Source organism: Chiloscyllium punctatum, chromosome 6, assembly GCF_047496795.1.
Source record: "Chiloscyllium punctatum isolate Juve2018m chromosome 6, sChiPun1.3, whole genome shotgun sequence".
In the NCBI taxonomy this organism is placed as follows: Eukaryota; Metazoa; Chordata; class Chondrichthyes; order Orectolobiformes; family Hemiscylliidae; genus Chiloscyllium; species Chiloscyllium punctatum.
The window spans coordinates 73,603,544-73,668,263 of NC_092744.1; the positions used below are offsets into that span (position 1 = coordinate 73,603,544).

Consider the following 64,720-nt stretch of genomic DNA (forward strand, 5'->3'; position numbering starts at 1 on the left):
ATTGACCACGGGACCCCAGCTTCTGTCGCGACACTACAGATTTCTTACAGAAACTCAGCACCCATGGACCAGTCGAACCGGGAACATTCCTCGTCACAATGGATGTTTCAGCACACTACACCAGCATCCCCCACAATGATGGCATTGTGGCAACAGCCTCAGTACTCAACACCAACAACTGCCAATCTCTGAGTACTGTCCTACAACTCATCCGCTTTATCCTCGATCACAACATCTTCACCTTTGACCACCGGTTCTTCATCCAGACACATGGAACAGCCATGGGGACCAAATTTGCACCCCAATACGCCAACAGTTTCATGCAGAGGTTCAAACAAGACTTCTCTACAAAGACCTCCAACCAACACTATACACCAGGTACATTGACAACATTTTCTTCCTCTGGACCCATGGCGAGGAGTCACTGTTAAAACTACACAGTGATATCAACAAGTTCCATCCCACCATCAAACTCACCATGGACTACCCTCTATTCATCTCATTCTTGGACACACGCATCTCCATCAAGGATGGGCATCTCAGCACCACACTACCACAAACCCACAGATAACCTCACAATGCTACATTTCTCCAGCTTCCACCTGAAACATATGAAAATGGCCATCCCCTATGGATAAGCCCTACTCATACACACTATCTGTTCAGTAAAAGGAGGAACGTGATGGGCACTTGGAAGTACTCAGGGATTCCCTCATTAGAATGGGGAACGATGCTCAACTTATCGACTGTCAGTTCTGGTGTGCCACAGCGAGGAACCGTAATGACCTCCTCAGGAGACAGACAGAAGCTGCAACCATTAGGGTACTCTCCATTGTCCAGTGCTTCCCAGGAGCTGAAAAACAACAGCATATCCTTTGCAGCCTGCAATACGTTATCAATGAGGATGAGCACCTCTCCAAGACCTTCCCCACACCTCCACTGCTTGCCTTGAAACAACCGCCAAACCTCAAACAGATCATTGTTCGTAGCAAACTGCCTGGCTTTCGGGACAATACAATACAACCTTGTCACAGTAGACACTGCATGACGTGACAGAGTGTGGACATGGATACACTATTACGCATGGGGGACACCTCCCACCATGTACCTGGCAGGTACTCATGTGACTCAGCCAACGTGAGCTATCTCATACGCTGCAGGCAAGGATGCCCTGAGGCATGGTATATTGACAAGACCAAACGGAGTCTACGGCAATGGATGAATGGACACCGCAGAACAAATCAACAGACAGGAGTGTTCCCTCCCAGTTGGGGAACATTTCAGCGGTCCAGGATATTCGGCCTCTGACCGTCGGGTGACCGTACTCCAAGGCGGACTTCGGGACAGGCAGCAGCGAAAAGTGTCCGAGCAGAGGCTGATAGCCAAGTTCAATACCCATGGGGATGGCCTCAACTGGGACCTCGGGTTCATGTCACACTACAGGTGACCATCATGGCAGTAAACAAACACACACACACACACTCATACATTTACACGTACACTCCCACACACCCCTCTTACACTCTCACACATACACCCCCCCCCATAGACACTCATAATCCCCCACCCCCAACATGCACACATACACTTATACTTTTGTGTGATGAATTTGTACTTGCAGAATTACATTTTATTTTGCTCAAAAACTGGATGAATCCATGTTAGATTCTGCAAATCCATTTTTTAGGTTAGAATCAATCAATCAATTGTGGCACAGACAGCCTCACAGTGAGTTAACACCTTCAATACCTTATCTGGGCTGACATGGCACTAATTGTTGAAGTGCACTTGAGAATATAACTTTTAAAAAGATTTTGCAATTTACATATGAAAGAACTGAAGCCAACTTGATCGTTCTAAAAGAGGAGAGACTTAACAAACAATCTGGGTCTTTTTCAATATATAATTTCAGTTAGAGTCATAGAGTCATAGAGATGTACAGCGTGGAAACAGACCCCTCAGTCCAACCCGTCCATGCCGACCAGATATCCCAACCCAATCTAATCCCACCTGCCAGCACCCGGCCCATATCCTTCCAAACCCTTCCTATTTATATACCCTTTCAAATGCCTCTTAAATGTTGCAATAGTACCAGCCTCCACCACCTCCTCTGGCAGCTCATTCCATACATGTACCATCCTCTGTGTGGAAAAAGATGCCCTGTAGGTCTCTTTTATATCTTTCCCCTCTCACCCTAAACCTATGCCCTCTAGTTCTGGACTCCCCGACCCCAGGGAAAAGACTTCGCCTATTTACCCTATCCATGCCCCTCATATTTACATCACACTGCAAAACATTTGCTATAAATTCTGCGTCTTACAATCTTATTCTTCACAATCACCTGATGAAGGAGCAGCGCTCTGAAAGCTAATGTCTCCAAATAAACCTGGTGGTCTATAATCTGGTGCTGTGTGATTTTTAAATTAGACGTTTTGGTGGCAGTGTATCTACCCATAGGTCATCCTATTAAACTGGATCAAAGAGTGTGGTGCTGGAAAAGCATAGCCAGTCAAGCAGCAGGGGAGCAGGAGAATCCCCATTTCAGGCATAAGCCCTTATGCCCGAAACATCAATTCTCTCGCTCCTCGGATGCTACCTGACTGTGCTTTTCCAGCACCACACTCTTCGACTCTAATCTCCTGCATCTGCAGTCCTCACTTTTTCCTCCTAAACTGGGTGCCAAAGTGTCTCTTACACAATGATGCCAGCCGTGCACGCTGCATTCTGAAATGAAGAAAACATCAGCTGTACAAAGAATCGATAGCAGTCTGAAGAGAAGAGAGAACTTTAAAATTATGCACAAAGAGTGAGTTACATCTTTAAGAATACAGTCATCTGAAATAAGGAGCAGCAAATCAGCTGGGTGCAGAGACAGACAGCAACCAACCCAGTCAGTTCAGGTTGGAAAAACTCAAGCTCCGAATCAGCCACAACCAGGGTAGGTGGGGGCATTGTAAAGGAGAATGTATGAAAACTAAAAGGAATCTCAATACAGCTGTGAGAAGTTGACCTAATGATCTCATGATCCAGCAAAGAATCAGTTGTCATCAAAAAGAGGATAAAAAAGATTGACCTATACAGTGCTGCCTTGTAGGGAAGCTGAGAAAAGGTATGATTCAAAAGAAATTATTGCAAAGTTGCATTAATTTTGTTGTACTCATCTTTACTATGCATTAGAAAACATGTCCCTGTAATGGTCCATAGTTTAGCATTGCTGGTTTGAAGAAATGTTGTTATTGAGATTAAAATCTATGAATTGAAAACAGATTATTAAAATTAAGTCAGTGAGTTTGATGCAAATGAAAATGTTGATTGTATAGCAGAAAGTGTTGAAACAGCAATAAAAAGAAAGCACAAGGTGCTACTTTGAGAAATAAAAAGGCACAAAATAGTTGGGGAAACAAGAGAAATACCATAAATTCTCCATCTTGCTGAATAAGGTAAAAGCCACATGAAGAAGCAAGGCAGACGAATGCAAAACCATCATCTCAAATTTTAAATGAAAAGATAAAGTTTCATTTACCAAAAGATTGAAAAGATTTACAACACCTGAAATACTTCAAAATTAATTTAAAGCATATTGAACAAAGATCTGAGAAATTTAAAAAGCTTTTACAGTTGAAAGCATCTCAAAGAAAGATGCTTTATAACAGTACAAAACAACCAATTACAATTTAAAACTTAATTAGATGTAAGAAAATTTATTTACCATTTCAAAGAATTTCTTATGTTCCTTGAAGCAGAATATTTTCCAACAAGCTTTATAATAATTAAATTGAAACTACAATTCAAGCTTGAAGAAAAGGAGCGGAAGAGACAGTCAAAATAAATAATTTTAAAATTTCATAATTTTAAAATCAAGCAATTCAACCTCTAAGTTGATTCAAGGTTATATTTTCAAACAGAATTAAATTGGTCAGCACGGAAGAGACAACTCTGGAGTGTTTGACATGAATGGAAACTACAAAGTCTGTATGAACATCTTTTAAATTTCAATTTCAAACTGCGGTGCTTTTAAAAGTTAAACGTTTTAAAAAGTTACCCCATGCTTCAAAGCTAAGCACTAATTTATGGAGAGACACAGAGCTTAATGGACAGTCTCAAAACTATCAGCCCTTGCTGGTTCTCAACTGTCTGATTCAGTTAAGCTGCAGTATTGCCACTCAGTCATACTTATTCACCTATAAAAAATGTTGTCAACTGCATCAAAAAATGAAGAAATGTGAAAAAAAAGTACCACTTTGTTAAGAGAATCACATTGTTGCCAGTTTAGCCCTGGACAGTGCAATGAGGCACACACTTGTCTCTAAATGTGTCTTCAATCAAGTTAGGAAGGTTATGAGCAAGCTGTTAAAAGCAATGGTTACTGACAGTTTGATGTGAACATAGAGCATTGGAGGAATATAAGGAACAATCAATCATTGCTAACTTTACAGCATTGTCCAAACAAAATGGAAACATCTAAATCTTGGGTTATTTATTCTGTTCCAGAAAGTCAACTAGTGTTCTTAAAAGATTATTGTTTGAATTTTAATATCTGTATTTTACGCTTAACACAATTTTCTCCCCTAAAAGAAATGCCTGGATATTAAAATTAGTCAGATTACAAACCATAATTCCTTTTGGGAAGTTTAATGGTTCCAGGTTGTTCTGGTGAGGGGGGATGGTGGTCACATATTGTACCACAGCTCCAATCACTGATTTGGCGGCAAAGACTGCATTGACAGCAAAGGTAGGAAGCAAGCAGTGGTCGTTGGGTAACTCATGCGCCATCCAGAAACAGGAAATTGATTCAGGCTTGAACTTGATTGACCTAGATTTACATCCTCATGAGGCATATTAAATGAATGCAAGACTTCAGATTGTTTAAACAGCTATAACTCATCTCTCCCTTTCTCTGCATTGCTCTTCCAACAGAATCGCACTAAGGGAAAATATTGAGCTGCACCTGCCTTCCCTCATTAGGCAAAGCCCTGTATTACCAGTGAAATGCAATGTAATAACTATTGGTCACTGCATATCAGCAGAATGTGGATTCCACTCAGGACAATATGATCTGAAGGTGCGAGTGTTGTCAGAGACAACAATTACTAATTTGATCTCAAGACCTTCCAGATTATTTTAAATATCGCCACTCCTTCCTCTGAAATGTTGATGTACTCACCTATTATCTTTTAAGTGACCCACCAGAAATTGGGCAAGATCTGCTCAATGGCTCAGATCGTTAATAAGGGAGAACTAGAGAGGCTCACTACCCCTGCCTTAAATGTAACAGAATAATTAAATCAAAACTCAGGGTCAATGTTTGTCACCATTAAGACCAATCAAGTTTGTTTGTAAGTGGGAGTTGGCCTGCTTGACTGAACAGGCTTTTTTTTTTAAATTATGCACTCATGGGATGTGCAGGTCACTGGGCCAGCATTTGTGCCCATCTCAAGTTAACCTCATGAAGGTCTTGGCAAGCTGCCACCTTAAACTGCTGCAGTTCTTTCGATGCCAGTAAACTAACAATGCCACGAGGGAGGGAGTTCCAGGATTTTGGCCCAATGACACAGAAGAATCAGCAATACATTTCCAAGTCAGGAATGGGGAGTAGCTCGGAGGGGAACTTGCTAGCTGGTAGTGTAATTTTAAATGGCCATGAGTTTTCTGTGGTGCATCTCATATGCAGTGCTACTGGGCTTTCAGGGAGAGTGAAGGGAGTTAATGTTTCAAGGTGTTCCACTCAAATGGTTGCTTTTTCCTCAATAGTATCATCAATCTTCTTGAGTGTATTTGGAAGTGCACCCATCCAGGCAAGTGCCTTGTAAATGGTGGACAGCTTTGGGGAGTCAGCATGTGAGTTAATGCAAGAATCATAGCCTCTGATCTGCTTTTGTAGCCAGAGTATTTATTTAACTAGTCCACTTCAGTTTCTGGTCAATAGTAACACCCAGGAAGTTGACAGTGGGAGAATTCAGCAATAATCGTGTAATTAGAGACTAAAATAAACCTGCAGATGCTAGAATCCAAAAAGGAGATGATCAGGAGGCCACAAGAACATAGGGAGAAGGGTTATACCCGAACCATTGAATTCTCCACCTCCTGATGCTGCCTGGCTTGCTGTGTTCTTCCATGATAATACTATTGAATATCAAGGGGTGGATGGTAGGTGGGGTAAGTAGTTAGATTCTCTTTTGTTGAGATAGTCATTATCTTGCACCTATATGGCACATTTCTGGTTGCATTTGAATGTGGTCTGCTTTAGTATCCGAGGAGTCACTAATGGTGGTGAACATGGTGAGATCAATAGCGAACATCCCCACTTCTGACCCATGATGGAGGGAAAAATCATTGATTAAGCAGCTGAAAGTGGTTGGACCTAGTATACTCCCTGACAATCTCCTGCACAGATGCCCTGCAGCCAAGATGACTGACTTCCAACAACCACAACCTTCTTCCTACGCACCAGGAATGACTTCAACCAGCAGTGTGCGAAGTCCGCTTCTCTCCTCCTACCATTTGCCATTCTGCTGACTAATTTTGCTGTGGCTCCTTCTTGCCACACTCAAATCAAATGCCATCTTGTTGTCAAGGGCAGTCATCCATGAACATTGACAGATTTTGTCTGGCCTGAAAACCTCCAGCATTTTATGCTTGCATTTCAAATTTCCAACATTTGCAGTTTGTGTGTTTATATTAATTCCACCTTTGCATTGGGAATAGTTCATGTATACCTTATGTTCAGTGATCTTGGTTTACTACTTAATCTTGGTCTGACAATGTATTTTCGATTCACTTGCTGGAAATAAGGAAAACAAGATCATCTGACAAACATCCTGACAGACATTCTGACAAACTACTAAATCCAAGTATTATAGCAAGAGATCTCTACTCCCCGCTTTGATTGCGCAGTCACCTACCTAGATTAAGATAAATGGGAGCATGGATCATGCAAAAGGTTTCTGGTAATAGTTAGTGACATTGCTGTACAAGTCCTTAATGCATCATAGTTCAGCAATTGGCTCCCCAATAATCTAACTCCACCAACTTGCAGAAAGGCTCAGGGTGAATAAGTGTGATTCAGTGATTATTACTGCTGCCTCACAGTGCCAAGGACCGAGGTTCAATTTCACCCTTCCTCCCACAAGCCAAAGATGTGCAGGTTAGGTGGATTGGTCATTCTAAATTGCCCATTGTGTCCAGGGATGCACAGGCTAGGTGGGTAAATCATAAGAAATACAGGGTTATAGGGATTGTTGGGGATGTCTGGGTTGGAGGCTCTTTGGAGGGTCAATGTGGACACAATGGGCTAACTGGCCTCCTTCCGTACTGAAGGGATCCTATGATCATTTGAATAAAGTGCTAGGTTTATTAAGCACGCAATTGCAGTGCACTCCAGCAAAATAAAACATCCTTTCGGGAGAGGGAATGGGGAAAAGAAAGCAAAACATGGCTTGGTTAGAGGGCTGCAGGCACTTAGGTTCACATACATTTGTTGATGCTCGTTCAACACTACACCATAGGAAGTGCCACAATCTCCAATTGTGACCAATCTGGTGAAACTATACACTCTGGTTTTGACTAAGTGAGACAGGACAGCTGTACAATTAAATCTGTTTATTTAAGTACACAATCTCATTCCACAGAAACAAAGTTTTATGATATAAATCAGCAATATTGATCACAGAACTACAACCGACTCAACTACTTTTGACAGAACATTTCTAGAAGCGTTATTGCACTGATCATCAATCATAGTAATCAACAAGAATTATAAAGGTAACATCTACACACACAAAAATTGCACAATTTCACAGTAGAGGACACATCTCCAACAATTAGTGCAAAAACACCGAGAGAGAAAATGGATCCAAAGAGAGGAGCATAGAGAGAATAGAGATCACAGGGGAAAAAAAAAGTGTAGAAGACTGCAGTGTGCATTCAACAGGGCTACAAAATAGTCATGGGCGCCAAACCCCCACATAATTCTTTTCAACCGCTGAATTGTACACACAGTGTCACTTTCATTGTATCACTTCCATTTTCAAAACCAGAATTCTCATCAACTTTCAGCACTTGCCTCACCTTTCCACTGCATTCTCCTCTGTTTACATTCTCTTGTCCACCCTATTTTTTGAGGTCAACAATTTATTGCTTACAACTCACTGCTCCCCCCCTTCAGCCATTTTTTTCTTCCCCAAGGTCTGTCGTTTCTGGACAGAGACTGAATTGTTAATGGGTTAAAAAGCCAATCTGATTGGTCAATGTCATTAGTCTGCTGAATAAGACAAAGCACATTGGATAATGTAGTTGTTCTAATAGTTAAGATGTGGGGGTCACTTATCTAACAGAACTTATAATTAGTCAGGAAATCATTAAGAGAAAAAACCTTAAGCAGCCTCTTAACTAAGAAAACTAACTGGAGGAGGAACTTCAGACTGAGCAATATGTGTACTCTTTGTAACCTCCCCAAAAATAAAAACACTGCTTCTCTACTCAACTGCTCATTTATTGCAGACAATAAAACACCATCAACCCACCTTCCACACTTCCTAATTATTATGCATCCAAAAGGTAGGTTTTCCTGTTGGTTTCAAGAGGGGCAAATACAAAATGAGGTCCAAGGAAAGAATGGCAAGCAGAATTTAGTGGAAGAGTCATGTGAAAGGGACAGGCATTGTCTTGGTTCCTTCCTTATTGATGACATCATCATAACAGTACAAGGTAAGCTCAAGGTCCAGCAGTTGATAAACCCAATAGGCAGGGACAGGTGATATTGCCCACTAATAGCTAAAACTCAAAACTTTGGCTGTCTTTATGCTGGTCTATCAACAAGTTGGAATTTCCAGGCTAGCACGGATAAACAATTCACTGCAACAACAAAAAAAGCAGTCTTCAGAGTTTAAGAAAAAGGCACACCGGATTAGCCAGGAGCAGTTTGAAGTTCAGATAAAACTTAGAGACACAAGTTGAATTCCAAGCAATATTTTTGTCTATTCTTTTACTGAAGTGCTTTGCCCACAGTCGGTTTCCTTCAATTTTTAAAAACACTTGGCTCGAGCATCTGATTACCCCAAAGAAGAGGGAGAGTGCACAGCGGAATACTGGTTACCAAATTTTTCATTGGTACAGGTGTGGGAAGGGGAAGACTAGCTTTGCAAAGCTCATGTGAAGACTATGATGCAGGAGTCTATAAAACCATCTCAAACTGCATGGAGTTGAAGCTTAAGACTTAGAAATTGTAAGTTACAGCAACTAAAAGTGCAAAAGGTTTTCCATCAACAACGGACTGTTCTGACTATATCCAATAGTTGCAACAGGTAAAGCAATTCAACATTTTCTTTTCTGAATCCTGCACCCAGCCATAGTTATGAAATAAATGTCTACCTATTCAGATTTCGTCTTCAGTAAATTCACAGGTCGGTTCTGTCTGGATAACACTTATCTTTCAATTGTGATGTCAACCCCATTGATTTCCACTAAGTTGCTTCTAAATTTACTGCATCTTTACCTTCAAGGCGGAGTTAAATACAAATCGTCATGTCAGGTTCAAGTCAGAGACAAAAGCTACATAACATTTGATAGTAGTGGTGTGGCCAGAATATTAGCAGAGGATTGGATAGACAAAGAGAGACATTAGTATATTTAAGAAGAATTCATATGCACAGCATCAAATTGAACACTGGAAGCACAAAATTGAAAGTTGAAAAAAAGACAATATGATTTCAGACTTCAAAAGGTTACATCACCTTTGCAGTCTGAAACAATTAAAGTGATAGGCATTGGACATCTACAAAACTTCAATTTGACACAGGATATCAAGGATGCAAACTGGAAAGCAAGGAAAGAGAGATTCATTTATCTAATGGTTCATGAAATGGCTCTTTTTTAAAGAAGTGAAATATAATGCAATTAAATTGGCAAATGATAGCTGAAATTTAAGTTGAGTAGATAAAAATTATATTGATTTAAAATGTTGTGCATTTTAAGCATCCAAAACTGGATAAAAACAGATAGATGTAGAGACAGGTTTTTTGAAGTCACTTTCTATGTTGAGGCAATGTGCTGAACAGTGAAAAGTCAATTAAAACACTGGGATGGAGAGTGTGAACAATCAGATATAAGTGATACAGAGGCTTTATGATGCTCTTGTCAGACACCATGCAAAGCACTGGCTTCAGATTTAGTGACAATGGCACAAGGGAAAACCAGCATGCACCAGAAAAATGTACTATGAAAATCAGTGAGAATGATCCAGAGTACAAAATTTTGAGGAAGGATTTAGGAAGTATGAACTCCATACTTTGCCAGAAGTTGGCTCAAGTGGGCATCTCAATTCCAAAACGGAACAAGTTAACATTTATAACCAAGTCAGGAAAATGATGCCAGAGGACATAGGTAAGGGCTAAAAATGTTAGACACAGGATCCTTGAAGAGAAAAGACTAGTCAATAGTTCAGGAACAATAGGATATTTGTACAGAGAGAATTCTCCATTCTGTTTTTGCATCCTCTATTGTGGTTGAGTCAGAGTACAAATTATTAATCTGTCCTGGTGAATAGGAAGTGTATGCAGATGAGATCTTTATTATTTAGTGAGAAATGCATGGCCTCAACAGAGGCACAAACATTAAGGACATTCAATTACGTACCAAATGGGAGAGAGTTCAGTAATGGTGATGGCTTTCATCAGACTAGCTGTTTTTTCCTCAACTTCTCTTGGGTAAATCAGCATGTTACCTTTGGGATGGGAAGCAGCATTAAAGAAGAATGTGGACAATTTGCACATTTTGCCTCTCACATTCCTTGTATTTTGGCCTATCCACGGTATACACAGTTGGAGTGCAATTTACTGGGACTTCTGTCCCCCCATTGTTAGCAACTAATGAAGAATATCTAAATTTAGTGTCTAGAGTAATTTTGCAAATATAGAGATTAACCCTAACCTAAAAAAGGTCTTTTTTTTGAGACAAAAACCCGATGACACTTGTAAATCTATGTTGCAACCAAGGCAGTAACTTCTCAATACACTAGCAGAGCACCCTCTGGTTTGCTGAGCAGACTGATAACAGCTTGAAATTACATTTTCCTAGTCACACCTGAAAGTGAGTTGAGCAGGAACTAACTCGCCCACTTGATATGAAAGACCCAGATTCAGCCGAATGTGCACTACAATTCAATCCGCATGTCAAAAGAGCAGAGATGATAAGCATGGAAAAATTTCATCTCAATATCCTGGACTGAACTCAAAAACCAACCCATGACAGTGTACCAACTCCACTCCAACTCTCTCTTATCTCACATTCATGTTCAAAATAACTCTTGAAGTTATAAAATTAGAATTTGAGAAACACATTGACATTTCAAGAAAGCCATGACTAAAAGTAAGTTAATTTTAAATTATGCTATTTTTTGACATAAACAGACACACTACTTAATTTTGCTCAGACAGGTCACTCAAGATTGCAGAATTTGCTTTAATAAGATTAAAAGTATCATGTAGTAACAAAGCAATTGTATGAGTGAAGTGATATGGACTTGAGGTAAGGTGTAAACTGCATGGAGGAAGTCTACCAGGAAAGTGAAGGCAATGTAAGCAGCAGATGAACTCAGCTGTCCAGAGTTCTAGAATGCCCAGAACAGTGAGCCCAGTGCCATGCCAGTGGCAGCACCTGCCACCATGCCCAGAGCAAGGTCACCATCATCACGCCGCCGGTCTTCAATAATCACGTGATTGGTCGGTGGTGGGTAAGGACCTGAGGAGGAGAGGAAAATGAGATCAATTAACCAATTAACATGCAGGTAATACAATAACAGAACGTGATCAGAAAATATTTGACAGAACCACACAAGACATTCCGACAACTTATGCCTCAGCAGATTTGCAAGCTCTGCTATGCCCAGAGTCACTACAAATAAAGGTAGAAGATTTTACCACAGTAAGCAAAATTTCGTAATTTACCTTGCTTTTTAACTCAGGTTGACAGAAAGCATGACGTTTTCCATACTTAACAAGAATTTTTAATTATTACAAGTAAATAGATTCAAGCTAAAGCGAAAAATTATGAACATCCGACATATAATTCTACTCGTTAAAGCTCACAGTACAATCAACCAAAAAGCAGAGGCATCGGGGTGGAGTGAAAGAATGGAACAGAAGTGCAATGGTCTGGTCAACACAGTTGGCTAAGATGATCCTTTTGGCTCTTCAGGGAGCTAATCACAACGTTATTGGCAGTCAGAAAGCCTTTGTCATTGATAACGAGTCACCATTCCCCAAATCAACCAGGTATTTGCTGCTAATTAAATCTCCTTTTGTACACACCCCAGCTCCACCTCGTCGGTAGTAGCCTCTATGACTACTAGAGCAAATGCAGTGTAAACCACACTTGTGGTTTTACACCAGACCATCAATCTGAAACATTAACAGTCTTTCTCATTATTTCACAAGGCATTAGGCAATGGGATAGAGATGGGGGAGGAGGAAAAAGAAAAACAAAAAAGAGGAGAGATACAGAAGAGAGAGAAGGGTAAACAGGGAGGAGGGGAGAGGAAAACGTGAAAGTGGTTTAGGGAGAAAATTCCAGAATGAATACAAGATTTGTACCTGGCCCAACTACCACTTTTGAAAAATAAATTAATTCCCATCTATGATTTTCAACTTTCACTTGCTGAAAACAGTAAGGAGCAAGGATGAGATGGGCAAAAATAAGAAGAAAGGAGGAGGACAAAACAGGAAATTTAGAAAAAGAGAGACAGAGAGCCACCAGGCTAATAGTTTAATAATAAATACAAAGAAGTTGGGAATCTCAAGTCTGATTTTATAGGAATTCTAATTGCTATGATACTGCACCACACATCACTTGTTAAAATACAAGTACCATCAATTGTCCAGTTCTTGTCTGACTTATATTGCAGTTGCTATAATGGTGTCATTCGTTTAATCGTTGGCACCACTCTTCCCTGCCAGCACAGTAAAGGGTTCATCCCACTGCTGCTGTAAATAATTGGCAATGGCTTATTGTGCATAGTCTGCGTTGTTATATAGCATTTAATCTATGCTGCTGGAGGTAGTGATTTTTATTCAGAGAAGTTGCTGCAGTTTCAGACATAAATACCACTACTGTCTGCTGGAGATCCTAAAGACTCTTTTGAAACAAACTGTGTACTAACTTTGCTCCAAGCTATGACTCCCAATCACCTTCAAAACAAACACATCCAAGAAAATGACCTTAACATCACTGTAATATACTAGATCAAACCCTTCAAAATATATGAGAGTCCAGACCCTAACTTTTTCTTGCATTAAATATAATCATAAATATAAGGTGTTGTGTTCCAGACAATTCAATTGGTCAAACTATTGGATTTTAAGCATATCAGAGTCTATTCATCCACTATAGTTAAAATACAGCAAAAGGAACAAATTGGAATAACAAATCTATTGAAAAAAAACTTAAAAGAACAATAAATGCAGCAACTATTAATTAACTGTTCCAATATAGTAACATCCCGTAACACACCTTTAGCAAAAGGCAAATTCAGAAAACAGGTGGTGTCACATGCAACTCCATTAGCAGGAAGAGAATCCCCAACTTCTGGCTGTAATCAAAAGGACAGAACAATAGCTTCTACTGCAAGACCCCAACAGCAACTGTTGAAAGCTAAAAATCTCTGGTTCTGAGAGAGAGTGGGGACCACACCCATTCAGGCTGCTTCTATTGATCCAACTTTAGAAAAAATCCAAGAGCTCTCAAGATGTTTACTCTAGTAGACTGCTTTACACCTCTGCCTTAAAACCTCTCTTCAAAAAAGAAACCAGGACAAAATACACCTCTTAAAGCCATAGTAACGTCACAGTCAGTCTTGAAGCACATTGCAACATCATCCAAAATGTGATAACCAGCATGAGATAAGGCTCATTGTGGCTGCTATAATTCTACAGGAAGGTTAAAGATGAACAAAAGGAGAAAATAAACTGAGTTTTCTACATATAAATAGTTGACACTCTAAAAGGTTTGCCTATATAGATTTCCAACTAGCTACTAGTCAAAAGTTCATGCAATAGTGCAGTGAAAATATTCAACTCTCCAGCTTTTTTCCCCCATCTCTCCATGGTCTTCTCTCTCCTATCACAACTTCACAAATGATTTTTTTTTATCACTTCAATTCATGGACTCAATGTTGTAAAAATTAAGATATCCACATTTCTTTTCAATCCTGTTCCATAGCAGAAGCTACTATGTTATACTGTTGCTTAGACACCACACCACGTTACACACAGACGGAGGGTACATGCTTGCAAGAGGGGGGGGGGGGGGGGGGGGGGGGGGGAGTGTACAGTTTACAGTCACTCAATATCAAACACCAACTTCTTGCACCGACCCAAACATTCATCTACCAGAATATTAGATACCAGTGAGGCTGTGATGGGAGTGACTGGAAAGACTCAGCAGTGAGAACAAATAAACATTCACTCAAACTGTCAGTGGATCAGAGATTTAAGATCATTAACAGAAGAAAAGTAAGAAATCAGGAAACAAAGACTTTACACACGAGAAAGTGAGGACTGCAGATGCTGGAGATCAGAGCTGAAAATGCGTTGCTGGAAAAGCACAGCAGCTCTGGCAGCATCCTTCCTGAAGAAAGGCTCATGCCCGAAACGTCGAAAGACTTTACACATCCAGTTATCACTGAGAACATTGGTCAGGGAATTGGATCAATACTTATAGAAAGATAATTTGCAAGGTTACAGGAAAAAGAGCAGAGAATTTGGGCTAATTGGGTTTCTCTATCATACAGTCAGTACGGGCTCAGTGGGCCGAAAGGTCTCCTTCTGTGCTGCAAACCTCTGACTCAAACAGGTAATAAAAACACCTCTTTCACAGTCACACTGACCGACACGGCTGAAAGCCATCCTAATTGGAACTAATGACATTGGTAAACACAGGTAATCCCATGAAGAGGCATAAGTGAGAGATATACATGGGAGATTAATGCAGGAATGGACTAGAGCCGTGTAATATTAAAGACCAAGTGCCATGCTCCTAATAATGGATAATCTCCATGGCCATCCCATATTGGCAGCTTACACAGCTCATTTGTCAATGTAAAGCCAACGGAACCCGAGTGAAGGTCACAGCCAAGTACATGGCCCGCATGCGAATGTTAACAAAATTAAGAATGCTTCGTAAACACAACACAATATGGATTTACTTGGTAACTTATAAATTCTGATCAAATCCAAAGGCTGGACAGCCTCAAAATCCTGCAAGAAATATCAGCTGCATAGCAATCAGAAAAGCTTCAATTACCGAGGTGTATTTGAAGAAAATGTGCGATCTACAGAAACATGAATGGTCCACAATCTCATTATTCAGCTTGGACAAGGAATTAGGCTAGAATACCACCGCATACTTGTTTTCTAGTTAAGAACTGACCCCAGAAACCATGTCAGCTTCTTTTTAATATATAAAATTGGAAGGTAGGTAATGGGATTTCTGGCAGTCAGTGAGCGTGTTGTGAATTGTACAGTTCTTATTACAACATTTCAATTTAAGTCAGCTCTGACACTGTACATTTGTATTTTCTGTGCATTTCAAAAAGGCCTTTGGAGATTTGTCCAATAGCACCACCCCATGTCCAGAGCCTGAAACTACATAATACTTGACAGCAAAAATCAAAGCAGAAAAGCACAATTGTGCCAATACTGGAAATTGGAAGCTATTAAAAAAGCAAAATGCTGGCGATACTCTGATCTGGCAGCTTATATGGAGAAAAAAAAAGGAAAATTTCAGATCAAGGAGCTTTCTTCAAAGAACCAAAATCAACACCAAATTACAATTATACAATACTTGATAAAGAATTTCTCCCAAAAATTGTGACAACAGGAAGGAGGAATTGTAGACCCTTCTTCTGGAGGCGGAGGGTCACTGAACCCAACATGTTAACTTCAATTTCTCTCCACAGATGCTGCCAGACCTGCTGAGATTTTCCAGCATTTTATTTTTGTTTACAGACCCACTAAGTGTCCATTCAGTGAAAGGATTTTCAAGTAACACACATTTGCATTTAATCAAAGTTGAAGCATTACATTGGATTTTCTTCACTAACAAGGGAGTCAAAAAAGGTTATAGGCAGGAATGTGGAGTTGATATCACAGTAAGATCGGCCATTATTTTACTGAATGGCACAGCAGGTCCAGAAGGGCCGAAGGGCCTATTCCTGCTAATGATTCATATTAGCATGAACCACCGTCAAGTTGGTCTCAGCACTGTCAACTGTTCTCCTGCATCATCCCTACAGTGATCTCCCATTCCGGTCAAACTGAATTTTCACCTTGAGCTCATTGCTTACATACTGAAAATGTGTGCACCTGAGGATTGGGAAAGTTAGAGAGACCATCTCCTTTTGCGGACATGTTCCAGTCCAAAAGAGATCAGAGCTGTACTCAGTGTGATATCAATGTCCAACCATTAAATCTAGATACCTTCAAGGCTAATGCCATCAACAATAACGTAATGACTGCAAATGCTTGAGATCAAGTGATTGAACTCCATCAAATGAGGCAATATGTTTAATGTGGCATGCTCTGCCAATTCCATGCTACACACTTCAACATTAAGACCTGGCTATTACCTCAAATTAATTAATCAGACAGCTGAAGCTTGGATGTCACTTATACCTATGTGTCTCTGGACTTAATCCCATCAACTGCCCTGGCAGATGCAGCTGAATTTAGCCTGAGGTATGACAGACAGATGAACCCCTTGTTCAGAATCCCTCTCCACTTCCAATCTTGTGCCAACTGTTTCCACCCACTTCAAAATGCTGTACACATCAGCCTCATTGTGCCAGTCATCCCATGCACCATTTCTTCACATCAACATTCCCAGTGCTTTCCTCGCCGGTCATCCACACAGTACAACTTCATCTGAAAGTTACAGCGAGCACTTGAGCTCACACCAAGTCCCACTGTCTCCACTTTAGGAACTGAACTGAAATGTCTCCATGATCTCACTCTCCACCAGCCCACAGAGGTTCTGATCAAGGGATATCATGATCTGAAATGTCAGTGTTTCTTTCTCCATGTTTCATTTCTGCCTTCAGCTGTTCAGCATCTCTGGGGCTTTCTTATTTTCTGAGGGTTTTTGTAGCTTTGTGCTTCACTAACTGATCTGACTATCCTCATGAAGGAAAAAGGCATGAGCTTCTGCATATACACATTTCAATTCTCATCACAGGCTGCTTATCAAAGATTGACTTTGAAACATTATATTAGAACCTGGAAGTTGTGCTTGCAATCTCAGATTTTCATTCACAAATCAAACAGCTTGCTTTCCTATTAGTAAGAGCATGAACGCTGTCTGTAGAGTCGTGGCTTCTGAAAACACAAAACAGATGGAAATCATGGTTACAAATATAGACTCACCATTATAGGGATACTGATAGGTCACTGCGTAAGGCTGTCCATTGGATGTGTAGACTACTTGCTGTGAAGCAGTTGGTGGCTGAGCAGTATAAGTACCACTATATGAATCATAACTGTAAACCTGAAAAATACCATGTCCATTGTTCAGCATGCCCAATGTTCAGATCTTGAAGCATCACTTATATTCAAGAGCATCAAACTGTGCATAAATCTCATCCCACCGGAAGAAAAATTATTTTCAGATTTCCTAAATGTTTTAATGTGCTCAATTCTCACCCCTCTTTGTTCAATCCAAACCGAAACCTCCTGCCAAATGGACAAATCACTTGTTGAGCAAAAAAAATCATGGACTGACAACTATAATTGCTTCTCAGCTACTCATTCCTCAGCACTGAAATCAGGCATGCAGTGTAGAGCAAGTACAACCTAACAGGAAAGCATCAAATTAAGGGGAAAACAAAACTGAGCAAAGATGCATGGCAGGTCAGATAATTGCCATTGTTTACATTCTCATGAAAGAATAACTGAAAAACTTAAATCAGAAGAAGAAATTTACACCAGAACAGAAAACTAGCTACAAAAGTCAAAATGGATACCATGTTTTTCTGCAGGCAAATAAAAATAGAACTACAGTGAGTTCTCTAGAGACTGAGAATGGAAAGTTAATATTAGATCACAAGTAAATCTCAGATCAAACTAACATTTTTCTTCTATTTTCACCACAGGAGATGCAAAAACAAAATATTCCAATATTGGCTGTAAATGAGGTGGTGGAAGGGAGAGGGAACTTACGAAAATTCACTCCGAAAAGGAAAGCATTACTAATCAAATCAATGGAGCTGTGGCTGACAAGTCTCCTATGAGAGTACAAGAGATGACTAATAGATGCATTTGCATTAATCTTCCAAAACAACCTCAATTTAGGAAAAGTCTAAATCAGATTGGAAAGTAGCAAATATAATCCCTCTACTCGAGGCAAGAGAAAGATAGGAAACAGAAAACTTTCAGTTAGTTTAACGTCTGAGATGAAGGTGGTGGTGTGAGCAATAATATCTCTATTGACAAATTTGTGTAGTCAGAACTTCTATAACCTGATGGTTGTGTTCATGTGCAATCCTGCGTTATAGAAAAATTGTGCTTCAGAAACAGCAATTAAAGTGTTTGCAGTTAGAGCCAACACACATTTTAAAAGTTTGCACACTGTAGAAACAGCTTCCCAATCGTCAATTGTATTACAGTGAATTCCTATTGGTGAAACGTGCATTATAGCAGAACAACCTGTACTTAGAAAACTTCAAGGTAATCAGGAAGAACCAGCGTGGTTTTATCAAAGGGAAATCACATTTAAATCAATTTGCTGGAGTTTTCTAAAGGATTAACATGCACCAGGATAAAGGGGATCTCACTGATGTACTTCCATAAGGCACCTTTGGTTTGCTTCGATCTATTATTGTCACATGTACTAAGATATAGTGAAAGTATCAACTTGCGTGCTATCCAGACAAATCATACCATGCATAAGGACATCAGGATAACAGAACAGAGTATAGTGTTACAGCTACAGAGAAGGTGCAGAGAAAGAGCAACTCTAATCTATGCAAAGTCCAGTCACAAGTCTGATAACAACAGGGAAGAAGCTGTTCTTAAACGGTTAGCATGTGTTTTCAAACTTTTATAATCTTCTGCCCAATGGAAAAAGGGTGAAAGAGAGTATAACCAGGATGGGAGGGGTCTTGGATTATATTAGCTGCTTTCCCAAGGCAGCAAGTATAGGCAGAGTCAATAGAAGGAAGGCTGGTTTTCGTCATCCACTGGGCCACATTCACAACTCTCTAATTTCTTGCAGTCTTGGGCACAGCAGTTGCCATACCAAGCTGTGATGCATCCAGATAGGATGCTTTCTATGATGCATCCATAAAAATTATTAAGTGTCATTGTGGAGATGCCAAATGTCCTTAGCTTTCTGGAGGGGTTGGTGCGCTTTCTTGACTGTAGCGTTAATGTGGATGGACCACGACAGATTTTTGGCGATAGTCCTAGAAACTTTAAGCTCTGGACCATCTCCACCTCAGCACTACTGTTTCCTCCACTCCACGTCCTGAAGTCAAATGATCAGCTCCTTCATTCTGCTGACATTGAAGGAGAGATTATTGTCTTTACACCATGCCACTAAGCTGTTGATCTCTTTCCTGTACTGTCTCATTGCTGTTTGACACACTACGGTGGTATCAGCAGCAAATTTGTAAATGGAGAGAGGTGAATTTTGACAAATAGTTAAGAGCATATAAGGAGTGCATTAAGGGGTGGAGTAGCAGCCTTGTTGGGGCACCAGGGAGGAGAATCATCGTGGGGATGGTGTTGTCGCCTAACCTTACCAATTGCAGTCTGCAGGCCAGGAAGTTGAGGATATAGTTGCTCCACGTTCTCAGAGTTAAGAGACAAGTTTGTTTGGAATTGTGTCATTGAAGGCAGAACTGAAGTCAATAAATAGGACTCTGACGTAGATGTCCTTGTTATACAGATGTTCCAGGGATGACTGCAGGGCTAGGGAGATGGCATCTGTCGTGGACCTATTGTGACAACAGGCGAATTGTAGCAGATCAAAGCAATCTGGGAGACTGGACTTGATATGTGCCATCAATAACTCTTGAAGCACTTCATAATGATGGATGTCAGAGCCACTGGGCAGCAGTCAGTAAAGCACATTCCTTGCTTTTTCTTTGGCACTGGGATGATAGTGGTCTTTTTTGAACAGGTAAGGTAGTTAAAGACATCTGCATTGTTTGAGAGCATGCTGGAGGCAGGTTCAATTGAGTTAGTCAACAGGGAGCTAGAGATGGTTATCTGAAAAACAACTTGTTGGTCAAAAGCAGGGCAATGGCACAAGGTGAACTGTTCAATCAGACATCCTGTGCAGAACCGATAGGCTGAATGGCCTCCTCCTGCCTTGTAACAATTCTGCATAATGTGATTCAAATACATCAAAGCCTTATTGGGGAGTTCTGGTTCCAGGCATCCTTCAGGAAGGATATATTGGACTCAAAAGGAAATGATATGGAAATTCACCAATGATATCTGAAAGTTCAATTTTGCGCATCAACTGGGGTTGCATTCTCCAGAATTTGAAAGGTTCAGAAGTGATTTGATCAACGTTTAAACTATTGATAGAGAATGCGGGTAACGAGACAAAGAAAACATCTACATCTGTTGGGAAATCCAGAACTACCATCATAATCCAAAATTTTGACGAAGATCCCCGAGAAATCAAATTATGGAACCCTTCAATCGATAGATTTTTCTCAAAGATATTAAGGATATGGGCCAAAGGAGACATGAGCAGTTAGGTCACAGATCAGCAATGATCTCGTGGATGGCAGAACAAGTTTAAGCATAAAAGGGGTAAGCCATTCAGGACTGAAAGGAGGCATTGTGAACCTGTGGAAATCTCTCCCACAACAAGCTGTTGGGGCCAGTTAATTAGATACATTCAAGAAAGAGCTGAACCTGTCCCTTGCAGCTAAAGGGATCAAGGGGTATGGAGAGAAAGCAGGAGTGAGATACTGAGATTGCTTGATGAGCCATGATAATATTGAATTGTGGTGCAGGCTTGAAGGGGCAAATAATGGCCTACTCCTGCACCTATTTTCTATGGTTTCAAAAAGCAAAAGGCTAACTGTTTACTCATGTCCCCAAGGACAGCTTCAGCCATGAATAAACACAACAGATACTCAGCAGTAAACAATGATCACCACCCACACCCCCTTCACCTCAATGGGAAACAAAAAGGTATATGGTTAAGTAAAGGAAAATGAAGTTTTAATCTCTCCCGTACACTTCCCCCTCTGCCTTATCCATTTTTCCTTCCTCTTTCCCACCCACTAACTCCCACTCTGCTTTTCTCTGTCTGGATACAATCAGACCACTCCTGACACTAACTCTGAAAACTACATAGGGAGCCAAGACCAAATCTGCAATACCGCGATTATTACTTTTGCGAGCAAGTTTGACCTATGCAGAGCAAAAGGGAAACAGACTCGCAGCCATGGGAAAAGGGCAATCTTATTTCTCTAGTGGGTATACTTACCTGCGCTGGTGCTGCAGGGTAATTTGTATAAGGTGGGGGAGCAGAGGCGTAAGCAACACCATCCATGGCAATTTCAGGAGCAAGACTCTGTAATGGATTATATTAAAACAACATTTATTCTTAAGATTCCCGGAAAGAAAAATTGCAATTTCTTAAGCCAGAAATTCTACAAATAAAAATACACAATGATAATTCAATTCAAAAATTTATAGACCACATGGAAATTAATTTTAGGCATTTTGTATTCATTCATTAACAGAAAAAAATTGAAAGAGTGTCACTCTGTCACAGAAATGCAAGTGTGATGAAGTTATTTTAAGAAGTTATCCATTAGATTAAAATTATTCATCAGTGAATTTCATCATGATTCCATATCCTCATCTGGTCAAACTTCAAGAGCACAAACAAATTTCAGGACAGATCTGCAGTAGGAATAGGGTTAGGGGTAGACCTGTCCTGGGCTGGAGGGAAGTCAGCTTTTCCACTGAATATATCCATCAGGGAAACTGAAATAAGAGGTGATTCTTACTGTTCAGACCACTCAGTTTTATTAAGATCTTCCAGAAAAGATGTTGTCCAAGAAGATCTGATCAAAACTGTGACTCTCAATACTCTACACTCTTCAAACAAGGTCTGCTTTGCTAAGACCATGAAACCAAGAGAGCCATCTAAAAAGGAAGGCACTCAACCACAGCTTTATAGAGAAATGAAGATTATAATGTTGCAAGAGGTGACCATCCTGCCCATTGTTTCTGCACTGGCATTTGGAGCATTTTGACTCACTCATAATATCTTAATATTTCAATGTCCTCTTGAATCCTTAATTGAACCTGCTGTCTCCTCCACCTCAATGTCCAGACAGTGCCTTGCAAATCCAAACCACTTGCTGTATCAGCATGTCCTTTATTTCCCCCCTCACCTCGCATTTGCTTTTTTGGCAAAACACTTCAAATCTGCCCTCAACCATCACCTCTCCAAGGAGGTGAGTCCCAACATCTCCAAATCCATCCTTGTAACAGAAGTTTCTCATCTCGGAAACCATTCTTGTAAACCTCTGCTTCACACTCTGCAGTGCATTCACATCCTTCCGAAATGATAGTATTTAGCACTCTATTTCTGAGGCCTAACCGGCATCCAAGACAAGTTCCATGTAAATTCCCTGCTCTTGCAATTTGCCCAAATTAATGAAGCCCCAAGAACATTTTTTTCTTCTTTTAGGAAATGCCCTGACACCTTTAATCCTCTCTGCACAGATATTCCCAGGTCTCTATGCTATGATGCATCCTTGAGAATTAATTTTATACCGTCTCTGTATGTTCTTTGTACTAAATCTCATTGAATTTAATTTGCCACCTATTAACCCACACCCCCAACTTGTCAATGTCTTTTTGACGTTCTTCAGTCTTCTTCAGTTTATATTCAAGCTTTTCGTCTTTTGCAAAGTTTGATGTTTTTTCTGCCTACCAAGAACCATATCATTTCTATGCATCAGGAAAACCAAGAGTACGAATACCAATCCTTGGAATTGCACTACAAACTTCCTTTCATCCTGAAAAATACCCTTTTGGCATTATTCTCCGTTTCCATTTACTCTGCTAGTTGTGTATCTGTTTTGCTCGTGTTCCTTTTATTCCACGATCTATTAACTTTCCTCTCCTGTCCCTTGTGTGTTACTGTATCAAGATGCCTTTTGAACCCATGCACATCACATCAATAGCCTTCATTTACATGGTCAATGCTTCAAAATACTCCTGCTAGTTGAACAATTTTCCTTGCACAAATCCTGCAGTCTCTTCCAAATCAGTCTATTTTTTCCATGTGACAGATAATTTTATTCCCAGTACTTGACGCCAGATTTTTCCCCACCAAGTGACTGGTCTGTAATTGTTGGGCTTATTTTTACAAACTTTTTTGAACAAAGATGCAACATTTACAATTCTCCAGTCCTCTAGCATCCTCCAAACCTCAGGAGGACTCAGATTATGGCCAGCATCTCTGCAGTCTTCACTCTTACTTCCTTTGATGGCTTTGAACGCACCTCATTTGGTCCTAGGGACTTGTCAACTTTATGTATGACAGTTTGTTCAATACGGATTCCTGATAAGAATCAAGAGATATAGGATCTCATCAAAAGGATTTTTAATTTTGAGTTAGCTTAATTGTGCATGCCCCTTGGCCACCATATCGTTACATTAATCTGCCTAGTTCAACATATCATCGACTTTGATACCCTGGATAGAATGCTCTTAAAAACCAAACCCTCCCCCAGATGTTACAGTCCACAATCAGAACCACTCAATTCATTCATCACTTACTGCGCTCAGTTTCATGTTATGAAGCCTGCACAGATAAATTTCAAATGAAACAAAATGCAGGATCAAATTTTCTTAACGAACATCATATGATGGAGGCACCACAATATTATATACTGGAGCTCCTTAAACAATTGTTCATATGATCAGCAGCCAACAGGTCTTACGTGAACAATTGCCAGCAGCTCACTCATGTATACTACATGATTCCAATTATGTCTCATGCAACTTTGCTTAACCTCAGTTGAGGTTATTACTAATTTTTCAGAAGGGAAGAGTTCAGAAAAAGCCTGAATAATTGGAACAGCACAGTCTCATGTTAAGTAGCCATGGTAATAACAAAAAGCTGGCTGACACCAGTTGTCTAGCTCCGTTAGTGAATTACAGGCACTTGGCAAAAGGTAGAATGAGAGTCAGAGTTGCTACCGACAATATGGAGTGGAAGGTATAATATCGAAACAAAGGGGTAAAGATTCTCTGATTTAAAAAGTATTTGGCTACTCTGACACTCATGTGCAACACCAAAGGTGCCCGGTCAATCTGCTTGAAAGAGATAAGGTTTTAAAGAATATTTTTGTTTTGCAAGTATATCCCTATGACTCAATAAGTTTTCATTCTGTTACGTAGAATACCACGAGAGACTTGACTTACTGTGTTTGTCCGTGCCTCCTGAAGTGCAAGTTTCCAGGCCCTGCACAAACCATAACAAGCATTAACACCGTTCAAGGGATGTTCAGAATCCATTCAGATCCTATTCCATTCAAATAACCCAACTAGAAATACCACAGGATCAAATAAGCCGCTATTTGTATAATATTCAGAATATTGTTTAGGTTAAAAGGTTAACATGCATATATTCCTTGGTGAGATTCAAAATCATGAGTGGACTGGACAGAGATGGGGCAAAATTATTCCCTTGTCTACCATCCCCTCTCAGAGAGGGACAAGAGCAAGATAGTACATGACAAGACAGAAAGGTAAAAGTTGCACGTTTGAGATTCCAACACCTGGATAAAATCAAACTATTCACAAACATTTTGAAAGCAAGGTGAAATTTAAACTCCTACTTACAGGCAATCATCAGCACTTTCAGCACAAAGATTGATAGTTCTCTCATCCCTGCACAGAATCTGGAGTAAACAGTCTCGAGGCTTTCCTTCTGGAGGCTGGAAATCTAATTTGGGAATACAAACCAACACATAATCCAAACTAAAATTAAAATGTCATGAACTATTTCCCTTAAAGCTACAACAAACAGTTCAAGACCCATCCTGGCTGATATCTACCTAGACTACACCTCCTCCCACCCTGGTCCCTGTAAAAATACCATCCCATATTCCTAATTCCTTTGTCTCCGCCGCATCTGCTCCCGATACCGTACAACCCAGATGGCCTCCTTCTTCAAAGACCGCAATTTCCCCCCAAACGTAATCGACGATGCTCTCCACCGCATCTCCTCCACTTCCCGCTCCACCGCCCTTGAGCCCCGCCCCTCAATCGCCACCAGGACAGAACCCCATTGGTCCTCACCTACCACCCCACCAACCTCCATATATATCCTATCACCCGCGTCATTTCCGCCACCTCCAAACAGACCCCACCACCAGGGATATATTTCCCTCCCCTCCCTATCAGCATTCCGAAAAGACCACTCCCTCCGTGACTCCCTCATCAGGTCCACATCCCCCACCAACCCAACCTCCACTCCTGGCACCTTCCCCTGCAACCGCAAGAAATGCAAAACTTGCGCCCACACCTGCCCCCTTACTTCCCTCCAAGGCCCCAAGGGATCCTTCCATATCCGCCACAAATTCACCTGCACCGCCACACACACCATTTACTGCATTCGCTGCACCCGATGTGGCCCCCTCTATATTGGGGAGACAGGCCGCCTACTTGCGAAACATTTCAGAGAACACCTCTGGGACACCCGGACCAACCAACCCAACCACCCCGTGGCTCAACACGTCAACTCCCCCTCCCACTCCACCAAGGACATGCAGGTCCTTGGACTCCTCCATCGCCAGACCATGGCAACACGACAGTTGGAGGAAGAGCGCCTCATCTTCCGCCTAGGAACCCTCCAACCACAAGGGATGAACTCAGATTTCTCCCGTTTCCTCATTTCCCCTCCCCCCACCTTGTCTCAGTCCCAACCCTCGAACTCAGCACCGCCTTCCGAACTGGCAATCTTCTTCCTGACCTCTCCGCCCCCACCCCCACTCCGGCCTATCACCCTCACCTTAACCTCCTTCCACCTATCGCATTTCCAACGCCCCTCCCCCCAAGTCCCTCCTCCCTACCTTTTATCTTTGCCTGCTTGGCACACCCTCCTTATTCCTGAAGAAGAGCTCATGCCCGAAACGTCGATTCTCCTGCCCCTTGGATGCTGCCTGACCTGCTGAGTGACCTGCTGCGCTTTTCCAGCAACACATTTTCAGCTCTGATCTCCAGCATCAGCAGTCCTCACTTTCTCCTGTTATCTACCCATCTTTAATTGATTACATGGCATAAATTCAGTTTTCATTGCAAAACTGAATAAAACGCCGAGGAAAAAAAGTCTAGAAAATACAATCCCAAACAGCTTTCAAGCAGTGATATGGGTTATCTTAATTTTCAGATTGAACATGAAATTAGCCAAAATCCATTGCATTGATGTGCCAAAGCAAAACTCTTAGTGCTGAACTGGACTAGTCCTAAAGTGAGTGGATTTAGAGGTCAGCTTTGAGTTTAGCAACTTTGATCTTGCAGCAACTAACCCACTCAGTCATACGGCAAATATCCTAACCTCATTGCCTAGATTGCATTTGAAATGGGTGATATCATGATTGAGCTATTGGAGATCAAGCTACCCAAAAGATGCATAGTATAAAGCAGATGGGCAGCAATGTAATAAACTTAAGGAAAGAAATATTAATTAAAAATACAGCTTTGTTACCAAATTGGTAATGAAGCGAATAACTCTCAGTACCTCTACACTCTGATCCAGATCGAACGTTAATACAGTCTACTCTTAAATGGATCTTATCTTCCATGTCTTCTCGCATCTGATCGTCGTAGTAGACGAGCTGGCCATTGGACCACAGGTCAAACCAGTTGTTCTTCCATCGCTTTAAAATAGTACCTGAAACAAGTTAAAGTTCAAGAGAAAAGCTTCAGCAAGTCATCTTGATGCAAGACCCTCTCAGGACCAGCCATCCATGGGAGCTTTGGGCCAGGAAGCTATGAAGGAGTCTCACAAACATTACAATGATGGACTCACCCCAAGAATGGGAAAAGCAGTCAAAAGCCAACTTTTGAACATCTCTGCCAATCACAACCCCAGGCTTTGTGAGAGCATTTCCCTGCTATAGCAGATAGCACAGCTATTCCTATAGTCATTAAAAAATGTGGAAACCTAAAAGGACAACCATCAGTCCAAACAAGTAACATCACTGCACTCATTTCATATGGGGACATGGAGTCAGTTCCTGGTCATAAATAACAGTGGTCTTTTCACTTGTGCCTTCAGCAAGAAATGCATCACAAATCTGCCGCTGGTAAGCGGCAGTGTCACATACTCAAGTGACGTCTTTCCAGAGGTTTCAAGAGATGCAATTGCAAATAGTGCAAAAGCAAAATCATCTTCTAACGATCACTTAATAATTCTACAAGAGAGGTTGGCAGACTAGGGCAGAGGAGACTTCAACATATGTTGTCAATCAGTGTTGAACCTCAATGCCAGTATTCACGCTTAATGAGGTAGGAAGGGACAGGAGATTGAGAGCAGGGGTGGAAGGGAAATGAGATTGAGAGTGAAAGAAAGCGGGTTAGAATTCTAGTAGATATCAAGTGTTGAGTCATGTCCGATCAATATATTGAAGATTTACCAAATTTCAATTTGTTAGTGCTGCTTAAATCTGGTTTAAATTTCTGTCCACCAACAATATATTTGGGGAAGCATGGTGGCATAGTGGTTAGCACTGCTGCCTTACAGCCCCAGGGACCTGGGTCCACTTCCAGACTCAGGTGACTCTCTGTGTGGAGTTTGCATATTCTCCCCGTGACTGGGTGCTCCAGTTTCCTACCCCAGTCCAAAGATGTGTAAGCTCGGTGGATTGGCCATGCTAAATTGCCTACAGTATCCAGGGATGAGTAGGTTAGGCAGATTAGCCTTGCAGCATGCAGGGTCACGGGGGGGTGGGGTTAGGGGGGTCTGGGTAGGATGGCCTTCAGAGAGCTAGTGAGGATTTGTTGGGCCAAATGACCTATTTCCACACTGCAGGGATTCTATGATGATTTATACATTTGCTTCCTGATCATTCCTACCACAGTTCATAACCCTCAGTAAAACGTCATTGTCGCTTTGCATCATAGCGATCAGAAGGTGTAACTCACTTTGCCGAAGCAGCCATCCACTTTTAACATAGGCCATTTCTGCAACAGAAAGAGGATCTGTGGAAAGAAGTAAAGATTTAGGTTGAAACAGAAACAAAGTCCCACACTGCCACCAAATAATGTTTCGTAGGCACATGAATATATAACATGGGGGAAGCACGCTTCTTCTATCCAAAACCTTGCAACTTCACTTCACAAAAAAAATCAAACAGCAGCAACATTTGGTAGGGGGGCGGGGAGGGGAGAGAAAGGGGGAAAGAGACAGACAGAGACAGACAATAAAGGGCAAGGGCAAGAGATAGAGGTCTGCTAAAGAAAAGAATAATTTCAAACTTGTCAAAAAGGAAATACTCAAAACACAGAACTCATGGAATCACTGAAGTTTTAAGTTAATTGCAAATAACGGGATAGCTCTAGCTTAAGGCTGGCTAAATTGAGGAGCTGTATTGGGAATAAAGTAGTACATGATCCTATTGCATTGAATAATGTCAATTGTTAAATTTTCAACCTATGATTGAGAGCTGAAAAGGATAGTAATTGCCAGAGTTTAAATATTCCAGTTTTGTGCATGTAACAATCTGGAAAGTGTATTCCGTGTTTTCTGTGTGCCTATAGAAGTATAAACCAGTTACTTAAAAAATATTGTTTTCAAAGTAAAACTGTTGTCTTGACCCAATTATAAGTACCATGACCCCTGGGAAATTAATGCTTTCCTTGTAAGTGGTGGTTTTAAGATTAATGAAGTTGATAATTAAGGAAATTGACTAATTCTGCTTCTGTGAATCCAAAATAAGCAAACATCAACATAGAGGACATTGTTTGAAGATTAGGTGACTAAAGGAGCTTGAGAGAATGAAAACATAGCCTTAATGAAAACACATTGTTTTTTGCTCTGATCAGAGAATCTGAAAATCTAGATATACAGCGGAGATATGTCTCATTTTATCTGACCTCAGCTACTTTGAACAAATACAAAACAAAAGATGAGTTGCAATGTATTTGATGCCTCACAACAGGAAAAATGTGTGCACAGAGCGCATAATTACTCTGACAGCAAAGTAACAAGAATTTCTTTTTTTAAATTAGTATTGAGGAAGCCAATTTAGTTTTTTAAAAAAAAAGTTTGGTTGTAGGAAATTGGGGGCAAGTTTCATTCAGCTTAAAAATCGGCCAGCACAGCCAAGGCCACATTTGTTTCTAGTCATCATCCACAACAACTGGCTTTGCAACTGTGGGGCTCATCAGTTAATGACAGTGCATTAAGAGTCAAAGTTGTATTTGGGCTTATAGGGACAGTAGGTATATCAATCTTCTGTGGTAGAAGAAAGCTTATGCGCAGATCAAAGTGCCTAAAAAGCCACAGAAAAATCCAGCTATAAAAGTGATGGAGAAAAGTTTTAAAAATTTTGGATGTAGGTTTGTTTGCTGAGCTTGAAGGTTCATTTCCAGACGTTTCGTTACCCTACTAGGTAACATCTTCAGTGGGCCTCACGCGAAGCAATGCTGAAAAAAAAATGCTAAAGCAATCATCCCAACACCCACAAACAAAGCTGCATTACAACATAACTTCAACAAGCCAACACACACTGCAGCACAAAAGGAACTACGCAGAGCAGAGGAAAATCACCTATACAGTGTTTTCAAAAAGAACGGCTACCCAATGAACACAGTCCGCTGATTTCTCAGCAACAAACCCAAACAAGCAGACAAAACACGTCCAGAAACCCTAACCACACTCCCCTACGTCAAAGAAATCTCGGAAATGATTGCCTGACTATACAGACCCCTTGGCATCATGGTAGCCCACAAACCCACCAACACACTAAATCAGCAGCTAATGAACTTGAAAGACCCTATACAGACAATGAGCAAAACTAACGTCATTTACAAAATAACGTGCAAGGACTGTAACAAACAAGCAGAAAACTAGCCACCAGGATACATGAACAGCAAATAGCCACAAAAAGACATGACCCTCTCTCACTAGTATCCTCACATACGGATGAGGAAGGACACCACTTCGACTGGGACAAAACATCCATCCTAGAATAAGCCAAAGACACGCATGAGGATTCCTAGAAGTATGGCATCCCAACCGGAACTCTTATCAACAAACACATCAAGTTAGATCCCCACCCCCCCCCGAGAAAAAGAACAGGAAGTGACTTCACGACAGGAAATATCACCACCACAGGAAGTGGCATCACCAACCCAAAGAAACCCACACATACAAATAGAAAGCAGGAATTTTCAGTATTGCTTCGCATGAGGCCCACTGAAGATGTTACCTAGTAGAGTAACGAAACATCTAGAAATGAACCTTTCAGCTCAGCGAGCAAACCTACATCTAAAATCTCAACCTGAGCTACAAATCTTCTCAAAACTTGCTAAGTTTTAAAAGTGGAATCTACTTTACTCCAGTATGAATTTTAAAAACTTACAAGGTAAAAAGCCAATGTAAAAAATATATATTATCTGGTCTACACTAGGCCAGATCAAGGTCTGTGTCTGGGCTCTTCATATGTAACAGTTTGAAAGTACTGAGATTGTCCTTCGCAATCGCAGCAGCAGATTACCACTTCAAACTGTCTGGCTGAGTTATTGAGTTGAAACACACTAATATGGGATGGAGAGGGAGAGAGATATAGGGTTGAAATTGTATCTGGACAGATTGTTCCAGACTTTGGACACATATCACTGACTAGTATAGTTTCAGAATGGCCCCAAGTGTGATTGTTAGTGTGCAGAGTAAGAGGGAAGTGAAATATTAAGGATCCAGAGAAACTAGACATATTCAACAGACAGGTCATGTTTGTTACGTAGGAGTATAAAAATAAAAGATTATGAGAAGGACATCTACAATGCCAACCATGGCACTTCAGAAACGCAGACAGAGGCATTATACATGCATAATGTGGTAGTCTGTACAGGATTCAATAATCAGGGAACAGAGAACCATCTTTCTAAGCAAGATAGAGAGCTCCATCTGACATTATTCTGGCACTTAGTAGGTAAAGAAAATCTCAAATCTGTTTGGAAGGACTTGAGGGGCAGTGGGGAGATGCAATTGATCTACGTTGAGATCAACAACACAGAAAAGAGTGGGAAAGTGGTCTTAACTGCAGAGTGTGGGAACTAGAAGCAAAATTAAATCAACAGGAAATAATCTGAAATGGTAGGCCACAAGGTCCTAAGGTACATGCAAGCTGGCAGAACGATAAGCAGATTAAGGTTTGAACACTTGTCTGAAGTGTGTGGAAAAGAGGGGATGTATTTTATGGGGCATTGGCACCATTACTGAGGGAGAGGAAGGATCAGATGGAAAAGGCAGTCAATTGAATTGAATTGAAATTTGCTGTCACATGTACAGAGGCAAAGTGAAAAGCTTTGTCTTGTGAGCAATACAGGCAGATCACAGTTAAAATGCATAGATAAGTAAATAATTGGTAAACAGCGGCAAAAACAAAAACACAGATACAGGCAAATGTTAAGAGTTTGAGAGTCCATTCAGTATTCTAACGACAGTAGGGTAGAAACTTATGAAACTGGCCGGTGCACGTGATCAGGCTTCTGTACCTTCTCCCTGATGGTAGAGGTTGTAGAAAAACATTGCCAGGGTGGGATGGATCTTTGAGAATGCTGGTGGCCTTTCCTTGACAGTGGGCCTGGGTAGATGGATTCAATAGATGGGAGGTTGGCCTTTGAGACTGTCCAGCCAAGTTCACTACTCTCTGCAACAGTCTGCGATCTTTAATGGTACAGTCGCCATACCAGGTAGTGATGCATCCAGACAGAATGCTCTCGATGGTGCACTTATAAAAGTTGGCAAAAGTATTCACTGTCATACTAAATTTTCTCAAATGCCTGAGGAAGAGACAACATTGTTGGGCCTTTGTAACCAGTGCGTCCACAAGAAGGGTCCAAGAAAGTTTGTTGTGGATGACCACTCCCAGGGCTTAACACCCTCCACTCGTTCCACCTCTTTGCTGTTAACGTGTAGGGGGGCATGAGTAACATCCTGCCGAAAGTCAACGAGTTCCTTGGTTTTGCCGGCATGACAGCTAGGTTGTTCTCAGTGCACCATTTTTCCAGGTCTTCCACCTCCGTCTGTAGTCTGTTTCGTCACCATCTGAGATTCGACCAACTATGGTGGTGTCATCAGCAAACTTGTAAATGGCATTAGTCTGGTATTTGGTGACGCAGTCCTGGGTATATAGTGAGTACATAGGGAGCTGAGTTTGCACCTCTTGGGGGGGGGGGGGGGGGGAAAGAGGGGGGCTCCACTGTTGAGTGTAGTGAGGATGAAATATTGTCCCCAGTCTTCACTGATTGTGGCCTGTGGGTTAAGAAACTGAGGATCCAGTTGCAGAGAGTGGGGTTTAGTCTGAGACCACTAAGTTTAGCAATCAGTCTCAAGAAGATAATAGTGTTGAAGGCTGAACTGTAGTCAATGAATAGGATTCTTACGTAGCTGTTCTTGTGTCATGATGTTCTAGGGAGGAGTGAAGGGCAAGTGATATGGCATCTGGCATGGATCTGCTGGTCTGATAGGCAGTTTCAGGATAGATCAAAAACATGAAAAGGGAAAGAGTAAAGTGACAGCTTGATTGAGCCTATGGCAGTGAAAGCAAAATTGAAACCAAAAGGGGCTGCAACAAGGGAGGAATAAGAAATTAGAGCTAAAGTTCCCTCACACAAGACCAAAGTACATAATGAATAAATTGGACAGACCACAAGTGCAAATTCATGCTGGAGGGTATGACACGATAGCCTTATTGAGACAGAACTGCATGGTGGTAACAAGAGATACCAGGCAGGAATAATGGCAGAGGAGGAGAAGCAGCAACCTGAGTGGCAGAGGATGAAATCATTTCAATAATGGAGGATATAATGTAAAAAAAAACAGTGGAGAACTTTTATGGGTTTTAGGAAATAAAAACGTGATCTAACACTTTAGAGGGAGTTGTCTACTAGGCCCCACACCTGTGCAATGATAAATTGTATGAACATAGTATCATAAGCAGAGTGGGTTTAATAGGTAATTTCAACTTGCATATAGCTTGGAACAAAAATTTCAAAATATCAGAGCGGATGAACTGCCTGAATATGCCCAGAACAGTTTTTTAAAACGATTCCACGGCCAAGAGTCAACAAGGGGAATGCGTAGTAGACTGAGGAATTAATGAATCAAATTTAGCCAACAGTCTAGATATGTATGAATTTTTCTCAATAATAATCCTATGATTGCCTTCAAATGTAGTGTTTAAAAAAGAAAGATGAAACTGCCATTAAGATTCAAGTAAAGCGGACATGAATCCAACAAAATAAATGATCAACAGCAAAACTAAGCAAGTTTCTTAATAGATAAATGATCAGTGGGAGCTGTTCAAAAAAAATCAATCAATATGATACAGAAGCTGATTATATCTCAAACAGCAAAGGACTGACAGAAAAAAAATGAACAACTGAAGTGGCAAGCAATAGCATTAAACAAAAAGGAAAATGTAAACAAAGTCTGTCAAATAAATGGATGAATGGGAAAGGTATAAAGGATGATGTAACAGGTCAAACTGCAAAAAGAGAGTATGACAAGTAACTTGCATGGAATATCAAAATCAACAAAACATTTTACATTTGGCAAATAAGGTGGTCAACAGCATCAGGGCCTCCTTAAAAACTGGTGGTGGTGAAATCATTAATTTAAATAACCAAATCGTAGGCACACTGAATAAATGCAATGCATCAGTAATTATGGAGGAGAAAGACGTAGGCAAAGAAACTAATGTTGATTCAGGAACATGACTCATCAAAATTAACATAAGCAAAATAAGCACAGTTGCACAGTGGTTAACACTGCTGCCTCACAGCATCAGGAACCCAGATTTGAATCAATCTTCAGACGACTATCTGAGTGCAGTTTGCAGAGTGTCTGTGGGTTTTCTCCAGGTGCTTTGGCTTCCTCCCACAGTCCAAAGATGTGTAAGTTAGGTGGACTGGCCATGCTAAATTACCCATAGTGTTCAAGGCTTGGTGGGTTAGCCATGGCAAACGTGGAGTGGATCTGGGTGGGATGCTCTTTGAAGGATCAGTGTGGACTTGATAGGCTGAATGGCCTGCTTCCACATTGTGGGGATATGAAGCATTAATAAGTGAATACCACCAGTGACAGAAGTGTAGCAAGATCACCTGTAAAATTTAAAACAGGCAATTGAGAAAAATGTTTGCAAATCAATGATGGTAAGAGGAATCTGGGAGTGTTGAGACAGGTGTGGGTGCTTAAAATTGGGTCCGAATGAATAGTGAACCAGGTTGAAGGCCTAAATGGCTTTCTCCCATTATCTGATAGGTAAACATCAGTCAACCAGTAGATTGTTTTATATGCAACTTTTGTCTGCTGCCACTCCACAAGAGAGATTTTCGTGAAGTCAATTGCTCCTCTGTTAGTCAGGCCTGATCTCATAACTTGTGAAATACAAGACAGGTCTAGTGCCATTATCCCCACACAATGGACACATTCTGTCAGCAAAATGGGCTCGAATGGTCCCTGACCATCCTGAAAAATGATCTGACTTTCTAAGAAAACAATGTATCCAAAGGATGCATCACCTGAAAGCTGATCCTACAGTATCACATAATAAGCCAAAAATGCTCAAAGTTTATACTTCTTAATATGATTTCAAACATCAAACTATCCACAGTTTCTCTTTCAAACAGCTCAGATTCAAACTTGGCTCTCAGATACCAAATTCATTAATAATCTCGATCCTTCTCCAACCGAAGGAAACGAGAAACAAACTTTATTTAATCTAATACGACCCGATACCAAAAGCTTTCACCATACAGCCCTGCCATTCTGAAAAAGGAGAAAAAGCAGTAGGAACACAAGAAATAGCAAACATCAAGGGTGTAGCTTAACAAAGCTGGACTTTAAAACAACTTTGGATGGTTCTGGTAAAGAACTTTACAAGTTAAACATTATCCTTTGGAGGCAAAATGTACATTAGTGAGATGTTAATCAGCTAATTTGTTCTGCTGACAAGAAATTGGATGTCCCAGGGTGTGTGTTTCTCTGTCTTGCAGGCAGGATGTGACAACCTAAATCACTTTACATTGTGTTTGGGCGGCATGTGACTATGGGGGAATGACAGGAGTTTGTCTCTTGCATGCATGACTGACTGTGATATAAAATACCGTACAAAAAGGAGAACGGTTCCCTTGTTCAGACAGCCTCGCAAAGAGTTTTAAGTGATCCTCCAAAAGCTCGTACTTGCTGCAATAAATTGTGGCTGTTCATAGAAGTTGGCGTATTGCAGTTGCATCAAATGTGTAAGAATCTCAAGAAGTGAACCTAACATTAGCAAGGAGCAATGATTAATCAGCAATGATTAGCAAGGAGCAATGATTAATCATTGCTAAATGAGGAAACAGAGCAGAAGAACATCACAGGCTTAGAACTGTAGTGACATGGATGCTACATGTAATAAACAAGACAATTTGGACCAATTATTTCAGTACCAAGATGGAGACACAGGAAACCAGTTAAATGCAGGAAGCATTATTTTCGTTAATAGACCAATGACAACCCAACTCAAAAAAGGTATCTTATCGAACAGCAAGTGTATTAATTCACTAAGTGCCTGCAACCAAATAAGTATGTCCCATAAACCTTTACAGTTCAGAAGAATAATGTTTGTGCAGGTTATTTGCCAATACAAATCTGAACTATTCCCACTGGACTGCATCTCTCTAGTGTGGTGAAACATCTGGTGCTTTAAATATTTATCCTTGAAAGATGTAAGAGTTTCTACCTCTAAACACTGATGTACAGCATTACTTATTTTGATCACATCTACATACAATCTGCCAAATATCTCTCTTCACTGTAGCAATTTCAATAAAACTTGTTAAAGGGTTTAAGTCTGTTAGCTTTCTGGTTAGTTCTTCAATCCTTGAGTGCATTATTTTGGATTCCCCAGAGTACAATAAGGCTGGATTTACAATGGCCTCTTACAGCACTTTACAACTCATTTGCTAAAAGTTAAACAATTACTGATCAAGAGCAACTATATACAGGTAGTTCTTTAATGCAATGGTTGCATTCTTGTGCAACTCCTCATTGGAAGAAAATCACGCTTGACCTGCACATCTTTGGATGAAAAAAAAATTCACAATAATGGGTGTTTTTGTTACTGCAGTTCAAACTTATTTTTTGGGTGGAGAGATGAAGTATTGAGTCATATGATGTTGTCACAGATGACAATCACACACCGATACAAATATCCACTTTCTCGTCCTCTCAGACACGGGGAGAATGTCTGTGTGGAGTTTTCCAGCCTTGAGGCAGCAGTGCTAACCACTGAGCCACCATGCCACCCCTAATTAGTTGAGGAACTAAGCATTAACCATTGGATGAAATAATAAGGTAACAACTGATAAGGCTAAGGACTAAAGGGATGACGACCTTTGACTCTGAGCTACAATGGATTGAAAAATGACTCACAGCAGTACCATGTGGCCCAAAGTCAAAGTGCATTTTATCTCCTTCCACTGATGTAATTCAATTAACCACATTGAAAACGTGCATGTCATTTCAATGACAACAAAATATAAACACCAAGTGCTAATAAATAAGAGATTCACATTTATTTATTCTAGGAAACAAAGTGTAAAGTGGTCTTAAGTAGCACTCTTATCTTGAGCCATTCTTTGCTGCCCGTGTGTCCCGATTTCAAACATACTATTAATTCCATAAAAATGTCACACAATGGGTGTTTTTGTTACTGCAGTTTGAACTTATTTTTTGTGTGGAGAGATGAAGTATTGAGTCATATGATGCTATCACAGATGACAATCACACACTGATACAAACATCCGCCTTCTCCTCCTCTCATCATAATAAAAAAAAGTCTGTCATGTCCGTGCCACGATTTTATCGTACGAACTGGGAGAGATGTCAGTCAGGCCATGTAGCTTGCCCTAGGACTAGACCCGTTTTGGAGCAGAAAATGGGATAAATCCGAAACGGATCAATCAGTAGTTTAAGGAGCAAAAACAGTTCTCACAATCGAGGAGCGGCTGGACGAAGATGCAATGAATCCTATCCCTGCCTCCCTCTCCCCTGCTCTTACTGCTGCTGATGCGCAATAATTGTGTGTTTGTTGGGAGGTGGGGATAGCTGGTTTAAGGAGAAACATACTGGAAACATCACGCTCAGCAGACATACACACTCAAGTCCTTTATCAAGTAACCGCGCTGTGAACCCGGCCCTCGATCGCCGCAACCATCCCAGACATTCCAAATTGGAATCCAGAGACTCCTGTGGAAAGCAGTGTAATAATTCAACGTTCCAAATCAGAATCCAGAGACTCCCATGGAACACCGTGTAACATCTGAACATTCCATTACCATCTGCAACACTACTCACCCTCAGGCCAAACCGCTCCACTCACCCCTTTCCCCCAATTTGTCACAAGACACGTCCGTCTGCCTGCCTAACCCCGCCTTCGTGCCGCGGTCACCTCTGGGAATTGTAGTCCATTTAACACTATACCCTGTTTTCCCCGTTCCCCTTCCTATGCCAGAAAGGGAGATTACTACATTTCCCATTCAGCACCGCAGACTGCTATTGGAATGCATTCTCCCTGCATTGACTTCCTTGTGAATCCATTCGGCCCCAGCTCACTCCAACGCTATTGGCGCGCATGTTCAGATATCTGCCCTCTATTTGTGCTTCCTCCAGCAGTGTTTACGTCCTACAGCGACGTTTCCGAGGGGAAACCGCCCTGATGGCTCCATTAAATCAGATGAAGTTAGCCCTTTTCTTTATAAAATAGCTAAATAAGAATTTTGGGGGGACTCAAAGAATTGCAGATGCTGGAAATCAGAAACAATAACAGAAGTTGCTGCAGAAACTCAACAGGTGTGGCAACATTTGTGGAGAGAAAACACAGTAAGAACAAATTATTGCAGATGCTGGAATCTGTGCTGAAAACAGCAAATGCTGGAGATCACAGCTGGTCGATACGACGTTTCATCACCCTCCAGGGATGCTGTCTGGCACGCTGTGATCTCCAGGATTTGTTGTTTTCAGAATTAGGCAATATTCTGTAGAAGGGTCATTGCTTTGTGTATACAGGTGCTGCTGAGTTTCTCGAACAATTTCTATATTTTGTTTCTGATTTCCAATGGCTGCAGTTTGAGGGCGGGGAAGGGGGAGGTGCGGAGATACAGGGTCACAATTGTAGATTCGGTCGAGAAAACACTCCACTCAGAGTCTAAGCAGTTGCGTGCATCAGTCAAGCTGAATGGCTTGTTGTTTGGTCCATATTCAATACAATCCAGTTCTTCAGATGTTTGTGGTTATAAAGTATCACTATGGATATGTGAAATCCTCCATACATTCACATTCTGCCCAATATCCATTTGACAAGTGCCTCTCCACCTTCATGAACTAACAACAATACACCTGCTGGACCTATAATGGTTATCACATACAATGAACCAAGTTTGTGAATATGTAAATCAAAAGTTTATTTTTAAGTCCACATATAATAGCGGGAAAGCTGGCAAAAAGCCCCAGTCAGAAGCCCAGCGAGAAACTTCTCTATATTGCAATGGACTAGAAAACACAATTCCTTCCAACCTGTCACCCAGGACATCTGTAGTGTCAGTCAGCTTCCATGCCAGATGAATCAGCAATGAGCTAATCTTTAAAAAGATCCACAGTGGATTAACTACCAGAGCAAAATGGCATAGGAGATTTTTTTCATTAATTAATGGGATGTAGATGTAACAAGGTAAAAACAATGACTGCAGATGCTGGAATCTAGATTCTGTGGGTGTAACAAGTTAAGCCATTATTTACTGCCATCCATAATTGCCTTGGAGAAGGTGAGGGTAAGACGCCTTCTTAGTGAGCAGTGCTTCTGGTGTAGGTACACAAACAATGTAGTTTGGAAAGAAGTTTGAGGGTGTTTTGATCCAGTGACCGTGTTCCATTCAGAATGGCCTTTGACCTGGAGGCAATCCTGCAGGTGTTGTTCCATAGTCCTGTCCTTCTAAGTAGTAAAGGTCACAGATTTAGAAAATGTTATCAAAGAAGCACTATTGAATTACCCTGTAGATTGGATGGACTGCTGTCACTTCGTGTCAGTGGCGAAGGAAGTGAATGTTGAAGGGTGGATGGGGTGCCAGTCAAGACGCTGCTTTGTCCGAGATGGTGTCAAGTTTCTTGAGTCTTGTTGGAGCTGCACCCCCTCCAGGCAAGTGGTGACTATTCCATCACATTCCTGATGTAGGATCAGAGTTACAAATATGTGGTTTAAAGCTTGGGATGGGAGAAATGGGTTTTGTTTTATGGAACACTGGTAAAATTATTGAGGAACGAGGGAACTGTACCACTGGGATGACTTTCAACTGAACTGCATCAGGATAGATTAATGAGAAAGGATGAGGTAATATTGCAGGGTAGTGACACAATTAATGTAAACTAGAGTGTAGCAGGAAGAAATAGAATCTGCAAACCTAAGAATAGACCACCAAATGCGTCAGAGTCAGGAAAAAAGGTAAGATGAGAGGCTGGATCACTTAGGACTGTACTCACTGTCGCTTCGAAGATCGAGGAGGAATGTCATAGAAACATATGGAATCCTAACAGGACAAGACAGAGTAAATGAAGGAAGGGTATTTCCAATGATCAAAGTCTGGAACCAGGGGCCACAATCTAAAGATACAGTACCGAAATTTGGAGAAATCTCTTTATCCAGAGAATGGTGAGCTTGTGGAGTTCTCCCACAGAAAGTGACTGATGCCAAAACATTGAATATTCTCCACAAGAACTTAGATATAGTTCTTAGGGTAAGAACTGATTTGGATGTCTCATTAGAGGGGAAACGAATAAATATAAAAGATCAGAAAAAAACAGACAGCACTAGAATAAGGAATCATAAGGTATAAGATGATTTCAGAGTAAGAATGATGCAAAGTGTGTTTTAGATTTATAATGCACATTAGAAGCTGAGAATTAGAGCAGCAAGTATCTCATTTCCTGATTTTATTAAGCTTGTCCACCATCTAAAAGGCAGTAGTCAGGAATGATAATCTACACTTGACTGGATGGGTACAATACAAGACGCTCAATACCATCCTGGAAAAAACTGCCGGCTTGAGCAGTACCCCATTCACCCTTAATCATTAACTGAGCGGCCCCTACTGGAAGTGTGCTATCTGGATACCAGGAAATGACAGATTGGGCTTGGTTCTCCTCCAACAATGGAGAAACCTAAGACAAGAAATCTGATTTAACTAGGCTAGCCCTTTGTAATTTTAAAGCCTCCTATTATATCATTACATATTGTTTTCTCTTGTTTTAATAAAATCAATCACAATTTTTTAAGTTTGTTGTGTTTGTATTGTATTTCATCCTGCCATGCAGCATCCTTGTGTTTCTGTGATGTCTTCTGTAGGTTAGTTACATTTGGTCTACTCTATCTCCATTGGAAAACTTCACTGGATCAATCTTTTCATACTATTTATATGTGTAACTGTGATCCTGAGTTATAGCAGCCTTCCGTTAACCTTTTTTTAGTTTTGGACAAAAATCAATGTTGCAGCTCCAATCTTTATAACTTCCGAAAATGTGAGAAATGTTTCATAAACTGGTAGAGTCACCTACTGGTGAAACATTGAATTAGACTATTAACTATACAAACTGGTGATATACGGCTAGGTGGAAGTTAATATGTATGAAGTATCACATAGGTCTTGCTTTTTCAGTCATTTTAGCTCTCTAAAGATAGATGTGCACCACCTCTCCCTATATCCTAAAGTAGTTTACTGCCTTTAAAGTAGTTTATGAAATTTAGTCTCTGTGGTAATGCAGAAATTTGCACAGAGTAAACTCCTAAAAACTGCAAATGGTGGTCAAATAATCTGCTTTATTGATTTGGCCAAAGGATAAATATTGACTAAGACATCAGGAAAACCTTCCCCACTCCTTTTTGAGTAATCCCATGCAATCTTTTATATCCATTTGAGATAGCAGATAACTTGGTTTTAACATCTTTCCCAAAAACTGGATCTTTGATATAGCAGCACTCCCGCAGTTGTGCAGAGATAATTGAGTCTAGACTTTGTTCAATAGAACATAGAGTGGGACCTGAATTTTACAACCATATGACAAAGGCAACACTGAGTTTTGAGAGATGACTAATATATCACATGAATGATTTTTATTTTAAAAAACTAAACAAAACCTGGAATCAAAATTATGTAGTAGCTAACATTTACTTATTTTTAAAAATTAATCAATGGAACGTGGATGTTGCTGGCTGGCCAGTCTTTTATTGCCTGACTCTGATTGTCCTTGAGAAGGTGGTAGTGAATTGCCTTTTTGAACCACTGCAGTCCACTTGCTTTAGGTTGATCCACAATGCCCTTAGGGAGGAAATTTCAAGATTTTGACCCAGCGACAGAGAAGCAATGGTGACATATTTCCAGTCAGGATGGTGAATGGCTTGATAGGAAACTTGCAGGTGATGATGTTCCCATGTATCTGCTATCTATGCCCTTAAAGATGGAGGTTTTTATGGATTTGGAAGGTGCTGTCTAAGGAGCTTTGGTGAATTTCTGCAACATATCTCCCACTATCTCCACCTATTGCCAATCCCTAATTACTCCAAAGTTAGTTAAGAATCAACCATATTATTATGGGTTTGGAATCGCATGTAGACCAGACCATGTAAGAATGGCAGACATTGGTGATTCAGAAAGAAAGACCAGTAAAACCTGTGAATGACACATACTGATCCATCTTGCATACAGTACTTCAAAATAGAGGTACAGTGCATCCATTTCCAACATTTTTCTCTTCTGGAAAGCAGATAAGATTTTAGAACAACCAGCAGTTATCACATAATCATCATTGAGCTTTTTTTTTAAATCCAGATTTTTATTGAATTAAAATTTCACCATCTGCCATGGTAGGATTCAAGTGTCTGTCTCCATAATATAAGTTGAGGGATCCTGGATTGTTATTTTATGGACATTACTTTGTCACTGCCTCTCCCAAAAACTTACAGAAGGGTTCCAGCAAATAGGGAAGGTTCACAATCTCAAATCATGAGTGAACATTTATCTTATTGTGGCTTTTGTTTGAATTAAAGAAGAGAATGGGGGTGTGATAGGATTCCAATGTTCATCAAGCAGTAAGCAAAACGTATCACACTAGGACTTGTTCCTTTAAGCTGCCCACATTATTTACAAGTTTTCAAATGTCTTTAGAATGGACCATAATCAATCCTATCTGACACCAGAAAGTGAAATGCATCATGTTACCTTCTTTTGGAAGAAAAAAATCATAGGATTTGGATGCTATGTCAAACTTATACAGTGTACATTCTATTTTAAGTTTCCACATGCTTCAAACAGCTTTAAGCTTTTTTATTTATAATGGCAGTCACTTTGCTTTGCATTTTCAGAAATTGTCAGTGCATAATATATTAATGGAAATTGGCAACAGCATCTGATTCCACCCCTTCCCCTCCTCTGTCTCCCCCATGACTTGCAGACATGATGTCCGATCCAAGTGAGATGGCTGGCTTATTTAAATAACTGGGAACTCAAAATTCAAGAAGTTTGGAGAAGGGGGAAATTCAGCTCCGTTATATTTCCTGATGAATCAACATCTTTTGTTCCAAGCAGCTGGTATCTACACTGACAAACTAAAACTGCCATAGGATGTCACTGCCCCTGTCCTCGTTCCTTTAACAATCCAGAGGCAAGTGGGAGACTGGACTTTTTTTTAGACAAGCAACTTCTTCAATACTTTCTGTGCTACGTCTGAGTCACAATTATTGAAGAAAGCTCAAGAATAGTGTACTAAAGCAGGTTACAACTACACATTAATCTGTCTGTTCTTCTGATCAATCTGTGAAGTATTTCAAATACTTTCTATTTTAAAAGTGTAAAACTGGAAATTACTGGTGATATAAATAACAACTGTGAGAATAACAGATTGCTATGATGATTCTACATTTGCTATTTTTACAGATACATTGATCTATTTATAAGAGGTAGGATAACACAGACAGGTAAGTATTACACCAACCCGTTAAACATTCATCTGCTGTTATCACTGAGAGTATTGACTAACTTCTTTGATCCTGTAAGAACAGGTCATTCTAATGTGCTAGAAAATAAGTCTAATGCAGATGTTTTAAAACATCCAAGTGTGCTTGAAAGTACATTTTGCAGGAAAAATAGTGAATTTTGTGCTCCCAAATAGATTAACCTGACAGCCTTTAGTCTGGAGTTGCAACCTATTATACTGTTATTGATGATTAATGTCACTCATCAAATTTCCTTGTCTATGTTTGTAGACTATTGGCTGTCCCCTGGATACAATGAAGAAGCAAAGTGATCACCACAAATGCAAAAACAAACTGAACACAAAGTGAGAGCAGAGAATTAGAATCAGACAACAGAGCAAATTATTAAATACCGAAATCAGGTCATTTGAAAATTGAAAAAAAGGGAAAAAATCACACCTCAATCCCGAACCTACCTTTCCCCAAAGGAACAATTCCACAAGTCCCACTGACAGATAAATTTGCATAAAACCAATTAATGTATTCATATCCATGAAAAGCTGAAACAGGCAGATAGTGCTAAAATGGAGATTAGAATGTGAACAAGTGGAGTTGGTGTAAGGGAGAAATAATGAAATGTAAAATTAAGTTATACTGCATTGTGCGAATGCAGAGTGCTGTTAATAAAATTGGAATATTTTGACACAGATTGTCATGTGGGATTATGACGTGTTGATAACATAGACCTGGCTCAAGGAAGGACAAGGCTGAGGGTTAAATATTCCTGATTAGAATGTATTCAGAAAAGATGGGAAAGAGAAAAAGAGAAAGGGTGGCACTCTTTTTTAAGGAAAGCATAACACTTCTGGAGAAAGACAATGCTTCAGAGAGTTCAAGGCAACTATCAATTTGGCTGGAGTTAAGGAACAAAAAGGATGCAACTGCATCTACACTTGACTGGATGGGTACAGTACATCAGTCAAGATGCTCAATACCATCCAGGAAAAAAAACTGCCTGCTTGAGCCGCACTCCATTCATCCTTAAACATTTACTGAGTGACCCCTGCTAGAAGTGTGCTATCTGGACACCAGAAAATGACAGACTGGGCTTGGTTCTTCTCCAACAATGGAGAAATCTAAGGCAAGAAATCTGATTTCACTGTCCTTGCCTTTTATAATTTTAAATCCTCCTCTTATATCATTCCATGTTGTTTTCTCTTGTTTTGGAAAGGATATAGGGGAAGGAATCTGCAAAGAAATTACACAGTGGCGCACTTTCATTACCTGTATTTAGACTGGGATAGTAAGAGTGAAGGGACATTGAGGAACAAGTATTCCTAGATGCAACTCAAGAGAATTTCCTGCAGCAGTGTGTAACCAGCCAACAAGAAAGTAGGCACTGTCAACCTGGTTACTGGGAATGAGTTGGGCAAAATAGATCAAGGGACAGAGGAGGAACATTTTGGGGAAAATGATAATGAAATCATAAGTTTTGTGATAACAGTAGAAAATGACATTTGTCAATCCAGATTAAGAATAATCAACGAGCAGGCAGCCAATTTCAATAGGGCAAGAACAGAGCTGAGCCAGACAGACTGGAACCAAAAGTTGGCTGGAAAACAGTAGTTGAACAATGGACTACCATTAAAGAGTAGAAGGTTTGGCACAATCAAGATATATTAACCACGCTGAAAATAGAATGTTCAGAAGGGAAGTGAAGAAGCAAATACAAGAAGCAAAGAAGGATTATGAAGAAGACTGGCAGCTAACATTGGAGGTTGAGGAGTGACCTTATAAAATCATGAGGGGTATAGATAAGGTGAATGGCAGGTGTCTTTTCCCTCGGGCTGGGGATTTCAAGATGAGAGGACATATTTTTGAAAGTGAGAGGAGAAAGATTTAAAAATGACATGAGGGCATTTTTTTTTACACAAAGAGTGGTTCATGTGTTGAATGAACTTCCAGAGGAAGTGATAGATGCAGGTACAACATTTGAAAGACTTCTGGATAAGTAGATAAATAGAAATAGATAAATAAGAAATGTTTGAAAGGATATCGGACGAACACAGGCAGGTGGGACTAGTTTAGTTTGGGATTATAGTAGACAGATTGTCTACCAAACAGGTGGAGTTGGAGTAAGGGAGAAATAATGAAATTTAAAATTAAGTTATATTGCATTGTGCAACTGCAGAGTACTGTTAATAAAACTGGAGTATTTTGACACAAATGGTCTGTTTGACCAAAGGGTCTGTTTCCATGCTGTATGACTTTAATATACAAGAAATTCTGAAGTGTTTGAAAGGCAAATCAAAAGCAGGAATAGTCCTGATTAGATACCACTACGAGGCAAGAGCTGAGGTGTTAAATGAATGCTTTGCTCTTGATTTTACTAACAAGTCAGGTGTTTCCCAGACCATGGCAACTAAGGTGGAAACTCATCACAATATTGATAAGGTGGCAGTATTGGATAAGCTAGTGGTACTTAAAGTTGGAAAGGCACCAGGACTGGATGAGATTCATCCAAGGTTATTGAAGTAAGTGAGAGGCATTAGCAATATTTTTTTTAATCTTTCCTGCATTCGGGAGTGATGCTAGAGGACTGGAGAATTGCAAACATTATGCCCTTGTTCACCAAAGGCTGTCAAGCCAGGCTCAGCAAATGCAGACCAGTCAGTTTAATTTCAGTGATGAGGAAACTTTTAGAAACAATTTTTCAGGATAGAATTAATAGTTGCATGGAAAAATGTTGCCTGATTTAGAAGAATCAGCAAGGATCTTTTAAGAAAAAGTCATTTCTAACTTTTTTTTAAATGAGGTATCAGAAGAGGCTGATGACAGCAAGACCATTGATGTAGTGCACATGGACTGCCAAAAGCTGCTTGATACAGTGACACACAACAGAGTTGAAAGAAAAGTTATAGGTCATGGAATAAAAGGATGGTAACATTGTGGATAGAAAATTTGCTGAGGGACAAGAAACAGAGAGCAATGGGTATTTTTCAGGCTAGTGGACTATTTCTAGTAGAAGTCCTCAGGGGTTGAATTTGAGCCCCTCACTCTTTCTGACATATATAAATGATTTTGATCTCACTGTGCAGGGCACAATTCCAAAGTCTGCAGATATCACCAAAATTTGGGAGCATTGTAAACTGTGAGGAGGACAGTATAAAACTTCAAAAGACAATTCAAATTAACAAACTGGTGGAGTGGGTAAAAAAGTGGCAAGTTAAGTTTTTTTATTCATTCATGGGATGTAGGTATCGCTGGCTATGCTTCCATATCCATCAAAGTTTCACCTGCACTTCCACAAATATCATTTATTGCATCCGTTGCTCCCGATGCGGTCTCCTTTACATTGGGGAGACTGGACGCCTTCTCACAGAGCGCTTCAGGGAACATCTCTGGGACACCCGCACCAATCAACCCCACCACCCCGTGGCCAAACATTTCAACTACCACACCCACTCTGCCGAGGACATGCAGGTCCTGGGCCTTCTTCACTGCCACTCCCTCACCACCCGATGCCTGGAGGAAGAACGCCTCATCTTCTGCCTCAAAGCCCTTCAACCCCAGGGCATCAATGTGGACTTCACCAGTTTCCTCATTTCTTCTCCCCCAACCTTACTTCAGTTCCAAACTTACAGCTCAGCACCATCCTCATGAACTGTCCCACCTGTCAATCTTCCTTCCCACCTATCTGCTCTACCCTCCTCTCCGACCTATCACCTTTACCCCTTCCTCCATTCACCTATTGCACTCTTAATGATCTTCTTCACAAACCCACCCCCTCCCATTTATCTCTCCACCCCTGAGGCTTCCAGTTTCATTCCTGATGAAGGGCTCCTGCCCGAAATGTCAATTTTCCTGTTCCTCGGATGCTGCCTGACCTGTGTGCTTTTCCAGCACCACTCTAATCTTGACTCTAATCTCCAGCATCTGCAGTCCTCACTTTCGCCATTTATTGCCCATCCCGAGTTGCATTTGAGAAGGATGTTGTGAGCTGTCTTCTTGAATTGTTACAAACCATTTAATGTATGGTGAAATGGATCCACAATACCATTAGGAAGGGTTTTCTTGGATTTTGACTGAACAACAGTGAAGGAACGGTAACATATTTCAAGTCAGGATGGTGAGGGGAAGTTTCAAGTGATGGTAATCCCACATATAGAGTCATAGATTCATTGAGATATACAGCATGGAAACAGACCCTTCGGTCCAACCTGTCCATGCCGACCAGATATCCCAACCCAATCTAGTCCCACCTGCCAGCACCTGGCCCATATCCCTCCAAACCCTTCCTATTCATATACCCATCCAAATGCCTCTTAAATGTTGCAATTGTACCAGCCTCCACCACATCCTCTGGCAGCTCATTCCATACACGTACCACCCTCTGCATGAAACAGTAGCCCCCTTAGGTCTCTTTTATATCTTTCCCCTCTTACCCCAAACCTATGCCCTCTAGTTATGGACTCCCCGACCCCAGGGAAAAGACTTTGTCTATTTATCCTATCCATGCCCCTCATAATTTTGTAAACCTCTATAAGGTCACCCATCAGCCTCCGACGCTCCAGGGAAAACAGCCCCAGCCTGTTCAACCTCTCCCTATAGCTCAAATCCTCCAACCCCGGCAACATCCTTGTAAATCTTTTCTGAACCCTTTCAAGTTTCACAACATCTTTCCGATGGAAGGAGACCAGAATTGCATGCAATATTTCAACAGTGGCGTAACCAATGTCCTGTACAGCCGCAACATTACCTCCCAACTCCTGTACTCAATACTCTGACTAATAAAGGAAAGCATACCAAACGCCTTCTTCACTATCCTATCTACCTGTGACTCCACTTTCAAGGAGCTATGAACCTGCACTTCAAGGTCTCTTTGTTCAGCAACACTCCCTAGGACCTTAGTGTATAAGTCCCTAGTGTATAAGTCCTGCTAAGATTTGCTTTCCCAAAACGCAGCATCTCGCAATTATCTGAATTAAACTCCATCTGCCACTTCTCAGCCCATTGGCCCATCTGGTCAAGATCTTGTTGTATTCTGAGGTAACCCTCTTCGCTGTCCACTACACCTCCAATTTTGGTGTCATCTGCAAACTTACTAACTGTACCTCTTATGCTCGCATCCAAATCATTTAATTAAATGACAAAAAGTAGAGGACCCAGTACCAATCCTTGTGGCACTCCACTGGTTACAGGCCTCCAGTCTGAAAAACAACCCTCCATCACCACACTTTGAGCCAGTTCTATATCCAAATGGCTAGTTCTCCCTGTATTCCATGAAATCTAACCTTGTCCTTGGAAGGACTGTCTAAGTGGCTTTACTAAATGCCTGTGCTGTTCCTTGTAGATGGTAAAACTCTAAAGCTTGCTAGACACTTCAGAAGCCACTTAAAAGTTGATAATATCATTGTGGTATTGGGGACTCATGTAGGGCAGACCAGAAAATAATGGCAACTTCCTTCTCTAAAGGATATTCGTGAACTAGGTGGTATTTTTCAACAATTGACAATGGTTTCAAGGTCATCATTAAAATTATTTGTTTCAGATTTTTAAAAATTGAATTCAAATTCCACAATTGGCATTCAAACCTGGGTTCCCAGAACAATAACTGGGTCATTAGATTATTAATTCAATGCAGATAAGAGATCTGATACCAGCTAGACCTGACCAAGCCCTGTCCCCCATCCCTAAGCAATCCAACACTTACTTAGTTCTATGGCATCTTATCTATCTGGTGTCCTACCTGCCTGACATCCTTTCACTGTCAGTCTATCCCACTTTTTCTTCCATAATTATCCTTTTACAGAAGTTGTGGTGACCTACACTGGTGGCTAATTAAATCACAGATTATGGCATCTACACCTGTAGAAAAGGAGGCATGGTTTGACTTCTTTCGGCTACCCTGAACTAAGAGAAACTGTTGGATTTCAGGTATGCCTTCATGTTTCTGAAGATGTCATGATTGGAATTTGAGCCAAAAGTAGTGATATAAAGGCCATAATCTCTCAGTCTGATTCATCAATGGAAAACACAGAATGGTGTGAAGTTAGTCATAGTCATAGACATATCCAGCATGGAGACAGACCCTTTGGACAATCTCATCCATGCCAACCAGGTATCCTAAATAAACCTAGTCTCATTTGCCAGCTTTTGGCCCATATTCTTTTAAACGTTCCCTACTCATATACCCATCCAGATACTTTTTAAATGCTTAATTGTACTCACCTCCACCACTTCCTCTGGCAGCTCATTCCATACACCCACCACCCTCTGCATGAAAAAGTTGTCTTTTAAGTCCCTTTTAAAACTTTCTCCTCTCATCTTAAACCTATGCACTCAAGTTTTGGAGTCACCCACCCTGGGGAAAATACCATGTTTCCTTATCTTATCCATGCCCCTCATGATTTTATAAATTTTGTATGGTCACTCCTCAGCCTCTGATCCTCCAGTGAAAATAGCCCCAGCCTATATTCAGCCTCTCCTGATAGCTCAAACCATCCAATCCAGGTAACATCCTTGTAAATTCATATATCAGGGAGACCAGAACTGTATGCAGTATTCCAACACTGGCCTAACCAATGTCCTGTACATGACCTCCCAACACTTATACTCAATACACTGACCAATAAAGACAAGCATACCGAATGCTTTCTTCACTATCCTATCTACTTGGGACTCCACTTTCAAACAACAATGAACCTGCACTCCAAGGTCTCTTTGTTTCCTGTATTTGCATGGCAAATAGAAAGATGATTTGCCACAGGCCTTCATCAGGATTGCCCGAAACATCGATTTTCCTGCTCCTCAGATGCTGCCTGACCTGCTGTGCTTTTCCAGCACCACACTCTCGACTCTAATTTCCAGCATCTGCAGTCCTCACTTTCACCACATTGTTAGGTTAATTAAGTGAGCAAAGGAAGCTAACTCTGTTTCTCTTCATAGATATTGCCTGATCTACTGAATATCTCCAATATTTATTTGCTTTTTTATGACAGAAAGTTAGGACCTGTCCGTTACAATCCATGAAATATTTCAAATAACATAATGGGTACTAATTTCTAATATTCTGTTTGGCACTAAAAAGCAATCCTAAATTGTGGTTGGAACTTTGTTTAAAAAATTTCCTTTCTCTTTCTAAAACTTATTTCTCAGGAGGAGACATGGGCGGGCGTGGCTGACGAGGGAAGTAAAGAAACATATAAAGTTAAAAGAGAAAAAGTATAACTTAGCAAAGATAAGTGGGAAAACTGAGGACTGGGAAGCTTTTAAAGAACAACAGAGGATTAGTAAGAAGGAAATACGCAGAGAAAAAATGAGCTACGAAGGTAAACTGGCCAAGAATATAAAGGAGGATAATAAAAGCTTTTTTAGGTATGTCCAAGGCAAAAAAATGGTTAGGACAAAAATTGGGCCCTTGAAGACAGACACAGGGGAATATATTACTGGGAACAAAGAAATGGCAGAGGAATTAAATGGGTACTTCAGATCTGTGTTCACTGGGGAAGACACAAGCAATCTCCCTGAGGTAACAGTGGCTGAAGGACTTGAACTTAAGGGAATTTATATTTGCCAGGATTTGGTGTTGGAGAGACTGTTAGGTCTGAAGGTTGATAAGTCTCCGGGACCTGATGGCCTGCATCCCAGGGTACTGAAGGAGGTGGCTCGGGAAATCGTGGATGCGCTGGTGATTATTTTCCAGAGTTCAATAGAATCGGGGTCGGTTCCTGAGGATTGGAGGGCGGCTAATGTTGTGCCACTTTTTAAGAAGGGTGGGCGGGAGAAAGCAGGAAATTATAGACCAGTTAGTCTGACCTCAGTGGTGGGAAAGATGCTGGAGTCTATTATAAAGGATGAAATTACGGCACATCTGGATAATAGTAACAGGATAGGACAGAGTCAGCATGGATTTATGAAGGGGAAATCATGCTTGACTAATCTTCTTGAATTTTTTGAGGATGTAACTCGGAAGATGGACGAGGGAGATCCAGTAGATGTAGTGTACCTGGACTTTCAGAAAGCTTTTGATAAAGTCCCACACAAGAGGTTAGTGAGTAAAATTAGGGCGCACGGTATTGGGGGCAAAGTACTAGATTGGATAGAGAATTGGTTGGCTAATAGGAAACAAAGGGTAGTGATTAACGGCTCCATTTCGGAATGGCAGGCAGTGACCAGTGTGGTACCGCAGGGATCCGTGCTGGGACCGCAGCTTTTTACAATATATGTAAATGATATAGAAGATGGTATCAGCAATAACATTAGCAAATTTGCTGATGATACAAAGCTGGGTGGTAGGGTGAAATGTGACGAGGATGTTAGGAGATTACAGGGTGACCTGGACAAGTTGGGTGAGTGGGCAGATGCATGGCAGATGCAGTTTAATGTGGATAAATGTATGGTTATCCACTTTGGTGGCAAGAACAGGAAGGCAGATTACTACCTCAATGGCATCAAATTAGGTAAAGGGGCTGTTCAGAGAGATCTGGGTGTTCTTGTCCACCAGTCAATGAAGGCAAGCATGCAGGTACAGCAGGTCGTGAAGAAGGCTAATAGCATGCTGGCCTTCATAACAAGAGGGATTGAGTATAGAAGCAAAGAGGTGCTTCTGCAGCTGTACAGGGTCCTGGTGAGACCACACCTGGAGTACTGTGTACAGTTCTGGTCTCCAAATTTGAGGAAAGACATTCTGGCTATTGAGGGAGTGCAGCGTAGGTTCACGAGGTCAATTCCTGGAATGGCAGGATTGCCTTACACGGAAAGACTGAAGCGACTGGGCTTGTATACCCTTGAGTTTAGAAGACTGAGAGGGGATCTGATTGAAACGTATAGGATTATGAAAGGATTGGACACTCTGGCAGGAGGAAACATATTTCCGCTGATGGGGGAGTGCCGAACCAGAGGACACAACTTAAAAATACGGGGTAGACCATTTAGGACAGAGATGAGGAGAAACTACTTCACCCAGAGAGTGGTGGCTGTGTGGAATGCTCTGCCCCAGAGGGCAGTGGAGGCCCAGTCTCTGGATTCATTTAAGAAAGAATTGGATAGAGCTCTTAAAGATAGTGGAGTCAAGGGTTATGGAGATAAGGCTGGAACAGGATACTGATTGGGAATGATCAGCCATGATCATATTGAATGGTGGTGCAGGCTCGAAGGGCTGAATGGCCTACTCCTGCATCCATTGTCTATTGTCTATTGTCTCTCTCTTAATCAAATGTTGCTTTTTCTCCTTTTGTTTCACTTTCTGCACCTGAATTGACATTCACTTTTCTAGTTTACATGTTCTGTTCAAATTCTGTCTTGGTCAATCCTCAATCTTTCATTCTGATTGGAGATTTACAATTCCTTGCTCTGTTCATGCATATTTCAGGTTTCCTGAGAGAGGACCATGTCATTTCAATCTCCTACTTTTAGCAACTTGCATTGAAAAGTCACATACAGGTTAAATGAGCACAGATAATTTGAGCAATCCCTTCAGTTTGTTTGCTGGCTACAATATGTTCAGAATTGGCCAATGTGACTCTTTACAACATCAAATTATCTTCAACTTCCCTGCCTGAGATTTATCTACAGCTGGCATTGGGAGAAAATGATGCTTTATCTATTATCTCCTGGCCTCCTAATTTACAACAGTAGCTTGAAACGTTAATACATCTTGGGTATAAATCATTTCATGGCATGCTGAGGTATTGAAAACCTTGTCTAAATATAAGGTTTTATAATCCCCAATAGGGACCAATACTTTAAAATAAAAAAATAAAATAATTCAAATTTCCAAGAAGTCACTGAAAGATAAAAAAAATCAAAATTGCTGCTTGATTGGCATCACATCCAAGTATCCATTCCCTCAACCACTGTAGCTCAGTAGAAGCAGTGAGTACTATCTACAAGATGCATTGCAGATATTCACCAATGCTCCTTAGACCGCACCTTGCAAAGCCAGGACCACTTCCACCTAGAAGGACAAGGGCAGCAGCAGACACCTGAACACCACCACCTGCCAATTGTCCTCCAAGCCATTCACCACCATCCTGACTTGGAAATATATTGCCATTCCTTCACTGTTGCTAGGTCAAAGCCTGGAATACCCTCCCTGAAGAGACTGTGGGCCTACCTACAGAACATGGACAGCAATGGTTCAAGAAGACAGCTCACCAAGATCTTCACCTTCTCAAGAGCAACTCGGGACAGGCAATAGATACTGGTCAGCTAGCGATACCCATATCCTATGAATGAATAAAACGAAGACAATATTTCAAATTTTAACTTCACCATAACAAACAAACCAAGTGTAATACTAACTAAACATTTTTTTCTGTGGACAATATATGAACTAAAAGACAGAAAATATCTCCTATTTAAAATTACTATCTCCCTCTTCTAATATATTTAAAGAAAAAAAATCTGTGTACCTATACTACAATGACTTTCTATGACCTGCTCCATTCTCAAAAGTCTAACTTCACGGTAACATGAATTACGTAGGCATTGTGCCCAGGTAGAAATGCTAGTTAATTACCTTCAAAACGCTTAACTACATTCTATCCTGGAGTTAAATAAACAGTTTAAAGCAGAACATACTACAAAACCTGACATTCCTAACAATGCCCTGTGACTTAGAAACCAACAGGTGTTCCAGTCATTGTTTACTGATGCAAAATCTCACACCTTCTTCTTTGGATTCCCCTTTCACTCTTAACAACCAAGACACCCAAGTTTGATGTCATGTAGAATTCATAATGGGTCATATAAAGCTTTCACTACATCATTTTACCCTAAATTAGAAAGGCAGTCCCAAACTTTGTGGTGTCACAGCCTTTTGATATACTTTCTTTCTCAAATCACACTAGGTGGTTTCCAATCAGCCCCACTCCCCATTTTTATCTTTCAAATAATCTCTTTCAAATCATTGCCAATCTTTTTGAAAAAGGTTGATTGCTTTTGTGCAATGTTGGCAAATACCCAATTGGACTGAGATGCTGTCTGCTTCAAATAGTAATGTTTGGCATGAATACTACAATATTATCTCTGACAAAAGAAGTTATTATGAAAGTATCAATTTTCTTGGACAGCTTGACAGGTTCGTAATCACGTATAATACTTTGAGATCATGATCAAGATATTCCATATTTTGCATAGATTTTCATTGAATCATAGAATGGATAAAGCAGAGAAAGGAGGCCAGTCAGCCTGTCAAACTTGTACTGGCACTGTGTAAGAGTTATTCAATCAGCCACACTCTCCTACTCAATTCATTTTGCCTTGCAAGTTTCTTTTCCTTCAGGTTTTTATACAGGTTTTGAAATCTTTGATAGTATCTGCCTACACACATTTTCAGGGAGTGCATTCCAGATCCATTGCATAAAAAGCTTTTCCTCATGTTGCTTTTTTTAAAAAATAAATTTATATCAATGTCTTCTCGTTTTCAACCCTTCAACTAATGGAAACAGTATCTCTCTATAATCCCTCGACATCTTATGATCCTGAATGTCTCTATCAAATATCCTCTTAACTCCTCTGTCCTAAGTGTTGACAAGTATCACTATTGCAAGTTCTTGATTATTAAACTGTTTACTTGTAGAAGCAAATAGACAATGCAGTGACCTGACAAAATGGGGACATATTTGAATGTGACCATTTCTGCTGTTTCCTTTTCCGGTTTGATGTGTGCACATGCTGCTCTAAAAATGTAGATACTGGTGTATGTACGGAAACAGGCAGAGATTATACAATAAAACAAATAACTGCAGATGCTGAAACCTGAAACAGAAATTGCTGGTGAAACACAACAGGTTTCGCAGCATCTGTGGACAGAAAACAGAGTTAATGAAGGGTCACTGGACCCCAGAGATGATAAGGTTATTCACTTTTGGCATGCTGCTTTTCTGATTAGTGTCAGGCTAAATTTAGACCTTCCATCACATCTGGAGACATAAAAAACAAAGCATTTTCAGAGACTGGTAGCAATTATACTGTAATTTTTACATTGCTTGATGTAATACTGACAGTATAATTCCAGAGTCACTTATTACTCCAATGTGGAAATTGAAAGCAGGTTTAAAAAGTTGTGTGAGTGTTTTTGAAGTACACTTGTTTCTGTCTGCATTCTTCAAACAGTTGAAATTATACAGCTGGAAATGGAGCTCTGCAGATCCTAGTCTCAAACTGAATGTAGAAGCAACCTCTGCATGCTATGGGTGGGGCATAATGTTGCTCCAGCACCCTTCTATTTGTAATGGGGCCCCTCACTTCATTCCATAGTTCTTTTTCTGTTCATTATCATTTGTTGATAAGAGCAGTTAATGTTTTGGCAGTCTATATTTGTTGCGATATGACTTTTTAACCAACATTACGACTTCCTGAATGAACTGTTCCACCATTTTTTTTCTGTGAAATGTTATTTCTTGACCATACTCCTCTGCTCTGATTAAATAGTGCCTGCATCCCTATAATGTATACACAAATGGCAATAATTTGCCAAAAAATGCACCAGGTTCCAAAATGTGCTTTAAAATATGATGAAGCATAAAATAACCAGCTTATTAAATAAAATGCAGGATAGAAGTAGTGCACCTTTGTGTAAAAAAAGGACAAATTTCAGAATGTAGTGTCATGCACCCAATCTGCCGTTGGGTCATTTTACAGGCACCCTGGCTATAACCTAATACTGGGTGGTTCCCTTAAATATTTAAAGGATGAACCATTATGTTTCACTGAAATTGGAGATGAGGAAGTTATCAATCCTTCCACAAATTTAATTTAAATAAAAGCATCTTATTGTGGAGCTAAAAACCAAAGTGCCCCGAGACATTCCAATCATCTCCACCCATGCTCCCTTCCCCTCCTCGCCAAAGTGCCCATTCCAACAAAATCACTTGAAATCTACTTATGGATTGCAGAAGCAAGACAAGTGGGCCAACAGTTGTACTGTTCACATGCGTGTGTTCCCTGTGTGGAGCACAGTGATTCACATGTGAAATTCTTGTGAAGCTCACAGCCCAATTTCTGGCTGGCCACAGGCCACTCAACTGAGGAATATGATGCTGTTCTGGCACTGAGTTTGAGCCTGAAAATGGAACCAGAGGTAGGTTTGCCTGTTCCTTCTGTTGAAGAATTGACAGACATAAGTATATTTGTAAGAAATCATCTCAAGAAAGCTTATTGGCTTGAATAAAAAGGTTGACTGAACCATTGTGATTCACTCACAATTCATTCAAACTCATTTATTCACTTACCGTAAATAACAAAGTTAAAAATCACACAATACTAGGTTGTAGTCCAAATAAACCTGTTGGACTATAACCTGGTTTTGTCTGATTTTTAACTTTGTACACCCCAGTCCAACATCAGCATCATCAAATCTTGTAAATAACACATCTTTAGAAAGGAATAAAAGTGACTGCTTTCCAGCCAAGTTGTATTCAGCTCTGTGTGACTTGATTGGTTAGGACCTGCTGGAGGTGTACAACAGCATGCTTCTGGCAAGTAGGTGTGTGAATCCATGAGGAAAGGTATCATCACTTTCACCAACAAGTGGAAGGGGGAGAGGGATGAAATTAGAAATTAGCAACCAATTTCACCTCTGAATGCAGACTACAAAATCCTGTCTTTAGGTCATTGTCAACTAGGTCAGGTCTGATCTGGAATCAGCGATTCACGCTGACCAAACCTGTGCTGAATTGGGCAGGACAATCTCTGAGAGCCTTCCTCTCCTCAGGGATACAATTGTCGATATGAGCAGTGGGAGGATGTAGCCTTCCTCATCAGCCTGGACCAGGAGAAGGTCTTTGACAGGATATCGCACACCTACATGTGGGACATGTCTCCAATATGGGTTTGGGAGAGAATCTGGAATTGGATCCAACTGCTCTACACCAACTGCAGTCTCAATTAATGGGTAGGAATCAGAAAGTTTTCCAATCAGGTCCAGAGTCAGGTGTAGCTGCCCACTCTCTCTGCCTTGTTTGTGTGTGGTACACAGCCTTTTGCTGAGTCCATCAGGAAGGATGCAAGCCTGAGTTAGGTGACTATTCCAAGCAGTGGAGACCTGCAAGTCAAAGCCTCCTGTGCATGGATGAAATCACCATTTTCTGCTTGGATCACTGTCAGTGCGCAGACACATGAGCATCTATAATCAGTTTGAACTGGCCTAAGGAGCCATGGCAGATTGTGGCATGAGCAAGGCCATGTTTTTTGAAAGCTGAACTGACCAATCCTTTATCCCCATTACTGTCAGCACAGATTACCTGTAGGTACTGGGAATATGGTTTATAGTGGCAGGGGCATGCGCAAATCTTGGGAGGATATCACCAAGAAACTTGATTTTTGGGAGCAACTCCATTGTGGACCTGGTCATCTGGTGTGAGGCACTCTCTCTCTTGTACAACGTGGAACAGGTCTGGCCCATTCCAAGAACCTGCTCAGTTGTAGTCACCTGAGCCATCTTCCACTTCATCTTAAGGTCTAAGATGGACTGTGTCCCCAGGGACACCATGTACAAACTCTGGATAAGGAGGAGGGATAGAGAATGTGAGCAGGGGGGTGGGTTGGGGGGAGAGACACGTACTCAACACTGCCCTCCTCCTGATGGTCAACTTTGTGTGTAGCTGCATCAAGCTATGCATATACCCTTGGTACGCAAATACCAAGTATCACTACATACTGAGGTCCTACTTAACTCTAATGTTGCAAAGTATGGGATTCGCCTTGTTGCTGTGGTACACTCCAAATAGTTGGACTATTCCATATCACCTTTCCTTTGTGGAGAAATTCGCAAAGAAAAACATTTTTGACCATCAGGAAGTGGCCAGCACGTCATGTCCTTGAGACCCTGAGGGAAAACAAGAGGGTGGGTCCTGTCGGGTTGTTCCCTGAGCAGACTATCAAAGTCATTTGGCAGAATGCCTCATTATTGGAACTTTCTCACAAAAACAAAGACATCACATAGCTGGTGGTGAGAAGGGAACTATCTGTGCAATCCTTCACGTATGCCCAGACTCTTTGCACATTGCTCTTGAAGCAGCTGCAGAGGGTAGGTAGAGACTGCACACATTCCTGCTGGAATGTGCCTTTCCAAAGGAAGTCTGGAGAGAGATGCAATGATTTTTGTTGAGGTTCATGGCAAGTAGCTCCATAACACAGGACTCTATGCTCTACGAGTTGTTCCCCAGGACACAAACCAGTATAAACATCGACTGTGCCTGGAGGACCATCAACTAGGCGATCGATGCTCTTTGATCTGCCTGAAACTTGTTGGTCTTCCAAAGCAAGGAGTTGACCTCGACCAAGTGCTGCAGACTGACACATTCCAAGGTCCACACGAGGGACACACTAAAGCTTGCGACAGCTGCCCCCAATTTGCACCATCTAAGGTCTTTCAATTGAAGTTAAATAATGATCTGTTCACTTATTGAACCCCCCTCCCCAATGCCTAAAATATATGTAAATTTAGTCTTGTACAAATGAGAAAAGCCTTTGGTTTGTTTGTTGGGTAGAGTCAAACTCCAATGTTTTGCTTGCTTCTTCATAAGCTATTAAATAGAACTGAACTGCTTAGTTAACTGTGTATGTATATAAAAATATTTTTAGGAATAAAGTATATTTTTGAAATAAAAAATAACTGATAAACACTGACTCTACGTCTGATATCTGACAGATTCATGCAACAACCAAGGGACTATTAGCTTTGCATCAAGCACTGTGAGGCATCAATTACATTTTAGATTTATATGAAGCTGAATCATATATGCAATAAAAAGAACCTGAGCCAAGTTTGGGTTGATAGGACTGCCCTCAGCATTACTAATATATTACATTATTAATGATGGTGTTGTGTATCTCTTGGAGATTTGCAAAGGATCAAGGGTGCAACACATATGAATAATTTAAGAATGTAAAATGAATTTGAACTAAACTGAAGTAAATACACATAAAAAGCAAACTAACAAACTTACAGATATGTATGAGCTAATTATCAAGAAAATATTATGTCTTTTCCACCTGAAATATCGGTGACAAAGGTGAATACAAAATGCTGGAAGCAATGTACACAAGGATAAAGGTTATGCCATGTGTAATGTTTCAAAGAAAATTATTGAATGACTCCACTCTTGTTTGCTTCCAGCAGTGGAAACATAGATAAGGTGATTGTTATTTTTAAATTGGAACATAGTAAGTTACATCAAAATTCAACAAATGAGATTACTAATTAACCTCAAGTCACAAAACCCTTTTAATAATGCAGTGTCTTTCCAGCAGTATGAAGACGTTCCAGCTTATTTAATGGTGCAATAGCATTAACTAATACAAACCCCAACTGCTAAGAGAAAGGTCCATAATATGCATTGTCACTTAACTTTATTATCCTTTAGCAGAATGTTTTTCCTTGTATTCTACAACTTACGGAGAATTGTACCCAGCTACAATGAATATTTATCCCTCGAATTATACATAAATATTATGTATGCATTTGATGTATTTGAAATGTCAGCAGCATTCCACCCACATTCCACACCCACGACTGGTGATATTTTTCTATGGGATCTGAAGGCATGACACTCAGAAGATTGCATTTTTACATTAATACTGCATTCTGCTTAATTTTAAAGATTTTTTTTATCACTTAACAATTTCATTGTTTGTTAAGTCAGTGATATTTGGTTTTATCAATATTCATGAGACCCACAGCCTTCCATACTAGAATCCTCTCCTCCTCTCCTTCATCTGATGAATCAATACTCCACAATGGTGAGCACCACTTGGAAAACACACTGTAGGTAGCAAGGGCACAGAATGTACTCTGGATGGGGGAATTCAATGTGAGTCACCACGAGTAACTCAGCATCACCATTACTGACTGAGCTGGCCAAGTTCAAAAGGACGTATCTGCTAGACTGGACCTGTGGAAGATGGTAGGTGAACAATCATGAGTGTGAGATATATCTGATCTTGTCCTCACCAAGCTACATGTAGAAGATGTACCTGTCCATGATGGTATTGGTCGGAGTGACCACTGGTCCTTAGTGAAATGAAGTCCATCTTCATGTTGAGGATGCTATCTATCATGTTGTGTGGTACTATCAATGTGTTGAATGGTATAGATTTTGAAAAGATATTGCAACTCAAGATTTGGCATTTACAAGATGCTGTGGGCTATCAGCCACAGCAGAAATCTACTCAAACATAATTTGCAAACCTATACCTTGGTATATTCTCTCCTCTACATTAATACCAAGCCAGGTCAACCCTGGTGCAATGAAGGGTGCAGGAAGGCATGTCAGGAGCAACTTCCAAAAAATGAAGTGTCTTGCTGGTAGTGCTACAGCACAGAACTACTTGCCTGCCACTGATGTAAGCAGTGTACAATAGACAGTGCTATGAGATTCCACATCCAATAGATCAGATCTAAGCTCTGCAATTCTGCCACATCCATTTATGAATACTGGTAGATAATTAAACAAAAACAGGGGGCAAAGCTCAACAAGTATCACCACCCTCTATTATGGGTAGTCAGACACATTAATGCAAGAGACAGGATATTTACAAGCATCTTCAATCAGAACTCTCTTCCCAGCAGCATTGTGGGTGTATCTACAAAACTTGGACTTCAGAGGTTCAAGAAGACAGACCTTCACAAGGCCAATTAGAAACAGGTAAGAAATAATAACCCTACTGAGCATACCCATATACCATGAATTCATAAAAAGAATTATCCTGTTTCCAATATCCAAACTCAATTTTACAAAATAACTTTGCCAGTGTTGTAGCAATTAGTTGCTCGTGATTCAGCTTACTTGATCTTGTTGTTTCCCTTTTTGGTCTCTACCCTTTCTTTTTAACAACTTGGTCAGATACTTCCATTCATCATTGCCACCTTTCAATTCCTAATAATAAGTTTCCCCCACAACACATTTCTCCTCAAATGAATGGCATTAGTCACTGCTCCTTTTGGCTCCTCCACTTGAGCTTCCTGCTCGTTATGTGATGTAGGTGTACAAAATGATTGCTAACAATGAAGACGGATTGAATTGAATGTTAGGGATGATGGGAGATGAGATGAGCATTTGTACCAAAATTTTTAAAGTGTCAAAATACATCATGGAATTTGAATCCATGTTGGTTGCATGTCACTTCCATTTCCATTCACTGAAACATTCTCAGCTCCATTATGTATTCATGTTTATATACACTCTGGAAATATGAGAAAACTAATCCATGTATCTATCTAATTTCTTAACAGAAGGAGTGACATAATGGTAATGTTAACAATAATGAGCGGTAGTCCAAAGAAAAGGACCAATGTACTAGGCTCATGGGCTTAAATCTCACCAAGGCAGATGGTGAAATTTGAATTCAGTTGACAAATCTGGAATCATGAAACCATTGACAGATGTGATAAATCCATCTGGTTCATCACATCCCTTAGAGAACAAAATCTGCCATCCTTACTTTGTCAAGCAGGCATGTGATTCCAGATCCACAGCAATATATTTACTTCTGAAATGGCCTGAAAAGCCACTCAATTGAATTAAACCACTGCAAATCTTAGAGATAGGATGAAATTAATGTAGTACCACAATTGAACTAGCACTTAAGTTTTGACAAACATACCCTGTTGGCTCTGCAAAATCCTCCTTACTAATAACTGGGGGTAGTTACATCAAAATTGAGAAAGCCATCTTACAGACTAGACAAGCAACAGTCTGACATAGTCATACTCAAGGAATCATATCACAGATAATGCCCCAGGGCAGTGCAGGTAGTATACAGTTGGGAGGGAATTGCCATGGGAGTCCTCAACACTGATTTTGGACTTCACAAAATCTCATGGCATCAGGTCAAACATGTGGAAGGAAACTTCTTGCTGATTACCATTCACAAACCCTTAAACTCCTTGATTAATATATCAGTACTCTTCAATGTTGAACACTAACTGAAAGAAGCACTGAGAGTAGAAAGGCACAGAACGTAGTTTGAGACAAGAACTCTAATGACCATCATGCAGAATGGCTTGGAAGCGTCACAACTGACTGATTTGGCTGAAACCTAAATGATATACCTGCTAGAATGTGTGGGCAGCAAAAAACATAATTGACTTCATTCTCACCAATTTACCTGTTGTAGATGCATTTGTCCATGACAGTAATGAGAGGAATGTGCATCACTCAAAGTTCCTTCTTTGTACAGTGGCTATCCTCCATTATGTTGTGTATCACTACCACCATGCTAAATAGAATAGTTTTCAAACAGATCTAGCAAATCAAAATTAAGCATCAACAAGGTGCTGTGAATCAATAGCAGACACAGAATTATATTCAACCATAATTTGTAACTGCAAGGCTCACATTTCCCCCACTCTTATCATTAGCATCAAGCCAAGGACCAACATTTGTTAAATGAAGCATTCAAGATAATATGCATCTGTCATACGAATGATAATTGTGTAAGACTCAATCTCATTTTAGGGAGCTTCTTTACTTGAAACAGTAAAGCACATTAGTTCTGAAACAAACATTGTAGCAAACAAACTGTAATATTTATATGTGCTATTTACAAATTCAAAGCAGACTAACTGGCAGTTGCAATATTATATGCACAAAATATATACAATCCTTAAAGCTGAACTCTCTCAAAGGAAAGGTGCACTTGGGACATCTTCCTCCATTCCAAAAGGATGTTTAAATATTGATACAAACAAGCAAGACTGTGAGTCTTCATAATGCACAGGTATATTGACAAGATGCCCAAATCTCATGATGGTGACTTTTTCAGGAGGTGCCATTGATTGTTCACAATCATCATCATCGTCTGTTATTATATTATTTGTCATTTCAGTTTGTTTTCAGGATCTTGTGCATGACACAACAGAACTTTAAAAGAAACTAGAACATACATAAATTGTCCTTAGTTCTGTCTCACTAATGCACCGTCATGTGTGTGGACTTCAGAGGATCTGATTCCAAACACATTCTTGTCACCTCAATTCGTTGTCATGTACCTGTTGCCAGGTCCCAAATGAAAACTTGTTGAATCACATGTAATTTTGTTAATTCTGTACTCATTTTTATTGTGCAATTGGTATTTTCTCTTACATTTCTAGAGTCTGCAGTTGAGTTTTGAAAAGAGTATTTTGGGTATGAAGCAATAAACTGATATGGAGTGATTTGCCAAGCATGAGTTCTGCTTGTGTTGGATGATTGCACCCTGAGGTGTTCCTTTCAATTGTAACATGGCAGTGTGCAGATTTTGCTTGGTCTGTCTACATTTGAAGATTACATTTTGACTATATGAATCATTGATTCAGCAAGGCCTGGGATAACGTGGGGAAGTAGTAATGTGATTATTGGTCCATTTCTCAGCCTGAAATGGCCTCTCACAACTTGCAGACCTTTGTCCAGATGGGCTCTTAGGGGAGCCATAAAAACTAAGATCTGAACTTGAAGAGTACATGTCAGTTATTTTTGATGCACTGTATAATTGATAAGCAATGGTATACTTAATAAAATTGTTCCTAATGACAATGTAGTCATGAAAATGCAGACATGGAAAAGGTCAGATGAAATTTTGGACCAGGGATGATCAGGGACTTCAAGTGGTATCAATGGTTCTTTGTGCTGACTTGGCAAATGCTTTTCACATGTCTTGTAAATTTTAACAAGGATTTAAATGTCACTGCTGTTGCCTGGCCAACATACTGAGTCCATTGTGGGTCTTCTAGGCTGATGTATGCCCATGTGTGATTGATAAGGTGTTGGAGAATATCAGGTCACAAAGATTTTCTTATGAGGATTTGCCTGTCAATAAAGATCTGTCTACTTAAAAGCAAGGTGTGTTTTCAACACTGTAATCAACAAAGACTTCAGGGGTGATCTCATGATTTAAGTCTATCAACCATACATTGCGCATGTTGATTACTTGCTGATCATTCGAACATGATAGGCCTTTCCAACACAATGTTCTCACTGCTGCAGATGATGGCTGAATAATTGACGAACTCAGTGGATTAGTTTATTTGAAATAGTAAACCACATTATAAGTGATTAAGCAGAGATTAGAGAAAACCATCTGATTTCTCTGCGTGAACCATGCAAACCCACATCGGATAAACTGGCAGGCAGAGTTATGATATCGTATATACTTATGGATGCCTTAAATGTGAATTCTTTTGAAGGCCAGGGACATATACAATAGCATCAAACATATCTAAAAATAAGGAGTCACCCTGAAGAAGCTAGAACATAAAACTACTTGGATCCAAGAGTAGAAGCAGCATGTGACAGACAGGTCATCTCATAACCAACGGATCAGATGTAAGCTCTGCAGTCCTACCACATCAAGTCATAAATGGGGTGGATAATTAACTAAAAGGAGGAGAAAACTCTGCAACTATCCAAATTCTCAATAATGGGGAAGGCCAGCACATCAGTGCAAAAGAGGAGGCTGAAGCCT

At 40.5% G+C, this 64,720-nt stretch overlaps 1 protein-coding gene across 1 annotated transcript; it reads right to left on the reverse strand.

Moving 5' to 3' along the window:
- Nucleotides 1–7,584: 7,584 nt before the first annotated feature.
- On the reverse strand, nt 7,585–37,741 carry plekhb2 (pleckstrin homology domain containing, family B (evectins) member 2). The gene is made up of 8 exons (XM_072572903.1): nt 37,609–37,741; nt 28,185–28,241; nt 26,779–26,931; nt 24,879–24,981; nt 24,459–24,498; nt 21,496–21,582; nt 17,412–17,532; nt 7,585–11,736 (listed from the first exon to the last, which is right to left on the reverse strand). Exons 2-8 carry the CDS (start codon nt 28,219–28,221, stop codon nt 11,606–11,608), a joined length of 672 nt encoding a protein of 223 aa, XP_072429004.1. The 5' UTR covers nt 28,222–28,241; nt 37,609–37,741; the 3' UTR covers nt 7,585–11,605.
- Between the last annotated feature and the right edge of the window lie 26,979 nt (nt 37,742–64,720).

Bases quoted from the DNA above. Each gene is read 5' to 3' on its own strand.
- plekhb2 (XM_072572903.1), bottom strand. From the start codon at position 28,221: ATGGCCTATGTTAAAAGTGGATGGCTGCTTCGGCAAA. The intron at 24,982-26,778 runs GTACTGAGAGTT...TTCCCAAATTAG, and splicing joins ATCTGGATCAGAGTGTAGAG to ATTTCCAGCCTCCAGAAGGA. The intron at 21,583-24,458 runs GTAAGTCAAGTC...AATCCATTACAG, and splicing joins AGGAGGCACGGACAAACACA to AGTCTTGCTCCTGAAATTGC.